Raw genomic sequence first — 69334 nt, 5'->3', positions numbered from 1 at the left:
GGTTGAGGGCTATTGAGCTTGAAACAATTTGCTGGAGCCTGAGGGACCAAAGGCAAGAAATGAGCGGCTTTCTGAGAGCTTTCACAACGGTTCCTTGACTGAGAGTGAGACTTTTTCCAAGATTGCGAGCGGCGAGTTGGTCTCTTCCAGGATGTAGCTTGATGAAAAATACCTCGATGAGAATTGACAGCATCTTGAATCTGATTGAAAGTCACAGCGGGCCCGTGGGCAGTCAGAGGCGGCAAACTACCAAGAACAAAATTTAAGTCGGCCATGAAAAGTTGGATTCGACCATAAGCGCCGTACAAGTGGGGATCCATTCGAAGGCAATGAAGGCGTACATACAAAAGAATAAAAAAATGAGGATATAAGATTCAATAACGGCCCGGTATTTGCGTCGGGATTGAAATAAGAGGGAGAGAAGCCGGCATTTTTTGTCGGTAGGAAACTTCTTTCTTCAGCAAAGATAAGCTGGAATAACAGGAGCGAGACACCTTAAGGGCTCATAACCTGTGGAGACGTGGCTCGGGGACTCGGTGAGATATAGGTAACGGTGATGATCAATACAGATGATGTGGCTCCGGCGGAGGAGAATACATACAATGTCTCCTCCACAGCAGAGAGCCGCAGCCGAGAAGACTGTGAGCCAAGTCACAACATGATTTGGAAGCCACCCCAGATTTGTGCGTATGCGCCCTCGAACTGTCGGCGGATCCCCCGTTCTCTCATGTGGGAGGGTGGGTGTGTGAATGGGCAGAGCTTAACTGTCTCCCACCATCCCTCCTCCCGCCACTTCGGGCGACAAAAACCAACTTCATTCACTCTTTAATACACTGTACGCCTGCCCTCACTTTCCATCTCTCTCCATCCCCCCACCTCTCCAGCTTCTTCGTGCGTGATCCCTAACCCTTACATAATTCTTTCCCATCGACAGAATCTTCCGGAACCACTCCCGATCCTACAGTCAGTAAGTCTTCCATCTGTCTGCTTTCCTCCGACGGCCTGCGCTGGCTGGCTCGTACGCCCGCGTCCAAAGTGGGAGGCGTCGAGCCTGAGCGAGCGTTCTTTGCTCTGCCATGGGAGGCTCGAGGGCCGCCTGGCCAGAGGGGCGGGCTGGCTAAGGTCGGACCCCGCTCCCTCTCAACGCGCTCGTCGTTCATCGAGATCATCCCTGCCATTCCCCTTCCGCTCGCCTGATCCCTTCCCCCTGAGACCGCCTGCCAATTAAATAAGCTCTGTTGCCCTTCTTTCTCAACTCCCCTCCCCCCCCCCCCCCACAAACCACCCTCCAACTTCAGATCATTCACACCTCGTCCATACTCTCACCTCTCCGAGCCTAACTCACTCCTTACGTCTTGGATTCTTTACCCGGTTTGCCAATAGCAGTCAACATGATCTCCGGCCTCGTCCTCTCGCTTCTTGTTGCGGTGGCCTCTTGTGCTACCAGTACGTCCCTTTTTTTTTTTTTGCCTTTTTTCCACAACCTCACAGTTCCGCCTCTGACTCCAATCACAAACATGACCACAGGCACCGGCGTTGTCCCTACGGCCCCCGGTCCCGGCGAAGCCTTCAAGGAGGGAGGTGACTGTCCTCTCTCGTGGAACTTGGACACCACTGGCAAGTGGACCAGCTTTTCCGTCGACCTCATGTCTGGCTCCAACAATGCCATGCAGCTCGTCACCAGTGTCTTCAAGAACAAGGACGGCACAAAGGGCGAAACTTCCTACACCTGGAAGTGTCCCGCAGTCACCCCCAACTCAGCCGTCAGTCTTCCCCATCGCTCTCAATACCCTTGTCCGCCTCTGCTGAACGCTTCTTTGTGCCCCTCAGATTTACTTCTACCAATTTACCCAAGCCGGAGCCGACACCACCTGGACTACCCGATTCGCCATTACTTCACCTTCGGGAGACGTCACCCCACCTGCTAACTCAGCGTAAGCTGCCCTACACATCAACCAGAGATAAGTTGCATATCAAGAGCTTATCTTTTGTATGTTACCAGTCAACCTAATGGCGGAGCTCAGATCCCCTGGGGGATCGGCCATCTTGTCGGTGCTGGCGCCGCATCCGCTCCTGCCAACACGCCTACTACCGCCCCATCTGCCACTGCGAACACCACTGCGCTCAATACCCCTTCGCCCGCCACCGGCACCAACACCACCAACGCGACTACAGGTGCTACAGGTCAGTCCCCCCCCCCCCCCCCCCCCCACTCATCCAGCCCTTGTCTGGCCGCCCATGCTGAACCTCTTTCTCTCACAGCTGGTGCTGCTAACACTTCGTCTGTCGGCACCTCGGGCTCAGCCGCTCCAGGCTCAACTCCGGGCTCGCCTACCGGCGCCTCGTCGAGCGGCGCGAACTCGAAGACCCCCTACAGTATCCCCACCCCCTCGGGCTCTAACCACGGCTCGAACAACACCGCCGTTCCTACCACCAGCGATGCTCGCGCCCTCACTCTTTGCAAGAGCGCCGCCGCGGTCCTCTCGTTGGCTGCCGTCCTCATCGTTGCTTGATCAAAATAGCCCTTTCGCTCCACCCCCACCCTCATCACCTATCCTCTCCGTCCCCTTCGTGTTGTCTTTTGTGTGGACCCACAGACATTCATTTGAGAGCCCCGTTTTTTCGCCTGTCGTCCCTGAAAAACTGCTGCTTTTAATCTAGGCTTCACATGGCAATCCACCCCTGAACCCCACTTGCTGTCTCCTCGTCATTGAACACCACTCATTACTTCTTTTCCTGAGGAACAATCAACACCCACATCTCATTCTTGCTTGTTGCCATCTTTGTGTGTAGTGCCCTTTTTCGCTCCAGTCGTGAGATTTTTATCGTCTTTTTCGTGCTACCTTTCTCCTCTTTAGTGGCACGTGGATGAAAAGAACAAAACTGTTTTTATTTTCTCTTCTGTTTGCCAGGGATTATCTTGGCGTCTACACCACGGGCGCACTAAGCCGTCCCAAGGACAGCACTCTGTGGGATGACGCCAGGACGGCGCAACATACTCCACAGCCCATCCCAGGGGCATGCTCATCCGAATATAAATGATCATCACAGGGACGGCCCTACGTACCATCCCTGAAACGGCTTGAGCATACAGCCTGGGGCTGGATCAACACTATCATATTGCCATTCCGCGGCATGAAGGCTGCTAACCACGCACGTGGCCTGAATGGCCCATGTCTGTCCAAATGCCAGCAACCAAACATCCCCGCCCAGACCACCCGGCCGTGCCACAGCACTGGGACATTTGTACCACACCAGGTGGAGTGCCCAGTAGCATGCATGGCCGGCTTGGATGCATCCACAGGGCGTACTCGCACTGCACGCCACCCAACAGACTGGCTGGAAAAGCGCCAGCAGAGCGGCAGCTCCGCTTTCCAGAAAGCAACTGACGGAGAGGGACGCGCGTGTCCTGACCACCATGGTCACAAAAGAACGAGAGACATGTTTGATTGCGCCGGCACAATTAAAAAAATGATAGAGAAAAAAAAGAATGTACAAAGAAAAATATGTACAAAAAACAGACTGGAAGATATTAAACTAATCAAAAATCAGCTGCGTCATCTGGCAAAGCCGGTTCGGCGGTCGATTCGTTGGCTTCCATGCGAGCTAGAATCTCCTCCTCGGTTGGCAAAGCAATGCTTGCCGAGTCCATCTCAGTCCACAAGTCATGCCCGAAAGTGGCATGATCATAGGCCAGGACCAGCTGGTAAAAACTGTAAAAACATTGAGCGCTTTATCCAGCTGGTTATGTAGAAAAAATTACTCACGCCGAGCGGTATGGACGGCGCTTGAGCGATAATTCACACAGATGTTCATCAATATTCTTCCATTGCCGACCAACATCCCCGCCTCCCCGGCCTGCAAACTGTATGATTGTCTGGATCCGCAGGTAGGCAAGTCGTGCTTTCAACAAAGATTGGTTCCCCTGCGGCTCTGGCAGCTCAGCTGCTCCAGCAATGGGTGGTGTGAAACTCGCCTTCATTTGCAATATACATATCAAAGGATCAATGGCTTAGAAAGATAAAAAATTGCGATGAAAATATGTGAATCAGTTGCGCTTACCTGAACCAGTAAAGCACTGATTGTGGGAACTGGATGCAGTATTTCCCTGCCAGCTCCCGCATGGATGTTGGTCAATAGCTGCAAGTGATCATGTATGTTAGTTAAGTCGATGCCTCATCAAGACTTGCCAAGGTACTCACTAGGTCCCTCATTTTTCCCCGACTGTTACGAAGCTTGTCACGTACAAAAGTGTCTACACTACCCAAGGCCGCAAGCTCACCATCTATGTAACCTCGCGGCAGGTAATCACGTTTAAACTGAGTGTTCTGATTATTAATCGCCTCCTTCAAAAAATTGAGTCAAGATGCGCGCAACGTCAGCTTGAATCAGGAGGGACGTTGTATTATTGCAACATACTAGAACCAAGGTCAACAAGCTCTTTGAACGGCGAGGAGAATTGCGGGGCTGGTCGGATCCGTATACCGCACAGCTTCTACTCATCAGTATGTTGCGAGCTGTCCTCTTGACAAAGTCCTGTTATAACATGTACTTAGTCAGGGTAGTACATCCAACCAGGAGGGAGACAGCACGCACACTGAAGACCGATACATAGTGAAAGCCCCTCGCGGCGGGTGTGGCTGTCTCGGTTGGGAGGGGTCGATGAATAGTGAGGAGCTCCCCGCTAAGCCGTTCAATTGCTTGTCGGAAAGCCAGCATGCTGTAGATACTCACTACATATTGGCGAGGCGCGGGCACCTACACATGTTTATGGGACAATTTCAATTCTTATCAAGTGTTCTCGGATTGATTTAAAAAAAAGAAACGAAAACATACATATGCCAGCTGCTCAGCAAGTTCTGCATATGCACCTTGCAGCTGGAAGATGCCCTCAATGCGGTCAACAAACTCGTCGTCTACAGGTTCGTCCTGGTGATTCATGGCTGCAACAGGGTGGGGCCAGCCTTCCAAAATGCGGTTTGTTGGGTTCGACCGAGGTGACGGGTTTGCTATGGCCGGGGATTGTGCGAGTCCTGGAACTGGAGGTAACAGACCTTTGGAAATTTTCCAAGGTTTTCCGGTTCATTTGGTAAGTTCAGATGGAGCAATAATTCCACAGTTGATGTGCTTACCTGGTCGACTGAGCTCACCACGCGCAGTGTTCGCCCTCGTCGTCTGCGTTGGAACTGTACTTGGAGTCCTTCCAGAACGGCCAGGATTCACTGCAGTTGTGTCAGATCCCCGAACTCTCCTGATAGGTCCTGCATGTGATTCTTCAGAAGCGTCGTTTGTGCGGCGGTGATTTGGGTCTGGTGTGTTTCTGGCTGGGGGCTGATCATGATCTTCGTCTGAGTGCTCGCTCTTGGACGACAAGGCAAAAGACATCGGACTGTTAAAAGTAAAAAATGTGAAGAAATTTGAGCCGTGGCGGAAGCGATCAACGATTCCTGGATTGTGAATTTGTGTGTGCTGGGGGAAGTTGAGGCACTTGGAGTGCAAGTCCCTGTTAAATAACGTCTTCCGCTGCGTGCTGGATCTCCCCAATGCGGAATGGCACCCACCCATCATGTTATGTGGGTATATGTGGGGGTAGCCCAGTGGCGCAGTTTTCCTGTTTCTGGGTTATCTGACTCTTGCTGTTGCGAGAGCATCGGATCTGCACCCATTTCCTGCCTCAGAAATGGTCAGCTGCTGCTGCCCAACGCAAGGGGGCAGCTGTGGAGCAGGGGTGGCAATACGATAGACCATTCGCAATGGTTACCCATTGTGCTGATCTCATGGCAGCCCGGGGACGGCTGCCCAGCTTGCGGGACGGCTGCGGAGCAGTCACATCCCAGGGTTGGCTGAGGCTGGGCGGTTTGCGCCCACGGTGTATGCCCTCTCCAAATTGAGAATAAGTTGCTGATGGTTGAGGGCTCTCTGTTCCCTCTGTTAGAGGCACACTTCGAGTGGGATTAAATACTCAGTTTGCGACAGATACGGAAAAGGTTGTGGAGCTGTCACCCTAGACACTGGTGCTTACCCTGATCACTACAAGAGTTCAAGTCGGTCAGCTCCATAGCATTGTGGCCTTAAAGATCCACGCTTTCCCTTGAAAAATCACCAAAGGACCTGCTGATTTCAACATAGTAATAATTCCATGAAAAATGTTGGAATCAGCTGGATTGATGTTCTCTGGGTTTGTCGTTTGGAGAGTTGAACTCTTCTGATGAGCATGTGCTCCAGTGCCTTCTTTATCGGGTTTGTGAATTTTACAAAACTTGTTTCACAAGGCTTATGACTTGTGAACCATATGGGTTGGAATTTTACACAAAGTATGGTGTAAAACATAATTTTACAGGGATTTTGGACTTTTCTTGGCCCTTGTAAAGTATACGTTGTAACACATACACTGTAAACATACTATGTACAGGGGACTTATGTAATATTACACTGCATGTTTCACAAACCTTGTGACACCACATCTGTAATTTCAACATTCCAACTCAGATATATATTTTTCCGGCGTACAGGTTACAAGCCTTCTTTTACAAGCCTGTATTTGGCCGGAAAAATGTATGCCCTCACGATCATGGTTGAATTTTGCACGCCTCAACAGTTTCATTACGATGGATGCCCAGCCACTTATAGGTTTGTCCCTCCCACTCGTTTGTTCCTCCACCTCTGTGTTTCCGGCATTGGCTGATTTATCCATCCTTCCGGCAGCTCTAACAAGACAAGATTCAAGGCGGCTTACTATTTTCACCTCTCTGAGTCCGTGATTATTCCAGCCATGTCGGACAGCGGTAGCAATCACAAACATTTATCCCAGCCCAATTCTCCCAAAGACCCTGACAACAGGACGGTACGTCAACCTCTTGCAGGCTTCACGGCCGGAAATCGACTAGACCTATGCTCACGCATCTCTCATCCAATGCAAACGTGTAGGGGAAATGTTCACCCGCAAAGACATACAATACGATCTGATGAGCAACATTTTGTAAGTCCCCAGACGCCGTCCCCAGAATCGGGATCTGAAGAAGGATGAAGAAGATCTGACGTCGACGCTCAATTGCTTGTGGCGATCAAGTAACGACCGCACTTTTCAGTTCACGAGTCCCCTCGATTGACGGGCCATATCCTTCAAGGAACTCTACGTCGAAACCCTATCCAGATTCAGTAAGGCTGCCAAAAGTACGGTCAGGCAGCTAGACAACAACCCGCAAGTGAGTCTGTCTGCCTGCCTTTTTGCTCATCTCAGAAAGATCTGCTTTTTCCCCTGCCTGCTATCTAACTGACTCATCTACCGACAATCCGAGCTAGTGGGCGACAAACTTTTGCATCGCGTCATTCCTCATCAATATTGGCCGAATCAATACTACCGTGGCGTGTGAGTCGCCTGGCTTGATCACTCGTGCTGGCTCAAAAGCTGATGGAAATACTGACTTCTATCGGCGCAGTCTATCCCGAGCTCAGGGCCTACATGAGGACTTACCATCCTGTCCCGTGTCTCCAGAAGGATGAATACTGCCGAACAAATCTACAAGATGCCCCAAGGATCAAGACCATGCTGAAATCCTGCCAACTACCTTCCGAGTTCAACAACAAACCCAAATCATTACCAGATATTGCAAAGAGAAGCGTCAGTCTTGGAGAGTCTCAACCAATTACTGATCTGTCAGGCTTACTTCTTATGTTGTTGCTTGATATCACCACAGGCCCTTGGGTATAGACCTCCAACAACTGTTGTCAATCTGATTTTTGAACTATTTGGCGTCGAACCTGTGAGTCTCTGCAATCGACTGTTAAGCCTGAAACTGACAATGCTGACATACACATTGAGCTGGTCGCAGTATGTTAGCATGAAGTATTTTCCCGAGGGCTTTGTGCTGCACGACCTCTTCTCACCCAACACGTAGGCCGTTTTACCCATCCGTTTACCTTCATCGTGCACATGAAATACTCTCAATCTTACAGCCCCCAACTTGACATACACACCTTCCAGGATCCCGACGAAACTAAGGGCATACACATTCCTTTGGCTAATGCATCATTTCCTGGAAGACCCCTCGGCAATAACCAATTTCCAACACGAGTCGAAGATTGAGGCGTTCCAGATTTCCCGACTGGAAGATATCCAGCCCGACTTGTCCCTTGGCGATAGCCCTGAAAACGTGGACACCCCAGAAGAGATCAAGTGGGGCAAAGATATGCAAAACTATCGGAGGGAGTTCTTGAAGAAGTGGAGGGGCATATAGCCCGAATATAGCCGGCTATGTATCCCCAAAAGCATAAAGATGGATGGACAAGTTTAAGTTATCGGTCGGTGCATCGATTGGCGACCTGATCAATCCATGATGCCAGCCATATTCCGCTTCTGCGCAGCCGAAGTGCTGAGTTTTCTTGTGATCACACTAGCCTCTCCCACTCGGAAACTGGCACCCATCGCATCTCATATTTGGGTGTTTTAGGAGAGGGATGGTGGGCAGTTATCTATGGTTTCTTATTGTTTTTTTTTGTTTCCTGCTTTGCAATTTGTCACTTGCAAAATTTTATATGGCTCGTAAAATTCTGGTTTCCTTTGGCCTGATGAGAATTTTGCAACCGTTGTGAGGACAAAGATGTATCCCTTGTAAGTGAAGCCTTGTGAATTTGAAGCTTTTTAGCCCCACGAGCTTTTTTGCAAGGCTTATTCTTTACGAGGGAGGTCCTTGTAAGAGAATCACTTGTGAAATTACATTTCAGTCCCTTTGACAAAAAAATTGCAAGGTATCTTTTACAGTGCTTGTTTCACGATGGTGGAAAATATGGGAGGAGGCGTGGAAAATTATGAATGCCTCCCGGCTTGTCGTAATTTCACAATGGATGCAGTTTACAAGGCTTATGCCTTGTAAAAAAAGGGTTGTAAAATTCTACCCCCCCCTTCTTTATCGCTAAAAAATGCCATTTGTTGTTCCCTCAGAGTTCACACCGAATGGTGTGGTCAAAGGGGGCCTGCAAGGGTTTATCTTCTGACGAGATTGATTTGAAAATACAGATTTTTTCATCCGACAAGTCACTTTCGAGTCTCATGAGTATCCCGCGGCTCTTGACAATCTCGCCAGGCCGGTTGGTGCGGGTGACGGATGCGGATGAGGAGGTGAGCAGTCTTTGTCCAACATCCCCAGACCAACGCTCACATCCGCCAGATTCTGTTCCGTAGGTCTTCGCCCTGTATACCGGCCTGGCAGGTTCGTCCGAGCGCGCTTCAGAATTCGACGCGGCCAAGAGCGAGCAGGCCCGCCGCCATCCAACCCAGGCTGGCTCGTTGGGCTTTGTCGACTCGGGCGCGTCGACGATTGGTATCCGACTCGAGATCCGTCCGCCGACGCAGCAGGCCCATGGGCAGTCAATGACGGGGCGTAACACGAAGAAGGGGAGGAAGGCGAAGACCAGCTCGTCGAGCCAGGGCGGTCGAGAGATCGAAGTCGAGCTCAAGCAGGACATCTTCGCCACCAAGTATCGCAGCGGAGACACCGGATCGCTCGTCTGGCGAGCCAGCATCGACTTCGCCGAGCTTCTGTGGTACGAGCTCCTGTTCCCCTCGCCGCACGCGCCATCGGGGCCGGGTGAGGACGAGGACACCTGTTGGAGAGGATTCTTGGACATGGCTCGGCTGACGGAATCCAGTCGGATCCTGGAGCTTGGGGCCGGCACTGGCAGTCTAGCCATCCTCTGCGCCGGAATGTTCCCCTCGGCGTCGAGGGCCTCGTGGACGGCGTCAGACCAGTTTGATCTGCTTACCATCATCGCCCGAAACCTTGCCCATAACCGGATTGCCTTCTCGACCGGGTCTGGCTCCCAGGAGGAACCACACGCCCGATACACGATCGAGGAGATCGACTGGCTAGCGGTCGAGACGCAATGGCTCAAGACGCAGGGCCATCCACGACTGGCTACGTCCGAGCCAGCCGACTGCTCGTCGAAGAGATACGACCTCATCCTGGCCGTCGACTGTCTCTACAACGAGTCTCTGATCCTCCCCCTACTGCGAACGATTGACCACTTCGGGAGCGTCCAGGAGGAGCCATGTTCGTCGGGTGTCAACGGGCCGACGCTTGTGCTCGTCGTCTCCGAACTGCGGTCCAGCGACGTGGTCGAAGCTTTCGTCCGCCACTGGCTCGCTCTCCGTCCTGCCTGGACCCTCTGCCGTCTCCCCATCCAGTCCCTCCGCCCCGAACTCAACCTCAACCTTGCTAAGCCCCGCTACGTCGTCTGGTGTGGCTGGAAGAATTGAGCCGCGCTCGGGGTCTGCGCCACCTGCTCAGCCAATCGTCCCTCTCTGGTTGTCCGTCAAGCCCCCACGATCTCAGTCGAGCCTCCTCTTTCAACGCGCAGATATCATGCTTTCCCATCCGCCCGCCAGCACTCCGCTCTCTGAAAATTCTAATTCCCTGGAAGAAGCTGCATTCTTGCATCAGTGTTAAATATTCATGTTGGGTTGCGCTTGGCCACAGATCTCAAGCGATAAATTTCTGCCTTTCCACTTCTTTGTTATGTATAAATAACTTGGATCTAACTGCATGAGTGCCACTCATTCTGAGCCTTTATCATCTCCGTCTCTGTACCAATTTTCCATGTTTTAACAGATTGCACAGCTTTGAGATCCCTGTTGAATATGAAGACCCCAAACAGGCTTATGCTTAGATGGCAAATTGCTATTCAAGAAGGCTGCCAACTACCAAATGTGGTTTACGTTGGAAGGACCGCTCCCTGACGTTGCGCCCGGGTCGCGCGGAGCAAAAACTGACCCGGGTGCATTTTGGTAGTCAGAAGGCAAAAATGAAAATACAGAAAGGTAGGCGGATATGTAATTTTTTGGGGAGCTGCATGGCATTAGCACACCCCATTCCTGGGGTGCGCTACTGTGTGCCCATTTTGGCAGATGTCCTACTAAGGAACACCACCAAAACCATAGCCACAGTGCCCCAAAGGATCCCAAAATTTTACAGTGCACATATTGAGCTCTCAAAACAATATGGTGAGCTGCATGGCATTTGGGGTGTGCTACTGTGTACCCATTTTGGCAGGTGTCCTACTAAGGAACACCACCAAAACCATAGCCATGGCACTGCAAGAAAAACTCTAGAAACTGCTTGCAGTTGAGATGCAGCAAGCTTGAATCAAGCCTCAGCTCAAGCTGGAGTCAAGCACCCAAAGTACATGCTGGTGCACCTTGAGTGTGTACCTTGTTCAGTATCTCAATGCTGAACATGCAGTAGGCTGAGGCAAATGTTCAACCTTGCAAATGAGCATACCCCTGAGCAACCTTTTATTTGCTTTTAGTAAACAGTTCATTTGCCATTGAATCCAGCCAGAATAGCATAACAGGGGTATGTACACATAAAAGGGATATCCACATATGAAAGGAATATGTATGCATGAAAGGGGAATGTGATAAGGTGTATTACCAATTAAAAGACACAAATTATTAAGGTTTATGTATGCATGAAAGGGCTATGTATGCATGAAAGGGCTATGTATGCATGAAAGGGCTATGTATGCATGAAAGGGCTATGTATGCATGAAAGGGCTATGTATGCATGAAAGGGCTATGTATGCATGAAAGGGCTATGTATGCATGAAAGGGCTATGTATGCATGAAAGGGCTATGTATGCATGAAAGGGCTATGTATGCATGAAAGGGCTATGTATGCATGAAAGGGCTATGTATGCATGAAAGGGATATGTAAACATCACCTGAATGATGAAAGGGGTATTGAAAGGGATCTAAAAAACTCAAAGGGGACATGTAAACATCAAAGGGTCATGAATGTATGATGAAAAGGGTAGGTACACATTTTGAAAGGGATACATGCACATGAAAGGCATACACACACATGAAAGGGGTATGTGCACATAAAGGGGTATGTACACATTATGAAAGGGGTGAATGCGCAAAAAAGGGACATGTGCACATGAAAGGGTATGTGCACATGAAAGGGTATGTGCACATGAAAGGTTATGTGCACATGAAAGGTTATGTGCACATGAAAGGGGAATTTTCACATGAAAGGGGAATTCACACAGGTATTAACTCAGTATTTTGGAGCCTGCATGTACTCAGTTTTTTGTACCTCAGACTCACTCTTGCATAAATTATACAATTTGCATGGAATCAACCATAGCTTGATTCTTGCATGAGGCACAGCTTGCCTTGAGCTCTTGCATCTCAACTGCAAGCAGTTTCTAGAGTTTTTCTTGCAGTGTGGCACCCCAAAGGGTCCGAAAATTTTACAGTGCACAGATTAAGCTCTGAAAATGATATGATGAGCTGCATGGCATTATTAAACCTCAGGAATGGGGTGTGCTACTGTGCACCCATTTTGGCCGGTGTCCTACTAAGGAACACCACCAAAACCTTAGCCAAACCCACTACTGGGGTGTGCTAATGCCATGAAGCTCATCATATTGTTTTCAGAGCTCAATCTGTGCACTGCAAAGCTTTGGGACCCTTTGGAGCACCATGGCTATGGTTTTGGTGGTGTTCCTTAGTAGGATATGGACCAGCCAAGATGGGTGCACAGTAGCACTATCCATTCCTGAGGTGTAATAACTCCATGCAGCTCATCATTTTTTTTTTTCAGAGCTAAATCTGTGCACTGTAAAATTTTGGGACCCTTTGGGACACTGTGGCTATGGTTTTGGTGGTATTCCTTAGCTTTCTGTGTTGAGAGCTAGTTGTCTATGTAAGAAGTAGCTCAGTAGAGTGCTTGAGGCTTTACCCAAATCTTTAGGGCTTAAGAGCCATTACATCTTTTGGATTTCTTTTGGTTCAATGTCATTTTGCTTGCAGAGAAGCTCAACGTGTTGTTTGTTTTTAACTTCAAAGCTGGTGTGGCAAGAGTGAAGAAGCACTGGTTGGGAGACTTGGGTTGTGACAAAAACGGGGTCAGCCTTCACGGTCCAAAGGTGCTTGTTGTCCAGGAACCATTTGTCAGCTTGTCAGTCTTTGGTAAAGATCTTTACATCCCCGTTAGGGAACTGAGCCACAGCCTTTACCTTGATGGGGTCATTATCTATGGTAGCTTTAGCAATAACTAAAGCTTCATTGATCTTTTGGCAGATGGCGGCTGCGGTAAGGCCTTCGAAAGGTTGAGGTTGATCAAACTTCTTTCTGATCATCACTTGTCCTAACTTAAACCTGTTGATGTACGAGGAGGGGCAACCGTTGGCAAGCTCTTAGCCACACTGGGGATGGAAACCCCGGCCGCTTTCTCAGAGTAGAAAGGGGTTGGTCTAGGAGGCAAGTTACTCGGTTTTGCGGCAGGCTGAGCCATCATGCTAGAAGAGTGTGGTAGGGACAGATACCTTCTTTTCTAATCTGACCATATTAGACGCAATCTCTTTGATCCTCACTAGCAGGGCGTTGAAAGAGTCTGCTCAAGCAGCTCCGGATGGTTTCGGGACCTGTCTGGAGACAGCCCTCTCAAGACTCTCCAATCTAGGGATTAAAGCGTCTACCACTTTGGTTAACTTCTCCACCAGATGGGTTTCGACGACAGACAGGGAGTCCTCAGCAACGTACATGTCCATATTGGACATATCGTCACTTGTTGCGGGGGCTCTGCCCTGCGGGAGCAGGGGGTTTGGCATGGGTTGATGAGACTGGTGAGCGTTCAAAGTGTGATGGAGGGGAGGAGGCAGTGAGTGGGTCTAGTGCTAGGTTGGATTGCAGAAGGGGGATAGTGGGAAGGGATGGGAAGATGGTAGTTTGCTGGGTGTGAGAGGTAGACTTTTAGGAGAACGTATAATAAAAAGGAAGAAGTCCCCCATCGTTTGTGTTGATTTTAAGTGACCATCAGGTCGGGGGCTGGACGTTGCCGGTTATCCGTTCCGAGTCCAGCAGCTCGCATGGCTTCTTCCAGGCTATAGGGACCAGCGGCGAGCTCTTTAACCCTGCATTCAAAGTGAACAACAGTAACATTAATTTCGGATCAGCAATGCTATTGAGTCAAGCTTCACAATTTGAAATGACCGGCTCTCTTCCGTTTTCGTTGTTCAATTTTTTTTGCTTGTTCTTTGGAAAAAGGGAGAATTTGCGTGAAAAAACAACCAACCTGCGTTTGTGAACCTTTCCTCTTTGGTGTTCGGTTAAACTTCTTGAATCCACGAAGAACCTAGCACATTCGACACAAGGAAACTTGCCGCATCCGGACGTATCTTCATCCACGTCACCAGTCACTGTAGGGTGAGAGGTTGATCCGAAGTTTTGAGGGACGACGAAGGAAGAATCGAGCTCAGATTTCGGCGGTTTGACGGCTCGGATCGCTTGGGCAAGCTCCATGTCGAGCGCGATCTGGTCCAAGTCTCTCGTATATCGCTTCGTCTTCCGACTCTTGATCTGTGATTTCGCGGAACTGTGCGTTCGACTTCTTCGGAGACGGCCCATCGTTCAGCTTGTCGATTTTCGTTAACTGGTTTCTAGTCTGCCCGGAAGCGATCACACTTCAACCCTGACAGTATCCCGCGTGGGATATCCGGTAGATAATCCGGGATATCTGGTAGATGACCGCGGATCACACCAGATATCTGAGGCCTGAGGCTCCCAGACCTGCGGATATGGGCGGATATTTCTGGATCTCACATTTTTATAACAATCTCATGGCAATTGGGCGGGCCAGGCGGTGGGCCGCCCAAACCCGGCCGGCTTCAGGCCAGGTTTGGGTTGGCTGTTGGACAACCTCAAGCTTAACTAGGCCTGCACAGGGGGAAGTGGGAGCAAGCAGCAGAGCTGTCCACAGCAGTGGAGGCCTATGCCTTATGTCAAAATTCCCGCATGATGAGATTTTTGATTTGGGCTGAAAACCCTCTATTTTTCCTTTCTCACCCTGTAGCTGCTTTGTTGTTCACATCCACCTAATTTGCTTCACAGACAATGAAGGACTGCTTTGTCTGGTGTTTTGGTGTTATGTAGTATTTTTTATTGCTGCTCATTATTTTTATGATGATTTTTGTAAACCATCAGGTTTTCTCCTGATATTTATGGTGTTCAAAGTTGGTTTGCATAATTTTATGCATGCATAAATCATAAAATCATAAAATCTCTTTTGCAGGGGATATGACGGTCTGATTATGTAATACAAAATTTCCTCACCAAAATATTTTTATGATTTTATGATTTATGCATGCATAAAATTATGCAAACCAACTTTGAACACCATAATTGTTGAAGCTAGGACTGGAGGTTGAGGAGAAGAGGAAGGACCCAAAGAAAAACAACCCAGAGAGACTCTGAGGGAAAGAACAAAGGGGACCAAGGAATCCCTCAAAGAGGGCAAAAAAGCTGCTAGCTTGCGTGGCAGAAAAGCACTCACACTACAAGAGATTGTATACCGCAGAGACCTCAGGGAAATGCACACAGAAAGCAGATGGTTTTTATTTCTGTTTAAGCCAGGGATATATAAGCTATTAAAATGGAGGGGCCAGATTGTTGGACAGAAGGTGAACTTTGGATATGCAATCTGGAGGGAGAGAAAGGAGTGACAGTGAAGTGAAAGGGGAGAAAAGAGAGACTGGAGAAGATGGAATTTCAACAGATATGACTTGTTTTGGCATGCCCAGGCTGCTTGATCCACTTGTCCCAGTGTAAAAAAAATCAAACTATGATTTTATAAGAATCATTATAAAATCACAAGATTATGTTCTCCTTCCAAGTTTGGGTAGGATGAACAGCATCATGTAGCTCGTCAAGAAACCCTGACTGGTTATCCTCAAAGCTGTGAGGAAAGCTTGTGATTGCAGTTTGAAGTTTGCTCCCACAAAAAAGGTGGAAGCTCATCACCCTAGTTTGCCTTCCTAAGGCACAAGTCACCCCTGCTGACAATATTGCAGTTTGAATTTTGCTCCCAGCAAAAGGGTGGAAGCTCATCAATCCAGTTTACCTTCCTAAGGCACAAGTCACCCCTGCGGGGACTTTGCTTTGCAAACCAACCAGCCACATTTTTCTGGCTGGTGCCACAATTTGCTGGCTGGTACCCCCTGCAGCAGCAGACTTGTGTGAAGTTCACCACAAACTTAGTTGGGCAGGCATGGGAGGCTGACAGTGGTAATTACAAGTCATTTTGACTGGATGTTTGAATTTGACCATAGAGCTTTTTGCAACCACCCTAAATGAATATAAATAAATAAATCAATACATATTGAATAATTGCTGTGGCGCAAAAGCACCACAAAAAGAGAAAATAATATATATTATCTTAAGATAAAATATGTCAGAATTGAAAGAATTGAGACAACTAGAGTGTTTTTCTTTTATCAGAATCTATTACAATAGGGTGACCAAACACATTTTTTAGATTGAATTTCCTAAGAGCGTGAATGAGAAATTGTACCTAGAAGCAGGCGGAATAGCCACTTGCTAATTCTTTGAGACAAAATAGAAGGAACTGGCTCCAATGCGCTTAGCACGTCTTTGTTGTGATCTGCACAAGAGAATGAGAGTTAAACAACTCATTAGCTTCTTTTGTTCTTTTCCGACTTTGGTATGGCTTTGCCTTACTTGGTTAGAGGATTTTCCTCTTTTCAAACTGTTTTCCTAGATGCAGTGATGTTGCTTTTTCATTGACTGTATCTGTCATATAGTATTGATGATTGGCATCTTTTACCACTGCTTTTGTCTAGGCTGAACTGAACCACTTACTGCTTTCCTTGCCTTGCAGGTAGGTTGGCTTAAGTATTTCTACTATTCTTTCACATCCTCAACTCTCCTAGTTCAGCTGCAATCAGAGTTGTAACATCATCAATTTCATATTCTGTACAGTGCAAAATGTGTAATTCACAATGAAGTGGGCACATGTCAGGCACAAAAAATGATCACAATGGCCACCTAAGGCCCTGAAAAATAGCCAGCATATGTACAAAGATTCTTCATGATCTTCTGCATTTTTTTCCCCAAAAGTGTCATTGCCCAGTGAGAAATGGTGTGTCCAGAAAGGATTGAAAAATGACATTTTCTAAATTCTCTCAGGCCAGTCCCTCCTTTGGAGGGTCCCTGTGGGACACTTTCCCCCCTCCAATAGAGGGACTTAGTTAAGTTAGGTGTTTTGCCAAGATCATCTTGTATTGACTCCTACCTAGCTTGTGCCTAAAGGACTACTCCTTTGAGTAAGTCCTTATCTCTTTTGTATCTACTTGGAATTAAATTCCAAGTGAAGTCCTGGGAGCTTTATAAGTTCAAAACTACCCCCTGTTTCAGGGACCCAGAAGACTCAGTCACCTGGAAACCCCTGCTGAGCAGGCCCTGCAGTACATACCCATGGAATAACTTAGTTATTTTAAACTTTGCGCGCTAATCCGCGCGCTACATGTCCTCCAGTGAGGAACTTGCTCTCATCCTCCCTTTGTACTGAGAGGATCCACCTGGAGAAATCTTGAACATGTATGGTTGGTATGGTGCTGTATGGTGACATGGTGAAGTGGCCACTTTTGGTCATGCATGGCTTGAAATGGACCGGATGATTATGTCATCCGGCCAGAAATTTAATTTAGTTTAATCTAATTTGGGTTTTCGTGCTGATGTAATCCATGAGATCTTCGTCTGTTGACCGGCCTCAGACTATTTCAGCCACGCCCATTCCCCCGCCGCATACTACCACACCACCACCACCACCAACACACCCAACAGCCAACAGTCAGCACAGAAACACCAGCAAGGAAAAGAAAGCAGCAACAACACCCTCCAACATGCCCGCCCCAGCACCAGACAAGGTAAGATCAAACTCGCCTTGCATGTGGCCTCCCATCGACAAGCTACTGATAGATCTCTGCCCACTTCATTTGGACTAGGATGTTCTCACCGGCCGAGTCGGACATCTGACGGCCGAACAAGCCGAACTACTCAAGAAGTTCAAGCTCGAACTGGCCACTGAGGGCTACTTTAAAGTTCGTCCGCCGACGCACCCTGCTATTGTGTATCATCGCAGCTAACCTCGATGTAAACTTCTTCCCCTTGGCTAGGAGGGAACGGGGCCCGAAAAAGCCGTCATGTACGGAGGTGGTCTAACAGGCGCATCCCACGATGATGCTACCCTACTGTTGGTTGCACTCCCCATTAATCTGACTTGGTTCGGTTGTGCTTGATTGACTTATTTGAACCGCTACTTCCTTCCAGTCGATTCCTCAGAGCCCGCAAATTTGATCTTGCTAAGAGCAAGCTGATGTTCATAGATTGCGAAAAGGTTCGTTGGGCTCCACGATCTGATTTCCGAGGACTGATTAGTAAAGAGACTGATGGGCTTGGCGTAAACAACCTTGGGTTAATAGTGGCGCAAGGAGTTCAAGGTTGACGAGCTGTATAACACCTTTGAGTATCCGGAGAAGAAAGAAGTCGACGCTATCTACCCTCAGTTCTACCACAAGACTGATCAGGTTCGACAACGTTTCTCCTCTTTATCTTTTCACGCTTCAAACTGATCCTCCATTTCCACATTCACGTGGAGTAGGATGGTCGTCCGCTCTACATCGAACAACTCGGAAAGCTTGACCTTACCAAGCTGTACAAAGTCACCACGCCAGAACGCCAGCTTCAGCGACTAGTTGTCGAATACGAAAGAGTGGGCAAGATAGCATTGGCTTCTCTCTGGTTTTTGTCATCTGACTTGATTCCTATCTCGTCCGACAGTTTTTGCGTGACAGGCTTCCTGTTTGCTCGATGGAACACCAGAAATTAATCGAAACCTCGTGTACGATCATGGACCTTCAAGGTGTCGGATTGAGTCAGTTTTGGAAAGTGAAGAATTACGTTCAAGAAGCCTCTCATCTCAGTCAGAGCTACTATCCAGAAAGTCAGTGGTGACCTCTCTCTGTGCAAAGTGCTCCAAGTTGACCTGACATTCAATCTCGTGTCCTATCCAGCTATGGGAAAGTTCTACATCATCAACTCCCCATACTTGTTCTCGACCGTTTGGAGCTTGGTCAAGCCGTGGTTAGACGAGGTGACGGTGAAGAAGATCCAGATACTCGATTCGAGCTACCAGAAGACTTTGCTGCTCCAAATCCCAGCAGAGTCCTTGCCGAAGACTCTCAAGGGAAAGTGCGAGTGTTCCGAGGGATGCAGCATGAGTGATGCCGGGCCATGGAAAGACAGCGAGGTTGTCGCGAAGGCCAAGGCGTTGAAAGCCGGCCCCACCTCCACGGACACCGCCACTGAGCAAGCCGCCCCTGATGCTGCTCAACAACCCGCCGCCCCCGCTGCTGAGACTGCACCTGCGCCTGCGATCGCCGCTGAAGCCCCCGCGGCCTGATCCCTCGATCTCGTCACCTTGCTTCCAAGCATCCGACCTCTTGTGAAACTCGCATAGCTGTTCCTCTCTTGTGAAACTCGCATAGCTGTTCCTCAAACCCCCTTTCTTCTCCCCTTCGTCTCTTTCTCAATCCTTTCATCCTTGTTCAACCCACTTCAACTTCCTCTCTTTATTGGAATGTCTTCCTACATTTTTGTTTTTGTTTTATGATCATCATCACGTACATTAACCGCGCTGTATTGTGATCGGACAACTTTGATCATTTAGTCCTTCTCCTCGTAATGTTTCCTTCTCTTCTTCTGGTCCTTGTTTTCCAGCTGATTCCTACTATATAGGTCATGATCTGTAAATCCCATCAATGCATTTTTGGTTACTTGATAGATTTGAGAGATGACCGTGTGCAGAGGTAAAAAGAAGGGGGGAGCGGCCCCTCCATGAGCTATTCCAGAGCCGCACTTACTTTAAAGGGGCCAATTGATTCAGCTGTCAACCTCATCAACTCTATGTTAGTGATGCTGCTTGTGCCCAGACTTATCTCATCTACTTGTATCAGGCTAGGACCCTGGAAGCACCCTGTAGAGGTGGGTAATCAAAATTCCAGGATTTTGGCAAAATTCACAAATCAGGGGGCAGAATGGCTTTTTTTTTTGGCTGTTTCATACATTTTCGTGCGTAGGCTTGAGGTAGAGCTCTAAAGCCCCAATGAAAAGCGGGGATCTGCAGGTTTTAGCCAATTTACCTGAACTTCAGCAGAAATCCATACATTTTTGATGCTTGGTGTGTACCGTTTTTGGTTTTAAAGCCCATTCAAACCAATTTTGTGCATAAAATTTCCCAAGAAAATGCAAAAATTTATGTATTTACTACTTGCCCACTTCCACAAACTTAGCTAAGTCTGAAGGTGGGGGGCGCAAAGCGCCTCCACCGGAGGCACTTATGCGGTATTGTTGATTCAGGCCTGAGAGGAATGGCTAAAAACACCATTTCCAACAAATGTTTCAATAGCTTGCTTACCTCCAAATATTTCATCAAGATTTCTGGATATTATGGAAGCCCAGCATCTTTAATTTTTGATGCTCTTAGATCATCACATTTCCTCATTCTTTGCTCACAATAACCCATTGAAGATGGGGGGTTGCAAGAGCCAAGCCTGAGCTCTGTAAAACATTATTTTTAGCGCAAATACATACACTTGCCTCGAGAAAAAAAATGACAGGTATCCAGGACGGATGTCCAGCCTTGCCAACCAACTGCATGAGAAAATGCAGTTGGGCCTGTTCACTCAAGATTCCAAGGGAGCTCATTTGAAAAACAGTTATACTTCAGCTGTTTTTGCCAGGATGAAGTTTTTGTTTACTACACACCTTGTATCTTGAGTTTGGGAAGTAAGAAAATGCACGCAAAGGTGGCAGGATATGGAAAGGCATCTGATGTGTCTAAGTGTAAATGTAGAGGGTGATTACACCAAGATGGCACCATGCAGGGGACTTAGCATAAAAAAGTAAGGAATATTGGCATTTATCTCAGGCAAATTTCACCGATAAGGCTTAAGTCCCTCCCAGAGGAAGGCCTTTGGCTTCCACCCCAATAGACTAGGATAGCTGTTTGGGCCATCTCGGTTCTGGTCGGTATTCCTTGCTACAATGCAGCACTTTACATGTGTGCTACTTCCCAAACTTAACACAAGTCCCTCACGCCTAGGCTTGGGGGGGCCCAAAGGGCCCGCCTCCCGAAGGGAGGGACTTGCATCTAAAGTTGGCTTACGAGGGGGAGAGCTACCAGCCAAATGGCTTGGAGGTGATATCACCCCCTGATTTCTCCACTAATCCTTCCAAAAACATCCCGCCGTTGGCACCATTAGAAGCACAAGATTCCAAGAACACAGAATCCAGCTTGAAATTCCTAATTAGCTTCATCCCTTCTGAAAAAACATTCTGTAAATAAAATCACACCGCAAACAATCCGACTTCTTCAAGCCCTGATATCCCAATGGATGTATCTGGTGTTATATACATAAACAAGTATCACACAGCAGAAAAAAAAAATACATATTATTTATTTATTTAACATCAGCACCTGGCTGCAGTGAGTCAAAATCCCGTGAGAGGGTTCATGGTCCGATGATCCAAACAGTTCCCCACCTGTCAAGCTTGACTTCACAAAATGAAAGGACACAGCCAACTGCAATTTGCAAGCGACTGGCTATTTTGCACCATTCTTTTCCAAAAAAAACAAGGAAAAGATGCCTGAGAAGCAAGGCTACAACTTTGCCAATTCAGAATTGTTCTGAAGGGCTTGTTTTTTGCTCACATAACCCTTGAGCTTCAAAATGGTGAAAAGTTCACCATTTTCTCAAAGTGCTCATGTCAGCCTTAGAGATACATCAAGTATCCAAAAGACTGCAATAACTTAGTAAATAATAATTGCAGAATCAGATTCCTCATCATAAATTAAGGGGGGTCACCCACTTAAAGTAACCCCTTATTCCTATTCCTTCATCTACTAATTCTATAATTAAGAATTGGCCCCAGAAAGCGCCCAAAAAAGTACGGGTTTACTTCGCGCACGGAGGGAAACTCGTTGCGCACGGGAATTTCTGTTGACTCGACGTCACGTGACGTCGGGCCCCCCTCCGTGCGCGCCACCAGCTCCCATCAAAAAACTATCCGCACACGGGGGTGCTGTGCGGTGACAGGTGGCCGGGTTGAGACACTCCGGCCATCCGGAGGAAACAAAACCCTCGATGACCGGCACAGACCGGTCATCGAGAGACTACATCCCTCTCGATGACCGGAATAGACCGGTCATCGGGAGGCTACAATCCTCTCGATGACCGGTACAGACCGGTCATTGAGAGGCTACATCCCTCTCGATGACCGGAATAGACCGGTCATCAGGAGGTTGCATCCCTCCCGATGACCGGCACAGACCGGTCATCAAGAGGGTAGATCACATCTCTCTCAATGACCGGTACAGACCGGTCATCGGGAGGCTACATCCCTCTCGATGACCGGAATAGACCGGTCATCGGGAGGCTACATCCCTCTCGATGACTGGCATAGACTGGTCATCGGGAGGCTACATCCCTCTCGATGACCGGAATAGACCGGTCATCAGGAGGTCACATCCCTCCCGATGACCGGAGTAGACCGGTCACCGAAAGGATACATCTCTCTCAATGACCGGCATTCCGGTCATCAAGAGAACACATCCCTCTCGATGACTGGCATAGACCGGTCATCGAGAGGGATGCGACCTCTCACTAGACCGGTCATCGAGAGGGATGTGTCCCCTCGATGACCGGTCTACTCCGGTCATCCATCGGGAGGGATGTAACCTCCCGATGACCGGTCTATTCCGGTCATTGAGAGGGATGTAGCCTCTCAATGACCGGTCTATGCCGGTCATTGAGAGGGATGTAGCCTCCCGATGACCGGTCTATTCCGGTCATCGAGAGGATTGTAGCCTCCCGATGACCGGTTTGTACCGGTGGATGTGTCCTCTCAATGACCAGAATGCCGGTCATTGAGAGAGATGTGATATACCCTCTCGGTCATCGAGGGCATTGTTTCCTCCGGATGGCCGGAGTGCTTCACCCCGGCCACCTGTCAGTGTCACCGCACGGCACCCCCGTGTGCGGATAGTTTTTTGAGGGGAGCTGGTGGCGCGCACGGAGGGGGGCCCGACGTCACGTGACGTGGAGTCAACGGAAATTCCCATGCGCAACAAGTTTCCCTCCGTGCGCGAAGTAAACCCGAAAAAGTATTACATAAAAAAAATTAGTAAAATAAACAAAGTACATAAAATTAAACTACAGTACACTAAAGAGTAATATTAATCGTGTAAAAATACCCAGTGAAAACATTATGTAGACTTATACTGAAGCTCTTTAACATGATGATTAGTTATAAACATGTCATGTGACAGAGTCAGGGAAATTAGTCTATTATAATACAAATAAATTGCCCACAGCCAAGCCTTGTTCACGTCTACACCCCAGGATACTCCCATAGGGAGAAAAGGACTTAGTGGTTGCGCCCACTGAAGTCCCCTCTATAAATAGAGGCCTATTTGGACCTCAGGAAAAGATCCCCCAGACCATTCACCACCCAGAAATGTAAGTTTGCCGTGAATATTCTCCCCTGCTACTAATGTAGCCCCTTTTCCTTTTAAACCACCCTTTGCACGCAAAATCCACTGGATTAAACCCTTCAAATCATCAAAAATACCTTATTAGCATATTTAAAGCTTTATCCTTATAATTAGTTGCCGTAAGACCTCCGCCTCTGTCAAGCAGCCAATCAGTTTAAGCGCTTACCACCTACTTTTACGCCAAATTAATTCCCTGTAATTAATAATTACATAATTAATCCTTCCTCTGTTACAGAGTGTTTAAACCCTTGTAGTGGCCATATTTACCACATAACAAGTTTGGTAATTTACATTACCAGTGTTTACATCAGCACAGCTATAGTGCTAGGGCCCAAAACCCTTATTTTGACGGGCTTTTAGCCCTAAGCTTCATAAACAGAGCTGTCAGCTCAGGCCAAGCGGGTGTCTTTGGAGGTAAGAGCATCTCTAACAGAGCCGCTACTGGGCGTTTGGGGGCAAACTTCGACTGCCCGGGTTCCTTTCTTGCGCGCTAACGGACCCGCAGAACAACCCTGGGAACACTGCCGGGGGCAGTCAATAATCGAACCTGAGATGGTTTGCGGTAGGATGATGATGGATTACATGTAGAGAAAGGAAAAGACACTTTATATACATGTAATCTATAAGCATACTGTGGTCTAGGTGTGAGCTAAGCCCGTAACCCATACCGGGTTACAACACTCCCCCCTCACCTAGACACTAGACATTATCCCCCTTCTAAAATTCTCAAACAATTCCCTCCCAAGAGCTTTTGTAAACACATCCGCTAACTGATCAGCGGTAGGAACCCACACTAAATCCGTTTTCTTTTCGTAGATAGCTTGATTTGTCAGGTAAAACTCTCTGTCAACATGGCGTACCCTTTAGTAGTTAACGCGCCATCCCAGTGGCCACGCATGACTTGTTCAATCAGCTTTGGTTGTTTCAGGTAGAAGCCTTTTGTACCCCTCTTAACTTGTAGACCTGCTTGTCTTTCAGGAAAAAGTAAACAAACACACAGGCTCAGACAGGTGTTCCACATGCAAGTTTTTGTGCCCGACAAAAGAAGATGTATTGGCATATTCCAGAGGCAAGAGAGAAGAAAGGATTCAACATCAGAAAGAATAAAGGATCAAACCAAGGGGTTAAAAAGAGCGTACCTAAAGGAGAGAGGTTGAGCAATCAAAGCTGGCTCAAAAACAGCTACTGGCAGAGCTGATTCAAGGCATCGGTCAGCAAGGCCGTAGCTGTTGACGATGAGGGATCTGTGGCATTTTTTGGCTTCTTTTGGCATGCGGTTTTGCGGGCATGGTCGCGGAAACACAACCGTTGAATCCAATACTCCATTAGGGGGGTTCACAATTGAAATTTACAAAACTTTAGGACCCATTTTAAGGTGTTTATGAACATATTTTTAAAAAATTGATCAGCTGCACTGGTTGATCAGTAACACCTGCTGCTGTGCATTTCCCCAAAATTTTAAAATTTTGTTCATAAGTGCCTTGAATTTGGCTCCAAATTTTAGTAAAATTCAATTGTGAACCCCCCTATTGCTTTGGGCTCGGCCTATCATGGTCATTGGGAACACAGATCAGGCAAAGAAGATCAGCAAAGACTTTGGGACAAGCAATTCCTATGATGAAAGAAGATGGGGGGAGAAAGAAAAACCTACTGGATCACAGAAGTTCCAGCCAATAAGACCAACAACCGGACAATCCATGATCGCTGAAGAGCTGGAATTGACAGCAGGGCGCAGCTCTTCCAATCCAAAGACTTCTGACATCTCACTGATCCAGGCGGCAATAGCGCAGACAACGCGGAGACTTTGGCCATTAGACTTGGCGCGGATCACACCGATCTCCGCAGAGATGTTCTTGTTGCAGGTTGGAGATTGTTGGCACCCTCGAGCGGTCCTTGTCCCTGGCAGTGGCTTTGGGGAAGGCCATTGTGGTATTGATGAAAGAGAAGATGATTAGTGTCAGCGAGATTGAGTGGTCAGGTTTTGTTGAAGTTGTATGTTACTGGTGGATTGTGATGATGATCCCAAAGTGTAAAGAGTGCTGTTGGTGTGATGAGCGGGGGACAGGGTTATGTACCGGGTTAGGCCGGTGTGATGCGGAGGGGGGGATGTGATGTGAGCCGGTGGTGGATGATGTAGCAGTAATGGAGGACTTCCCTTTGAGTCTGGGAGCCTCCCAGATCTCAATTTACACACCCAGACTCTTAATTTTTGGTAGAAGGGAAAATGATTTCCTAACCCTACAGCTCATGACTTTCATGTGCACTGATTGTTGATTTGGTAGAGGTCTTAATTTAGGAGTTAGAGGGGCATCTAGAGCTCTCTAAAGGCCGACGGGAAGTCCTCCAATATCACCAGCTGGCTGTAGTATGACCGGTGATGACCGGTGCGGCTTCAGAGGTTTTATTTTATTTTTATTTTTTTTAAGTGTAATATTCAAGTATCTGACTACTTACAAGTAGGGAAGAGGGAAAGAGGATTTAACATAAAGAGATTGTTAAATTCAGGAGAGTACACGGTAACAGGATAGCTAATTGGAGAGAGGTGAAAGAATAACATTTTCCTTTGACCAAAGATCAGCACAAAGTGCTTCACTTGGCACTACTCTACTTTTCAACAAAATTAATCATTAGCAAGTTGAGTAAAGAGTGGCTTCAGAGGTTGGACTTGGAGATTTTGGGGAATCCCAAAGGCAGGTTTCTTGGGTATCCTGGGTTTCCCAGGGTTTTTATTTTGCCTGCCAGAAAGGTGGTATGCAGTCACTTAATATGGGTTCTGAGTAACTGCATACTATGGGGTTTAGAGGTGCCCACAGGTGGAAATTTCTCTCTTTCTGATTTTGACTCTAGAGCGTGTGGGAAGCCTGGACTCGGAGGATAAGGTGCCAAGTTCAAACGCAATTGATCTAGTTGAATTCTCTCACATGAACGCAGCTCTAGCCTCTCATGGATATTCCAGGATATTGCTCTGAGCAGATCAGATCGCACAATTAAGAAGTCACTCATTTCTACTATAGATGTGGATCATGGACAACTATCTAGTGTGTCTTCTTCTCGACTTCCCCCAGGTATTCAAGCTCTTGGCAATAATGAAGGTCCCAGTCAGGCTATGGTCCTGGAAGTGTTCATGTTCATTCTGGCTGGTCACACATCTTACCAGAGCAAGTGGCGGAGGATCAGAACCGTTGATCCTATCATCGTCGAACACGTCGAGTCTGGTGAAGGCGGATACCTCGAATCTAATCTTTGCATCATTTGCGGGACTACTCCAGCAATGGCCAAATACCTTTGCCTATAGCGGTCACTCAATCATTCCCGGCCTGGTTCCGCGCTCGACGTTACTCTACCATAGCAGTGCCGATCCGCGCGGGCCGCCAACGGAGGGGCTCGAATGGTTCGCCTTCGATCCCGAGATGAGCTATGCGGTTGGAACCTATCTTGCGCACGATGGATTTCAGCTCTACACATTTTCAGCCGAGCGCGCTCTCCGGGTGATTTACCTCGATGGCCAGAGCGCTTCCCTCATTACGCCCGGCTTTATGGACTCGCAGTACGCCCTCATCAACGGTTCCGTGCCCGAGCACTTCCTGGACAAGGGTCATTATGTAGAAGCCGAATACGCGCGTGCTGCCGAGCTTTGTAAGATCGGCGAGCAATACGGCTTCGAGGGCGTGGTCAGGATGAACACCGGCTTTGAACTGTTGTGGTGTGATTTTAAAAAGGGCATCCAGTTAAGCGCCCCGACCCATATTTTAAGAATGCATCTCTGACATTTTTTTGTGCCCGCCTTTAGCCTTCTTGATACGATTAATGCCTCGGACCCATATTCAGCCAAGACGTCGGCTTCCAAATGGACGAGCCAAGCAACTACAAACTCAGGCATGCTAGAGAAGCAAAAGGTGTCCCACCCGCCATTTTATTCAAGGGCCTCTTGGCTTTCTATCCACTCGGCCGCTCAACATTTCTTTGCGCCGGGAGAGGTACGAGTGATACTAGATCCTGAGGGATTTATAAGTTTCTATGATGGGCTTGAAAGTTTAGAGTTGAAGCGGCGAGCGGACGGTACGAGCTCTGGGCCGCGTTCACGGCACCGACTTTATGGGATCAGTCGCGAGGATGCGAGGACGGTTCAAAGGCGGCTGGCCGAAGTACTCGAGCGGAAGAACTTGGAAGATTGGCGAGTAGATCCTGGTCAACCGGACTGGCGCGCGCTGGTCCTGACAATCATCCAGAGGTACAGTCCGCCGCTTGGCGAGCTGCAATACCTCCTTAAAAGGGCGGATTTGAATGCAACCGAACAGGCCATCGAGGTACGTGGATTGGCGTACGATATCATCATGCCCTCGCTCGACTTCACGGACTGGGACCGCAAGGATTCCGACTGGCTGTCCCGCGGAATCTGCAGATGTACTGCCGCTTACACCTCCACCGCGTGGCTCAATCCCACCGAGCTGAGTCACTCGATCCAGATCATCGTCCGGGCTGTCGAAGGCACGATGGAACGGATTTGTGAGACAATCTACTCCCTCTTTTCGCAAACCATCCAGTTGTCTCTCCCGCTTCACCCCTCGTTCTCCTTCAACTCCACCCTTGACTCCATCGCCAAATCCAAAATTGCTGAATGGCGTGAGCTGGTCGAAAGCCTCCAGAAATGGCTCGGTTGGTCGTCATGGACCCACTGTGACCCAAATTGTAAAACTGATGTGAGATGCCCACCAATACTCTCTATTCCTTCATTTTCTCCCATCTGACTTGAAATAATTTCATTGGGCTGGGATGCCTTGTGTCATCCTAGGAGATTTGTATTCCACCCTTAGGATCCTACATTTTTGGAAAAGTGATCACAAATCTTACCAATCAATACCCCATCTGTTCCAACTCTTCTTCCACAAACTCATCTACATACGACATAGGTCTGTGATTGCAACACTCAGCTGACAGTGGTAACATGGGAAGTTGTTCTCCATAAAATGACAAAAAAAAACGGATGTACTTCGCGCACTGCGAAAAACTCGTTGCGCACTGCAGCGGGCATCCACTCGACGTCCCGGCCACAGTGCGCGGAAGCTCAAAACGCTTCGCGCACTGCAGAAAATCAACCATCAAATTCTCATTTTTTTTTCTGCCAGCCGGCAGAGGGGATTTTTCTTGCCCCTGCTCCATTTTCTTGGGGCATTTGGAGCCCCCAGCATGACATAAAAAAAGGATGATAAAAAATACAAAAAATAAGCGGAGCACCTCCCCGGGGCGCACCCCCCGGGGATTTTCAACCTGCTAAAAAGCCATGGATCGGGTACACAGCCCCTCGAAAACAGAGTTCGAGGGGCAGAAGTACATACCCCATGACTTCGCCGTGCGGATGGCCGGCACGGGCTGGTCCCGGAGCGGAGTACATGCACACTCCCCTGATGGCCGGCCAGCACGCACGTGGAGTGAAAATCACCGGTCATCGAGGGGATTACGCATTCCTCTCGATGACCGGAACGGTCCCGGTTATCGAGAGGAGTAAACACACCTCTCGATGACCGGAACAGTCCCGGTCATCGAGAGATAAGCATTCCTCTCGATGACCGGAACAGTCCCGGTCATCGAGAGATTAAGCATTCCTCTCGATGACCGGAACAGTCCTGGTCATCGAGAGATAAGCATTCCTCTCGAAATGGAACAGACCCGGCCATCGAGAGGAGGAACACTCTCGATGACCGGGTCTGTTCCAGTCGTCGAGAGGAGCAGTGTTTACTCCTCTCGATGACCGGGACTGTTCTGGTCATCGAGAGGAATGCTTATCTCTCGATGACCAGGACTGTTCCGGTCATCGAGAGGAATGCTTAATCTCTCGATGACCGGGACTGTTCCGGTCATCGAGAGGAATGCTTATCTCTCGATGACCGGGACTGTTCCGGTCATCGAGAGGTGTGTTTACTCCTCTCGATAACCGGGACCGTTCCGGTCATCGAGAGGAATGCGTAATCCCCTCGATGACCGGTGATTTGCACTCCACGTGCGTGCTGGCCGGCCATCAGGGGAGTGTGCATGTACTCCGCTCCGGGACCAGCCCGTGCCGGCCATCCGCACGGCGAAGTCATGGGGTATGTACTTCTGCCCCTCGAACTCTGTTTTCGAGGGGCTGTGTACCCGATCCATGGCTTTTTAGCAGGTTGAAAATCCCCGGGGGGTGCGCCCCGGGGAGGTGCTCCGCTTATTTTTTGTATTTTTTATCATCCTTTTTTTATGTCATGCTGGGGGCTCCAAATGCCCCAAGAAAATGGAGCAGGGGCAAGAAAAATCCCCTCTGCCGGCTGGCAGAAAAAAAAATGAGAATTTGATGGTTGATTTTCTGCAGTGCGCGAAGCGTTTTGAGCTTCCGCGCACTGTGGCCGGGACGTCGAGTGGACGCCCCCTGCAGTGTGCGACAAGTTTTTTGCAGTGCGCAAAGTACATCCGAAAAAAAACACGGGGTTTTTGTATTTAATTTTTGCTTGACATTGTCAGATGCATCCTCCACAATTGAGGTTTAGGTTGTGTGTATCAATAGCTGATATTAACCATTCCGGCTTTAAAACCCGCGGGTGCAGCTCAAACTTTGGAAATCCAAGCTAACAGCGCACTAGTCACCCACACTACAAACATTTATTATTTTGCCAAAAAAAAATAGAAGTCAACATGAAAAAAATAAAAACAAAATTTCACTCATGGGAACAAACTGAGCATGCTGAGCCAAAAAAATAAAATGTCCCAAACTGAGCAAAAATCATTAGACAATGTTTTGGGATGGTTTTTTCACGGGCCTGGCGGGCCTTGAGCGGGCCTGAGACGGGCCTGCACCAAAAGCACATTGGGTCAGTATTAAAGGAGTTTTACCTTGCCCTGGGAGCTGCTGGGGCTTTTCATGGGCCCAAAATCTCAACATGGGCTTTTGGTGGTCTAGAAGCATCAACCCAGGCCACTGAATAGCCCTTGGGCCTTTGAATTACCAAAAAGCCCACCATGGGCCCCCACATAGCTAATGGGCTCTTGGTGGCCCATAAAGATCCCCATGGGCCAACAGATACCATCATGTGGTCCCATGGGCTGTTTGCTTCCTTTCTGCGCCACAAAAAGCCCATGGGGAGCTTTTTGGACCACCAAAAGCCCATGAGGTTATCTGCTGGCCCATGGAGATCTCCATGGGCCAGCAAAAGCCCATGAGGGTATCCGTTGGCCCATGGAGATCTTCATGGGCTACCAAGAGCCCATTAGCTATTTGGGGGCTCATGGTGGGCTTTCTGGGAATTCAAAGGCCCATGGGCTATTCAGTGGCCTGGGTTGATACTTCTAGACCACCAAAAGCCCATGTTGATATTTTGGGCCCATCAAAAGCCCCATCAGCTCCCAGGGCAATGCAAAACTTTAATACTGACCCAATGTGCTTTGGGGGTAGGCCCATCTCAGGCCCGCTCAAGCCCGCTCCAGTCCCGCCAGGCCCGCCAGGCCCGTGAAAAAAACCATCCCAAAACATTGTCAAATGATTTTTGCTCAGTTTGGGACATTTTATTTTTTTGGCTCAACATGCTCAGTTTGTTCCCATGAGTGAAATTTTGGTTTTATTTTTTTCATGTTGACTTCTATTTTTTTTTTTGAGCAAAATAATAAGGATGTGTACCATATGTTGCGGGTTTTTTTGGAATGGATTTCCGAGGGAATCAAAAAAGCACTTTGCTATTTTTTTTTGACTTCTTGAGAAACAGGTTCCCCTAAATTGATGTACCACAGGAACCAGTTTCTTGCACAACATACAAATTACTCCTCCCTCCTCACACCTCCCAGCAACCTGACTACTCCCCTTGATGACCTAACCCTGGTCATCAAGTGGAGCAACCCTCCGCTTGCAAGTGGAGCAACCCTCCGCTTGATGACCGTTCAACACTGGTCATTGATCAGAGGGTGTACTCCACTTGATGACTGGTGTTGACCGGTCATTGATTGGAGGGTATACATACTCCGCTCAATGACCGGTCAACACCGGTCATCCATTAGAATATAACCTCCAACTGATGACCAGTGTTGATTGGTCATCAATTGGAGGGTGTACTCCACTTGATGCTCTGTCATCCCGGTCATTGAGTGGACTATACCCTCTAATCAATGACTGGTCAATACCGGTCATTGAGTGGAGTACACCCTCCAATCAATGAACGGTCAATACAGGTCATTGAGTGGAGTACACCCTCCAATCAATGACCGGAATGATTGGTCATCAATTGGAGGAAGTACTCTACCCAATGGCCGGGTGGAGGACCTGACCAGTTGTCCCGGTCATTGAGTGTAGTGCATACTAGAGATTGCCCATGGGTACCCGGTATCCGTGGGCGGGTACCCGCCTGCGGGTACCGTGTGCGGGTCCGGGTATGTAAATTTGGATGGCGGGTACCCGCTGCAAAAGGTCTGGAGACAAGCAGTCGCAGATGGCCTTTTGCAGCGCAATCAATACCGTACCAGTATCAAAAAACAAAAAAAAGGTAAAGGCCCACCACAGTAAATTCAAAAGTGTTACAGATCTTGTTAGTATCTGTACCAGTATTGAGCAAAAATATGTTATGGTATCTTTACTTGACCAATAAATGTAAAGTACTACGTAGAGACCCACTGGATCATCATTAAATGATTGGTTGATGTTTGAAATAATTGATTTCAAACTGTCCCAATAGTGCTTGGAATCTTGTTTTGGAATTTCCAGATAGAGATATATTTAAAATACAAAATCACACATTCTTGAATCACAGTGAAGATGATTATAACACACCTTACTAAACAAGAACTTTACAAAAGATTGGTGCCTTAGCCTATATATTCCAGCTGTCAAAATTTGAATTTGATTGATGAAGCACTGCTGCATATGAGCCAAAAACAAAGAACCCAAGAATATGGAGTCTGGATGCACAATTTTCTTTTATGAATTATCAATGATTTACAACATGTGGATGGGAATGCTGGGGCTTTCCACAAGCTCATAAACTGATAAAAAATTGTCAAAGATTTTACAACTTGAATTTTTCCATGAATGAAGAGTTTTGCTGGCAAAGGGTGTAATATAAACCAGTGCCAACTGAAGATGAAGTAATTGATGCTCTTTGGAACCATTAATAAGGATGCAATAACATTATAGGTTGCACTAATTTTACCTCTAGTCCATTGCATAGTAGTTCACCTGGACAGCCCAATTCTTTCAGTCATCTGTTGATCTTTTGCATATACTGGAACGCCTGCCAGATGGCATGCCTTTGTAGTGTGCATCCCCTTCTTACGCGCCTTGGCAATATCTGAGTGAATTTGATTTGATCAGACCCTGGTTGGGGAACAAACAAAACATTTTCACTCACGTGTTTCAGTACAATCACATACAGGGAGATTGAAAAGGCAATCTGAATTGACATCCGTTGGAACGGTTCTAAACAACTTGGTGGTTAGTATCAAGATGATTGATCAGTGAATTAAAGGACTATATTTTACCCATTTTGATATGGATTGTAGCCGTATTGGTTGTATTTTGACTGGCATTTCCACGCCGATTCGGTCAAAAACTCGACGGAAAATTTGTGCTTTTCGACTATCTTTGCGCTTCCATAGAACTTCATGTTTGTCTTTTTTCCATTGGCCTGAACAATGTTCATCATTCTAGTTCAAATGTGTTGAGCACAGCCAATCAGGAGAAGATCACAGATATCTTCAAATTGTAAATCAATTGCTTACACTCCATCTTTGCCACAATAGGATAGTATATCGGGACCCGAGAATGCTCCATTAGGACCGGACTTGTTGCAGGGGTCCTAAATATGCCAATTGTAGCAGTCAGCACTGTCCAGAAATAATCTTATAAAATGGGGTTTTCTCAGACACACGCTACCCCGAGTGATATACACGTTCTGAGAGAGTTTTAGAGTGAGATTGACGGTCAGCAGGGTATTGAAGTCGATGCTTATTTTATTTTTCCAGTTGAACTTTCAAGCATACCTGTGATCGCAAAATAGCTGCGAGTAGTTGTACTTTGATAATCTCTTCAAGTGATCTCTCCAAAGCTATTGACGACGGCTGTGAACCGGGTTGGAGAAAAGTACCATTCTTTAAAGCGCCGTAGATACCTTGTTCGGTGCTGATACCGCTTTGAAGAGTTATCAGTGTCGAATTGGCCACCATTTCCTGACCACGGTCTTGAAGTAAAGAGAGAAGCCACGCGTAATGTGTCCACTGCGTGATGAGGATTATTTATTCGCGATTGAGCTTTTTAAAGGGCTGTTATTTTGTAGTAAAAAATCAGCTCACCTTGGTATATCCACTCACCACGTCCGGCGGTGGTCGAACAGCGCTACAGTAAAATCCTATCTCTGAAAAGGTGGTATAAAGCGCACCTTGCAACACTAGGTAGTACCAAACTCCGGTCCCAGGTAGGAGAAAGCCAGGTACTACACTAACACTTGCTGCGATGATGTTGATGATGCTATTTGCAAAGACACAATGTGATTTCATTCAGCCCATTGAAACATGTCTTGGTATTGGGAGGGAAAGGTCACTTACGTCGCTACCTTCACCGGGAATGGGCTCATAGGAGGAGATAAATCTGAGACCTGTTGTTTTTGGGGGATGATAACGTATAATTATGTAAGCCAATGTGTGTGTGCGTTTTGGAAAGGTAAAGTAGTTGAGCTGAGAGGGTCATTAACCATAGAAGGAGCCAGCTCTGTATGCAAGTTATATGGTTATGAAGACAATTGGTGAAATTTGATGAGAGATTAATTATTAGATGGTCCGGGTTTGAAGAAGTCTAATGATTCACCTTGGACTGTCCCGACCCTAATTATGAATTATTTGCATTAGTTTAATGACCAAGCTTGGGTAGAATTATTCACTTTGCTAGGACTTAGGATAGCTCACGCGAAGGCAATTGACTTGTAGATAGAATTCATCATATCATTCCAGTTTTGTATCCCGACAAGAATATACCACGCTGGTGCTTTGGCACTGCTGCATAACTTTTTTGGATCAAAATTGGTGAGATTTGGTGCCTTGAGAGCTTCTAGATATCAAACCCTGAAAAGAGGAACCTACTTCTCCAGCATCACAGAACCGGCCAATCCCACAGGCAAAGTTCGTCATGTTCACTTGATTAGCAAAAGCCTGACCGGATAAAATTCTCAATCGTGATGCCTTGCCACGTTTTTGAAAGTGTGAGTGATCAATAGGGAGTGCCAAAGAGCTTACAACCACAGATAAGGTTTTTCCACCGATGTAATCCTCCAGGTAAGCATCCAGTTTCAAGTCTTGCCATAGTCGTTGGCTTAGCGGTTTCTTGATACAACTTGATTGTGCGTCTGCCAGAGTGTAATTAAGAGATCCCAGCGCATTCGGCTTGTCCAGTCCATATCCACGATCTTCAGAGAGTCCTGAGGCCCAAGACAGACGGAGATTGAAAATGAACGAGAGGCACAGGATTGATAGCGTCATCAGACAAGATTGCTTCGTTGGAGACATTCTCATACTCCGTAGGACTGGGGAAGCTAGACGTGCTGAGCTTTGAGGCGCGGTGTTGACCAGATTTTCGAACCTCTCCCAAAAGCTCACGAGCCAATCAGACTCGGTGAAGCCCGCTGAGTCTGAAACGCATGACGAAAATAGCGGATTTATCGCGTCATCCAGGTGCACCAGGCAAGGGAGTACGAGGGTGTGTACACCGAGGTCCGAAGCATCAAAACGAGAAGGAGTCTGTATCATTCCCTGACAAGTCAGAAAGAGCTCTTGAAATATGTAGAAAACCACCGTTTCCAGAACTTGGAGGAGTTGGAACAATCATCACGAAAGGTGAAAGTTTGCCGCTCCGGGGACAACGCCGGCAGCGCAGCGCAGTTCCAAACGCCCCCGCTACTTCTACGACTGCGACTTGCAGTGCCGAGCCACCGCTTTTTTGTCCCGCAGCGAAGCACAAGAAAGCATGGCGAAGCGCGCGGACTTTAGCCTCTCGAGCGGAGGGGTAGACCCCCGCGTCCCGAAGGAACTCTCCTGTTCTGCCGGGTTGGTACATCGCCGACAGCCCGCCCGAAACAGACGTACAGTCACACATCCTTGAAACTGTAACCGTTTTCCATGCTGCTTGATTTGGCAAAGTTTGCTCTGAACGACGAAGATGGACGATCCAATCAGCTGTATCTGATGAGAAAGTTCCTACAGTCCCTACATACTCAGAACAAAGAACCCTGCCCATCCACAATAACGCGACCAAGCAGCCGAAAGAAGCAGCTGGGACATACATATATATCGCCCGCGACAGGCCTTTCGAATTCTTTATCTCGATTCTTGATTCATTATCGTCTGCTTTCACCGTACTGATACTCAAATAATGGCTAGCAAACGTCAATCCCCGGAGACGGAGGATTCTCCCAACAGTGTGAGTCAACTGCTTCCCCCAAAACCTTGACAAGTGGAAGCTTATGATGAGAGTCTCCGGAACCCAAGAAACGCACTCGATTCGACGAACACAGTCATCGGCAGTCTTCAGTCCCGACCGACGATGATAGCTCGGAATCGGATTACTGGGATGACCCTGAGGCAGACGGAAACGTTCAACGGGAGGCCCTCGAGGAAGCCACAAGGCCTCGCGCGCCCGGCCCAGCTAGGGAGTCGGGCGCAATTTCGAAAGTCATCCTGGTTCAGTTCATGTGTCATCGATACCAGGTTGTGGAGCTCGGCCCACAGATCAACTTTGTGATAGGCCATAACGGAAGCGGTAAAAGTGCTGTCCTGACGGCCATCACGATTCTTCTGGGGGCAAAAGCTAGTTCCACTGTAAGCTACTTGATTGCTGAAATGCAGCTCTGGCGAAAATTGTCTGTTGATAGCCCAATCTCCTCAGAATCGCGGCAACTCCTTAAGAACATACATTCGTCAAGGTCAAAAGAAAGCCGAAATAACTCTGCACCTAACCAATCGTGGGGAAGAAGCTTATCAACCGGAGATTTTCGGGGATGAGATCATAATCCAGCGCCATCTGTCAGCGGATGGCAGTTCAGGATTGAAGATCAAAAGCGGCCGCGATCACCGAGTCATCAGTAATAGGAGGGACGCTCTACAAGCAATCCTCGATCATTTTATGATTCAAGCCGACAATCCGCTGAATGTACTCAGTCAGGACGCAGCTAAAAAATTCCTAAATTCTAGTAGCAGTAAGCAGAAGTATGAGGTAAGCTCTATTTCTGCCCGAGAACCTCTGTAGACTCTGGACTCCTTTCTTCTTTCTGAGGGTTGCTTATCTTCTTGGAATTCAGTTTTTCATTCGCGGAACTCAACTCAAACAGCTAACAGATGAGTACGAGGAGATCAATTCCAATCTTGAGATCTGCAAAGTCCTTTTGGCCAAAAGGAAGGAATCCCTTCCTGAATTGCTCTGGCGCGTCGAATCAGCTGAGAAAAACATGGAAGAAGTGCAAATAGCTTCACGGGCTCAAGAAAAGGTCATCCAACTAGAAAAAGAAGTTTTCTGGATTTACGTTGCCGAAGCCGAAGCTGTGCGTAAATAGTGATTTATTTTGCTCGCTTGCGACGGGCCGCTCCTAACCCGCACTCTTGACTTTTTCAAGGAGCGTGATTTGACTCTGAAGGAACTGCGCGATGAAGAGCAGATCTTACCCAAATGCGAAGCGAGGATCGAAGAGGAGGAAGTAAGTTTTTTCTTTCTTTTCAAGCCTGTGCTGAGCGCTTCCTATTGATTGAAGGTTCTGTGAGCTGTGACTCGTTTTGAACCTACGTAGGTCAAAATAGCTAAGTTGGATGAACGGATCAAAACTCTTGAAGCTGAAAAGGCAGCCCGGAATGACGACCAAGTGGATGCTCGGCGCTTGGAACTCACAAAAACACATCGCTCATTAATCAGCAAGCTGAAAAAGCTCAATGTGAGTCCTTCAGCCAAACTCCCAGAGAGAGAGTCTTCACTTATCCTCCTGTCGTCTTGCATTCATCAGATGGACATTCGCCAGGCAGATGTAGAACTTAAGGAAAAGGATGTTCAAATATCCGAGCTAGCAAGAGTCATCGATGAGGAAAACGCCAAGTTGCACGGAGACGCCGATGCTTTACGACAGCAATCCATGGAACGAATTAGACAACTCGATGTTGAAATCAAAGAGCAAGAAGATCACCTCGCTCGAATCCAACATGCTATCTCAGGAGCAGCTGAAGCGGTTAAAGCTACTAGTAGCCAGGTGACTCAGTGTGACAAGAATCTGAAGCGATTGATGTCCGATATGGATAAAAATAAATCTGCCATCCAAGACTATGGGTCCACGCGAAAGAACAGACTTCTCTTGTTTGGACTGCGAGCGGACAGGCTCAAAAACGCTATTGAAAGAAACACCTCCTGGTCGGAAAAGCCCATTGGCCCATTGGGTTATTATATACAAGTGAAGGATAAATCTTGGCAACCTGTCCTAGAAACGGTCCTCGGAAATTCTTTGAGGACGTATATGGTAGTGAATGAGAAAGATGAAAATCTCTTACGAAAGCTCATGTCGGATTGTGAGTGGTAAGTCATCAGTTATTTACTCATGAAATTCGGTGTTTGGGAGCCGGTCTTTAACAAATACTTCTGATCGTGGTCTTCAGTATATCTCCAATTATCCGAGCGCGTCGAGACTTGTTTGATTACTCTGGTGGGGAGCCCATGCCGGAATTTTTCACAATCCTCCGGGCTTTGAAGTTTGAAGATGAGTATGTCAAGCGGGCCTTGATAAACGATCTTCGTATCGAAAAATCTATTCTAGTTGAGCATCGGCGCGAAGGAGATCCCATCATGGCAGAACCACAGCATCGTCGTTCTAATATTGTATCTTGTTACACTCGTGATGGGTTTCAAGTTGGTGGGGTTGATCGAGGACGAGGGTGCAAAGCGCTCAAGATGTACACAGGTCAACCACGGTTATCAAATGATGACGGTTCCTTCATCGTGTAAGTCGACTAGGTAATATTGTCGGACGAATACAGGATATTGAAGAGTGAATTGGATTGCAGCGAACTCAATCGCAGAGCCGCTGAACTCGAGACGAAAATAACAGAGGCTAGACAGCAGGCTGCTGCTGCACATTCACAGTCTTCTCAATCTGCTGACCAGCTCAAAAAACTGAAGGTGCGTAGACTTGCAAAATCAAACCAGATTACTTCGAATCCAGAACTATATGACATGAATCTATGCTAACACTAAATGAAACAGGTCGAAGAGGAACAAATCAATCGGCAACTCCACACGAGTCGGGAAGTGAAGACCTCTATTCAAGATGACTTGGATCAGAGTACTCCATATAATTTCTCGAGCTCAGAAGACTTGAAAAGAGTACGTCAAAAGGCTCAACACGTCTTTTCCTAGCACAGAACACAAGTTTAATCCGGCTTGTCCACGTTATAGGAGCTAGAGTCTGGTAGACGGACTTTGTACGATCAAAGTCAAGAGCTTTTGCGCCAAAAGGATCACCTGAACACCGAGTTGGACCCTATTAAAGCCGAGCAAGAAGCTTTGCAGAAAAAGATCGACAACAGAGAGCAAGAAGACCAAAACCTTAACGTGCGGTAACTCATCGAACTCTAGACACTATGAATATTTATCTAACCATGCAGCAAAAACTTTAGGTTGAACTAACCAAGAAAATAACAGATAGGGTTCATTCACTGGAAGTGTTGAAACATTTCCGTGACTCTCGGGCTAAACACTGCGCGAAGATAGCAGACGCAAAGAAAGCTCACGAAGTCGCAGAAGCTAAACTGCTGGTTAGTTGCACATTCCTTGAAAGTCACCTTCTGTTTTCATGACAATGACGCCAAATTTCTTTTATATGTAGGCGGCCATTGACGATGCCAAAAAACTATCCGGATCGGATGAAATCATGCAAACCAGTCGTTCGCTTCAGGAAGCTATGACTGACCTAGAACGCTTCCAAAAAGTCGTGAGATCCACCGAGACTCGGTGAGTACACAGTCGAGCCGTCGGTTGTGCATATATCTAATGACAGGACGTATGTTTTCTAGTCATCGTAAATCGCTTGAAGACATTGAAATCGAGTTTCACCAAGCGAAAGCAAGCTACGCCGAAGCAGACAAGCAACTCAAGGAACAAGTCGAATCTCTCGAAGTCGGTTGTTGTTCCCCATATCTTTTTGTCTTTGATCCTGCGAACCAAGAACATCATCACTTCTGCTTATTTTCAATCCACTTTGTGTACTTCAGGTTTTAACAAAGGCGCTGCTATTGCGGAAAAGTCGGTGGATAAAATTCCGCAATGAGATCGCTCAGCGAGCCAAAATAGGTTTTATTACATACCTCAATTTGCGTGAATACGCCGGGAACTTGAGCTTCAATCACAAGGCCGAAAGACTACAAGTCCAGGTGTGTAGTGCTGTTGCTTTAATCTCAAGCTGCCTTAAGTTTCAAGGTTGAAACTGAGCACAAAGGATTTTCTGTCCATCCGACAAAAAGGTCAACCCTCGTGAGAATGCAGCTACCCAAGTACGTAATTTTAGATCACCTCTTTGGCTCAGTAACATGAATGTTTTACTGAATCAAAATGAAAGCAGGGACAATTAAAAGATCCAAAAACCCTGTCCGGAGGCGAGAAGTCATTTTCGACAATTGCCTTATTATTGACCCTGTGGGACGCTATCAACTGTCCGATACGCTGTCTTGATGAGTTTGACGTGTTCATGGACGACGTCAATCGACGAGTTGCTTTGGAAATGATGGTCAGCCCCTTTACTAAAAATTATCCACCAGTGCCAGCAAAAAAAAAACTGACTATTTGTCTACCTACCTACCGGATCGCATCTGACTATGCAGATTAAGTCTGCTGAGACAGCTTCTGACGTCCAATATATCTTCATCACGCCCAATGGCTTAAGAGCTGCCCAGTACGCCATCTGTATAGCTATTTAGATTTATTTTCTCTTGTCCCATTCAGTCGACTTTCTAACCATCCGTTGCCCTTTCCCACAGAATCGGTGACAAAGCTAAAATCATCAGAATGCTAGACCCAACCAGAAATCGCGGAAGTCTAGCTGCCGGTCATGAATAAGATCCCGAGTTTGTCGTTGGGTTTCGGAACTCAAACTACCCATTGACTACACGTTGGTAGTTTTTTGTCTCTCTATCACTGTATTTTTTGTTCTCAAGTTGCGTGCAACAATAATTTTGAAGGGTGTATGTAGCTCACACAACCAATATGGTGGATACCCCAAAGTCCACATCGGGATAGTTTGAAAAAAAACTGTTGTATTTCTGAAAGTTGGAGTAACGTAACACCTGTTTTCACGAGATGTTATTGCGGCACATAAATAATTAAGGGTCTTATTGGTTTTGCGCGTTTACGCGTGGTTTTTCATTTTCCCTGGCTTGTTTTTAAGCCTTCTACAAAATTTTAAGTTTATTTCCTACACGTTGAAGGGCTTACTGGCTGCCATTGGACAACTTTTTCTTGAGGAGTAAGACACCTTTTTTCTGATTTGATAGATGACAACTGAATACAACTTGGGCAAGACTAAGATGAGTTTTGCCGAGATTTTCTTGCACCTAATTCTCACTCTCTTAAGTTCGTATATTCGAGTCCATCAACCATGATGAGGTATCGAAGTAGAATGTACTCACACCACTCATACCTTGATGTAAACTGTTATTTCTCGAGTATTCGTATGGACAAGACACACCTGCCAGCGTAGATAGACCGATTGATAGATTACTCGGGCACCTCTTTGGGCGAGACAATTCCTTGGCTGAGCTCATAATACACTATCGACGAATCGCTCGAGACTATTGCTAGTAACACTTTCGACCCCGCACCTAACCCGAATGACGGGAAAAGTTCTGATAATCTGAGTTCATTTATAACAGCCAACAAGAAACAGTGTCAGTACCAGAAAATATCAATCATTCTCTTCTTTTCTTAAACAACAGGAGTGGGGTTTTCTTGCTCACGTTTGGAAATTGGTGGGTTGATGTAATGACATCGGATATACTATCCGCCCGACTTCCTGAAAAAATAAAACGGTGAAAAGAGATCAGTCGGAGGTCCGAGCTCCAAGAGAGGAGTAAAAAAACGAACGGAAGAAGGGGGCGTTCCGCGGAGGATGGCTAGCCGGGAAGGATCCGACCGGTTGGTGGAGAACGTCTGGACCTTGACGTTACTCCAGCCTTGAGCTACAGAACGCACCAAAGAAAAAGAAAAAGAAAGAAATACAGAGTCCACCCGTTCTTGTCAATTCATGTGGCACCAAGAAGGAAGAAAGTAATGTAATGAGTGAGAGGACGGACCAGCTGTGAGGTCGGAGAATGCATGGAGCAAGGGTGCCGCTTGGGCGGGCACCTCTTCGGATGCCTGTCTGACTGTCAAGACCGCCGTTGCGTTCCGGTCCTCGTCCGCCATCTCTCGCAGCTCCCATTCGGTTTCTGATCGCCATCGGCCAACTAAGCCTCCCGATCGATCGGAGGGAGCCGGGGGGGGGGACCCGAGCGGACGGGGGATCCATCTGGAAGCGTAGCGCCTCGACTCTCGAGCGCCGGTGGCGGCATCGGTGGTTCTGCCCTGTTCTGCCGGGACCGTCCAATAGGGTGTGCACGTCTCCTTTAGCCGCTGAGTTGGTATCGATAGCGGGATTCGGCTTGAGGGTCCTAGGCCCGGAGAGGGACAACCAAAAGAGTCGTTGGCTCCGGCCGCCTCCTGCTTTTGTCAACCTGATAAATCTTCCCCTTTGTGCAACAGTGCCCAGCCCCCATTCCATCAATCCTTGAGAGTGTTTGGGACTTATGACCCTTCCAAAAATTTAATTTCAGATCAATTTTATGTGTCACATAAATATAGGGTCTTGATTAATTGACTACCCAAAATTTGATTTCCGACTACCAAACGCTGTTTACTTTGGGAGGACCACTCCCCAACATTTCTCCTGGGTCGCGCTGACCAAAAATTTACCCAGACACATTTTGGTAGTCAGAAGTCAAAATTGAAGAAAATCAAAAGGGAGTCGGACATGTAATTTTTGCAAAAATGGCCAAAAAAAATCATAACTCCTCACTGCAGCGCCCAAGCCCAACCAAAATTTTACAGAGGGCAGAAAATCCTCTCAAGAGCACATGAGGAGCTGCATGGCATTAGCCCACCCCAGTAATGGGGTGTGCTACTGTGTGCCCATTTTGGCCGGTGTCCTACTAAGGAACACAACCAAAACCATAGCCACAGTGCCCCAAAGGGTCCCAATATTTTACAGTGCACAGATTAAGATCTGGAAACAATAGGATGAGATGAATTGCATTAGAACACCACAGGGATGAGTTTGGCTAAGGTTTTGGTGGTGTTCCTTTGTAGGACACTGGCAAAAATGGACGCACAGTAGCACATCCCATTCCTGAGGTGTAATAATTCCATGAAGCACATCAAATTATTTCCAGATCTTAATCTGTGCACGGTAAAACTTTGGGACCCTTTGGGGCACTGTGGGCTGGTTTTGGTGGTGTTCCTTAGTAGGACACCGGCCAAAATGGGCGCACAGTAGCACACCCGATTCCTGAGGCTTGCTAATGCCATGCAGCTCACCATATTATTGTGTTTTGAAAAAGGCTTGGACAATTCTACACAACTAGTTCTACAGTGGAAAGTTTAAAAGCTACACTTTTGGGGTCTGGGAGGCACTAGTAGTTGGATATGAGCAGAATCTGTAATTGAACCCCATTTTTGGAATACATCAAGTGAATTTGGTGTTTTTGTGATAGAGGGGGGGATTGCTCAACTGTCCAAGAATTATTCAAAACACAATACTTAAAAAGTTTCAGATATTGTACCCTTCTGTAGACATATACTGAACTTGAGTTGGTGTAATACCAGAAGCTAGCACCAGGGGAGATACGTTCCCACTCCCCAGGGAGTGCCAGGGCTGAATTTGATGTGAGTTTTGGTCAGATGTGAGCCTGATGTGCATCAGTAACTCATCCCTAAATGAATTGAAGTGGATGCAAAAGCGAGTCAAAAGTCAGTCAGAATTGATTTGGGAGTCAACAAAATGTTGTGTAGAATTCTCTTGTCTTCTAGGTACAACTAGAGGAAAAAATATGATGAAATGATATTTCACCCAAGTCCAACTCATCAATTGCTCCTGTTTGATGATTTCAAAGGATAGGAAAGCAAATTTGCCATTCTTGAATGTAATTCCTGTAAAAAAATGAGTTTCTTGTAATTCACATTATATGCCCTCATGTACAAAATTAAAGTAAAAGTCAACTTGGTACTATTGGGTTTAGAATTTTGGAATGTGGTAATGTTGCAGTAAAATTAGTCAAACCCATTTTCTTGGAAATGCTGTAATTAATTTGAACTAGAGGACAAGGCAGCTGCGCCGCTGCAGTGCCCAAATTACCAGCTCAACTGTCTACTCTGTCACAGTAGCTCATGTATTCATGCTTTTGAATTCTGAATGTTTAGACATTTTTGAGATATTTATAATTCAGTTTGATTTATATGTGGTGCACAACCAAATACCCTAACAATAAACAACTTCACCTACCTACAATTGCCAAACATCATTTTTCCATCACGCAGGAGGGGTTAACAACAATTGAAATTTCCAAAAAAACTTAGGACACATCTTTTTTGAGGATATAGATCACAGGAATGATGATTTTATTACTATGTATAAAACCATGTACTTAACTCAGATACTCCAGCCAGGAAAGTTGTGATTGGAGCTTGGTGGGCTTGGTGTTGTTGAGGATGTGGCTGGTTGAGGCTGACTGGAAGCGGTGGGAGTGGAGGGTGCGGAGACCTGGGAGATGAGGAGGACAAAGAGGGGCCAAAGATTTTTTGTGCTGCTGGAGCAAGGGGAGGTAGCAGCTTTCAATTGAGTTGAGTGAGTGGTTGTCCAAGAGGACAAGTGCCTCAATTTTCTGCTTGAGCTGGCCAAACTGGTCTGTCAGCAGCATGAACAAGTCCAAATTGTCTACATAAATCAGTTCAACTCCACGGTAGGCCAATGCTTGCTGCTGGCTGGGGGACTGCCTTTGGCTGAGTGTGTATGTATATAAGATGAGGAGGACAAAGAGGGGCCGAAGATTTTCTGTGCTGCTGGAGCAAGGGGAGATAGCAGCTTTCAATTGAGTTGAGTGAGTGGTTGTCCAAGAGGACAAGTGCCTCAATTTTCTGCTTGAGCTGGCCAAACTGGTCTGTCAGCAGCATGAACAGGTCCAAATTGTCTACATAAATCAGTTCAACTCCACGGTAGGCCAATGCTTGCTGCTGGCTGGGGGACTGCCTTTGGCTGAGTGTGTATGTATATACTATAGATATATATATATGTGTGTGTGTGTGAGTGGTGAAAGGAAAATAACTGGGCGGAGGAGGAGCTTAGCCGCCAAGGCTTTCTTGGATCAACATGGTGGTGGGGTGCGCTGGTTCTGTGTGGTTGAAAGCGGTGGGGTTTTGATGCCAATGTGTTTGTTCATGCCCAGACCTATACAGAAGGGAGCACAATGAGAATGAGCAAGGTGAGCAAGACAAGCCGGGCAGACAATGTCAAGAAGTGCTGACCTTGAGTATGCTATTCCAGCCGCCTGTAAAAACTGTCATTTGGTCAGAAAAGACACCAAGACAGATGAAACAGTTCTCATGGCTGGCCAGAACACCAAATCTTTTGCTCTTCAGCGTGTCCCAGACGTTGCATTTGAAGTTGTCCTGATCACCATTGTGATGTCTTCCAGCCGGGTAAAATCACATAACAGCAAAAGCTCTTGGGTTTCTGTGTCTTATTTATTTTCTTGGGGCGCAGTCGGCAACGTAGACAGCAACTTGAAGAGATGGTGGTATGAACCCGGCGGGATATTTGATTGGGACATGCCTGCAATACATAGCCGAAAAAATAACAATCAGTCAATTCCCGAGTTGAGTTTGAAGATCTCTTTTGAATAGCAGACGCCAACATAGCAGAAAAATAAAGGACCTTACTGATCTTGTTACTGAGAATACTATCAAGCATGACCCGGGCTATCATGGCCGCTCCAGCGCGGCCATATATAGCGCCATTGGCGAGCATAGCATGGGCGCCAAGGAAGACGGAGTTCACAGTGCGGAGAATGGGACCAATGGCGGCAAGGAGAACATAAGTGCGATGTATGCCCTTGCTGCACAGCAGCTTGAGAAAGTTCCTCGCCTCGTAAGCCGGCCGTGAGTCCACTAAAACCACCATAATTTCACTCCTTCCTGGGGGGCTTGTAGAAGGACTGTCTGAAAGATCAACAAGCTGAAGCACACCAAAAGGTAAAAATAAATGAGATAACTGCAAGATTGAGTCTCCTAGTGAATTTCCAATCACTTACTTGGCGTACGGCATTCCCTTGTCGGCACATTGCTTGTCCTGGACGGCTCTCCGCTCCTCTTTGCTCATCTACTTCATGCTTTGCTTTGGGGTTTTAGACTTCCCGGCCGGTTGCCGTTCTCCCCTAGTGGAAGCCGAGGGATTGCCCAGATTCACGCCGACTTGCTGCGGTCGTGCGCTTTGTTGGGATACCCGCAAAGAGGATCCTGCCCGAGGTGATCCTGCAGAGCATGTTGTTGTGTGTGTACTGATTCAGCTCGCGGTCAGCCCTCAGGTCAAACAGCCGGCAAGAGGCGTCTTCCAAGTCCGTCGCAAATGCATCCCTGTTGGGAAAGAAGCAGGATTGTGGTGGACAAGCAGATTGTAATGAGTTTCAGGATTGAGGCGGTTGGACCGAGTAAAAAAAAGCGGGGGGCTTACCATACAGCATTGATATCCAATTTGTACCCTGTCTTACTGGATAGTTACAGTTGATTGGCGGATGGCCAAGGCGGCGGAGACGGTGCATTGTGGCGTCAAGTTGAGCTGGCAATGGCGTAGCTGTGGCAACAAGTGCCGCTGGATCTGGCAGGCCCCAGTGGGTTACTAGTCGTAGATGGTTGTCAACGATAGGGGGAGTTGAGGGGAAGGGATAGGCTACCCAGGTATCAAGTGGGATATAAAAGCTGGTCCTCCAAGTGGGTTTGATTAACCCCCAGGGTGTCCTCTGCCGCTGTACTTCCAGCATGCGGTTTGCCCTCAACCCCTCTGCTGTTGCACTTGCACAGTTTGAGGGGATCTACTTGGTGGCCCCCCTTTGCATAATGCCTTCAATGCGGCGCGCTGGGGGTCATCCTCTCACCATTTTTAACCCTGCTAGACAGGGATGGATGGTGGGCCACGGTGCATCAGCTTGCTGATGTTGGGTGGCTGGGTGCAGATTATTGCTCTGTTTTTGGTTGTTGTAATATTGTGCTTTTTTTTGTTGATTTTGGCATTTGTAGAGGGAAAGCCCTTCATCTTTTTTTCCTGGAGGTTGTAAAGGGGAAACCCTTGATTTTTTTTGCGATTTTTGAAGATTTGTAGGGGAAACCCTTGAACTTTTGTTTTGTGATTCAGAGGCTTTAATAAACTTGGATTTGGCTAAAAAAATGGTGATAAACTATTGTATTGGGGTGAAAGTCTGAGGTAAGTCAAGGTTGGATTGCAGTGCCACCCCAGTTTGGCCACATATCCTGGCCTCTTCACAAAAATGATTGTGTGTGTTTTTTTTTTTTTTTTGCTTTTCAAAATCCACATGTGCACATTCAAGTGAACTTTTTTGCACTTTGCTAATAGTCACCCTAATGTACGCGCGTACATTGAGGTGGAAATATCACAGGATGGGCCTGTTGGATTTTTGTCCTCCTGTCCTCTTTATTGAGAGTAGATTGTCTGCTCAGTTGCAGCGTACCACAATGCCAATGTTAAATGCACTTAGTTTGCAACCTCTCACATATTATGTGTGTCATCACCTCAATCTCATTTCTATGCAATGTGTACTTAGCTCAATGGTTAGAGCATCACTCATGAATGCTGAGTATGTGAGTTCGACTCTCACAGTACACGAGGTTGTGGGTTCAATACCCACTTCACTCGGACCATACTTTTCACAAGTTCAATACTCTTCTCTCTTTGCCTTCTGCCTCCATTTCCCTTCCTTGTCACCTCAATCGACTCCTTTTGATTCATATCTGTTTGCATCTTATGATTCCTCAAATCCTATGGTCTGTATGTAGTGTTGGTCATGTTTCCTGTCTGTACTTGCCATGTTGACCTTGTTCCTTGCCAAGATTAGATAGAGAACTTTCCATATACCTCTTATCCCCTGATGTGCGCTATCTCTGCCTGTGACAGTCTTGTCTCTCTTGTGATATCTTGTTGAGTGTTCCATTGAGTTCTTCCTTTCTTCTATGCATATTCACTACCAGTCTGAACCACAGCTTGATCACTTGTACATAGCCATATAAGTCAGTCTAGTTACAAGCAATCAAGCACCATCGGTTTTTCCTCATTTTATCCGCGCCTCCTTCCTGAGCCAATCCGGTGAGCTATCAACCCTCACTGTTCTGTCTCAAGCCCTATGGCTCATCTCTGTGTTTCATCGTGCTCCGGTCTTCAGTAGAAATCCCAACAGGGCCTTTCATAGCCACATGAAAAGTAAAAACTTTGTGTTGAGACACCAATTTTCCCCCTGATGTACGCGAGTACATGAGGGGGACAATATGAAATACTGCGCCTTTCACATCCCCATGAAAAGGACACACTGGTCATGGAGCCAAGAAAGGCCTATATTTTGGATGAGTTCTGGATGAATTCCAGATGAGTTCTGGATGAATTCCAGATGAGTTCTGGATTATTCCTTGGCAATTTATGGTTTATTTCAGGATGATTTACAACTGATTTCAAGCTGACTTCCAGTCTTGTTCATACCTATTCAATATTTCTTTACCAAAGGCCTCCAGCACAGTTATGGAAAAAAGTTACGGTAAGGCACTCCGTGGGGAGTGGGAACATATCTCCCCTGGTGTAGTGAAAATTGAAGCATGGTCAAGTGATAAAATTGTTAGCTCAAATCAATTTGGGATAGACAAAATTAAGAAGTATACAAGTTTCACCTTGTGTCATATCAGGGACAGCAATCACTCATCATACACACTTTGGCACATTTTTTTGGACAAAAATTACAGTTTGGTGTGCAGGTTTTGAAGTAAAAACTGTACACAAAACTCAATCTGTGCTCCAGTTGATTTGTACATAGACAAGTATGTGCCTGGGGCATGTTTCCTTCAAGGATGTGAAACACTTGGCATACAAGCTTTGGGAAATAGCAAGGATGAGAACATAAAGATTGACTTTTTTTAACATTTACTTGAATACTGAGTCTGTTGCACAAATTTTTCATGGGAAGTTATGGTGTTCAAAGTTGATTTATGCATGCATAAATCACAACTCTAATTTTTTTCAGTGGGATTATATAATCAAACTGGTGTGATCCCCTGCAAAGAAGGTTTTATGGATTTATGATTTATGCATGCATAAATCAACTTTGAACACCATAATTATATAGTTACTGTTTCTGAAAGAATGATGAAGTAATTTTAAGAAAAACAGAAGCTGTTGCTTCCACTTGTGGTACTGTTTTTCTGGCCAAGGGTGGCCAGTCAGGTTATAACTAGTTTTATGTTTTGAATCCCAACTTATAAGTCCTTTCCACACCAGACTCACTTCATTATCATTCTCTACCCTGATTTGAATTAGCAAATTTTCAATTCTGAGACAACTGACTCATTACCATGTTAATTACAAAGATCTTAGTTGCATTGCAGCTTCTGCATTACTATGGTGTTTCAACACAACCAATTTTAGGTTCAAAATCTCTGGTAAGGAGAGGCTCCAAAGGTTTGGGCCAATTTTCCAAACACCAAGCTTCAACAGGTCTTGGAGAAGTGGAAAATATGACAAGTAAGTTATTTTCAATTAAGAATTTTTTGAAAATGAAAATTTATTAATTTTCCATCATAATTGCTAATGAATATGCAATTTCATTATTCAGCTGTAGAAAAATTCAACCAAGTAGAATGTATGTCATGTTATCAATGATTTCATTGTTTCAAATCCATGATTTGAGCCATCCTTCAGTCTCTTTTGGATGCTAATTGGTGATGAATCTCCTTCAGCTCATGAGGACAAAATTCTTGGCACTCAAGATGGTTAGTAACATACGTCTCATTCTGTAAATTTGGATTAATTCAAGAAGGTATCTGACCCTTTGTAAAATTCACCCATACCCAATGAATCAGTTGAATCTTATGCTCATGGTAATTAAATTCATATAAATGCATCACTGCCTCACTCCATGATAGAATTGATTTCATTTTTTGATTTCCAATTTGCTCTATGAAAAATCACTCCCAGCAATCACACAAATAAAAAACGGAAATGAAAAAGGTCAAAAGACCAATTTCCAGGAAGATTTCAACATTCTACTTCCATTCTTTGATGAAGATGAAAAGAGATTGTTGTTGGGAATTGTGAGAAATCATGTTACTGGCAAAGACAATGAAAATATAAAATCAATCAGAAAATTCCGCAATGAAGTTTATGGCTTTCTGGCAATCTTGAATGATTCAAAGAAGAACCTATTTTGGGAGTTTGTTGAAAAGTATAAAGGGACTCTTCCTTCTTTGCCTTCTAAAACCGTTTATACAGCTGAAATGCACAACTACCTTGGTAAGAAAAGTTCAAATTTTCCAAACCATTGACCTGATCAACATATATATAAATCTACTGACCCTTGAATCTGAATGATTTTCAAATAAAACAAACTCATTGAAACTCATTAGAAAAAACAACTGTATACATTCCTTCCCATTCTACGGAAGCAAATAGGTGGCTTGAGTTTCTCATTGATTTGAGTGGCCATGAAACATACAATCTTGCAAAAATGCAGGAGTGGTCAGCAAAGGTAAAAAATCAAACAAAATTTAAGTTAAATTATTGGATAGAAGCCTATCACCGTGAAAATTATTTCCTGGCAAATTTGAACAACTCTAAAAAGGAAAAGTACTGGGAACTTCGCAGTGTGGGGCCAGAAAATTCAACTTCAATCTTAAATAGTAAGAATATTCAAGAAACAGCATACTTTGCAAAATTAGATAAATCTAAACAAGATTTCTTCAAAGCCATCATTGAGGCTTTTCCTGATCAACGTCGAGGTGCACAGAAGCATAGAGAAATGGTCTTGTTGATTGCATCCCATAGAAAGCCCAAAATGGAGGTAGTTGAAGACAGGCATTTTTCCAATGATCAAATACAGAAACTCAGAAAATAAATATTTAAGTATGCTTAATTTTTGGGTTGGTGGTTTTCTCAATTTCCATTGGGATAAACAGATCTGCTCTTTTAATCAAGCCATATCTTGATGTTTCTTTTCTTCATTTACCTCAGATGCCATCCTTTTTGCTTGATACAAATTAAGAACTTGATGGAAGCATACACAGTCTTTTCTTGTCTTGTCAATTGAGTTTTTTTGCACATGTTTCTTCAAAATTAGCTTTCTTCTTCCCTATTGTTAGTAGATAAATCTCATGTAGCACACCTAGGCTACAGGGGGTAATGTTACTTCCAAACCAGATATCTGGTGCCAATGTTGATGCAAAGAAAATTCTCAAGCAAGACCATGGCTTGTGTACTTATGTAAGGTTCTCTCTTCAATGTTATGAGTGATTTCTAAAGGCAGTCAGCTTTGCACAACCTGAGATCAAAGACAAACACTTCAAATCACTCAAAATTTATGTCTCAACCTGTTGGAACTCAACCTACAAGATGCTTGAGTAAGTGCTTCTTCAAAAATTCTCCCACCACTTTTGTGAAGACAGCCACAGCACAAGGCTTCCCACTGCAAGAACAATTTGTGAAACTGCAAGCAGTTGACATGTGAGAACTCCAAGGAAGCTTGTGGTATGTACACAATGACAAATACAACAAACATAGCAGTACAAGCCTTTTAAGTTTAACTGTTGACCAAGCTTCAATGCACAGCTACTGTGAAGTGTGCAGAAAAAGATGTTGTGTGTTTGGACAGAGCTAGAACAGCAGTTCCACAGCATTAAACCACATGTAAACTGTTGTGTAAGTTTTTCTCTTAGTGTCCAAATACAATTTATGAAACAGTGAGCAGGACCAATAAAAATACATCATGCAGCTGCTTGAACCCCTGGGAGATGTGACCACCATCTCAGTGCAAGTCTAAACTTGGCTCTGCCTGTCTACATAACACTTGTGACCCACCTTCACAACGCTTGAAAAGGACTATATGATCAAGTGCAACTCCTTGTTCCAGCAACCAAAATGATAGCAAAGATCAATCAATACCTCCGCAGCGCTCTTGAAAAAACAGTTTATATCTGTGCAATGATCTTGGACCCAAAATTTAAACTTCAATTTTGATCACATCACCTTCATTGTGGAGCATTATGATCTCTCTGTTGATCAAATCCAAGCCACTTTCCACAGAATCTCTGTTGATTTTGAGAAGAGCCTTCCGTCCTCAAATCCTCCAGGTCCCAAACCTATCTTGTCTACCTCCAAAAAGATAAAAAGTTTTTTTGGTGAATTGCTATGCAACACAACGGCACTTCTAAATGGAATTCAAGCCAAGATATCCTGCTATTTGAAAGAAGATCCTGAAACTGAAGGTATCAAGATACTCAACTTTTGCTGTACACAAAAAAAATACCCCAAGTTGGTGTTGATGGTGCAATGCTTCCTTGCTATTCCTGCTAGAATAGAGTCAGAAGGTGAAAAAGGCCAAGATTTTTTTATCAACATGGTGCGTACTTTTTGAGGGTTCTTTATATTGAGGCATAGGCCGGGCATCCTCTCATGCGCCGTGCTGCGGAGTTAGACCAACTGAGTTTGAACCTAGTTGATGAGACTGTGAAACCTAATTGTAGACTTAGTATTTCGACCGTTACTCCCATCAGTTGTTTTCCTTTATCTTCATTATTGTTTCCAACATCAATCAACTCACTCAAACATCTCTCACTCGGTCTTAGGTATTCTCTCCTTCATTCTACTCACTTTGTTGTGGTCTCACATCTTCACTGTCTTTCATCTCAGGTGTGCCTCCACCTCTCTGAGCTTTTCATCAGCGTGTTCGTGTTACTCACAGCCTCTGCGCTGCTTCAGGCTTGTATAGTTGTTTTCCTTCATCTTCATTATTGTTTCCAACATCAATCAACTCACTCAAACATCTCTCACTCGGTCTTAGGTGTGCCTCCACCTCTCTGAGCTTTTCATCAGCGTGTTCATGTTACTCGCAGCCTCTGCGCTGCTTCAGGTGTGCCTCCACCTCTCTGAGCTTTTCATCAGCGTGTTTGTGTTACTCACAGCCTCTGCGCTGCTTCAGTTGCACTCCCCTTTGTCGCGCATTACTTTAAGGGTAGGTTCCAAATACTCTATCCCCAGCTCCGTACTCTTGTCATCGGCTTTTTTTATGAGTCATTAACCAAAGGTGGTAACTGGAGGTAGCTATGTCAAAGGGGGCTTACTATTGCCCGCCTCTAGTCTCTTGGTCAATTCCGGTTAGGTCTTACCCCCGCCTCATTAGAGGAGTTAGGGGTGATATCGGGTTGATGGTTGCTCATACGGGCGGAAGGGGTGTTTTTTGCCGTGCTCTTGATTTTTACTCTTTTGAGCGGCAGCGTCACGCGCTGAGGAGGGAGCAGGGTGGTGAAGACCGTGGGCAGGCCCTTCTGCTGGATTAATCGGAACTGGGGGAGGGATGGCTAGGGAGTGTAAGGACTCCACTTAGGGGTCCTTCACTGTCCTTTCAAGTGGGGCGCAGAAGGTGAACCTCGAGATGGTTTCTGGTTCACGAGGCTATCTATTGCTCAGGAGAGGGGGAAGAACACTAGCTGAGAGAGATATGGTCACAGATATCTCTCAGTAAATACATGAACTAAGGGGAATGAAAAGGAAACAAGATGAGGAACAGAGAAGTGGAAGGCTTACCTAGCCGGGAGAGATATGGTCACAGATATCTCTGCCGGCTAGGAAGGTGAAGGGAGGACGAGATGATATAGTTGAGCGGGAATTGGACCTGTGATTGCTCTTGTGAAACCTTGCGGTACGCGGGGGCTTCACAGTCTCCCCCCCTGTAAAAAGATGAGGGGGAGGGTCTCTCCAGTTCGAAGTCGACAACTGAGGAGGAAGGGGAGAGGCAGATTGAATGGCTGGTCGGTTTTTCTTTGACCAAGAACGATTGACCCATGGTTTCTTGACGGATGGGCAATTGTATTGGTCTTGCATGATCGGGACGATGGGAGCAGTTTTTGGGATTGACGGGGAAGAGCGGCGGGGTGGCGTCTTGATGATAGGGGAAGTACGCAGGGCTATTGCTGTCTTAGTCGCGCTCGGGAGGGGCATCGAGGACGGTCTCTTCAATTTCAGTCTGGGGGGTCGTCCTCCCAGGGTCGGCGAGGATGATTGTGTTTGCCGGATCAGAGGGGGTGATTGTACTGTTTGGCCTAGAGGGGACCCTTGCAACACTGGGTCGCTACGCTAGCCATAGCGGTTAGCGTAGCGTAGCGCAGCAAAAATGCGCTATTTTTTAGCGTAGAGTTAGCGCAATTGCACGCATATGCGCTAACGCTACGCGCACGCGGTGCGCAGCTATTTTAGATGATAGCGTAGCGTTAGCGCAGATGCGCGCAATTGCGCTAACGCTACACATGCAGTGCGCAAAAGAGCGCGCGCTACGCTGCGCTACAGCGCCTTTAGCGGGAAAAAAGGGCTTTTTTTCCGCTAAAAGCGCTGGAGCGCAGCGCAGCGTAGCGTAGCGACTGTAGCGGCGCGCTAACGCTAAAAAAGAATTGGCGCGCTGTTAGCGCCGCTGAAAATTAGCGCAGCGTAGCGGCGCTAACGCTATGCAAAATAGATGGGCGCTTTTTGCCGCTACGCTAACGCGTAGCACTGAAATAGCGTAGCGTAGCGTTGTGGTGATCCAGATCTGTTGCGTGCAACAAAACTACCAAAACCTCAACTCACAGCCTACAATACTAGCATATGATAGAATATTATTAGAGAAATAGATTCTACATACAAACTTAACCCTAGTCACTCACTTCAACTACCCAGCTAGCTCTTTTAGTTTAGAAGTTAGTTACAATTATAGGTTTAGTACAGGCCATACCCAGGTGGAAAGTCATATAATATATCATGAAAGGCATGCATATATAGAAGAGTATAGTTAGATTTACTAGTTAGGCAGGCCTCCACTATTAGCTACAGATCACCTCACACAACAGGCACATTGGAAACTGCATTGACTAGGCCTCCACTCAACAACTCAACAGATTTGCGCAAACCTTACATCGATGCATGCGGTCAGAAAGCCTCCACTTTGGCAGTGCAACCAACCTAGGCGGCCTTTGCCTTAAAAAGTACAAATCACACATTGTCATGCGGAACATCAGTTTAAGTCATGCACCCCTTGCAGAAGGCAGTGCAATCCACAGGGTCACCACCAGCAGAAATGCCTCGAGTGCAGCCCTCACCAGCGAAAATAACTCAGAAAAGAATATATAAGGAGGCCCTCCTCCCACCATTTTTCCAGGATCACCCAGGCACCCCAGCTCAGTGGTCACCAGTCATCATTTTTGCTATCATCACGGAAGACACAGTCATCATACATTAACATAGAAATCTCATACCACACTCCATCATCATTTCTCTCTGCTGAAACCATTAAAAACCCAACAAAACATATTCTCACTTGATTATATTCTTTGCCCATCTCGCCATATAGAGGTTGTATACGCATCTTGTACTTGTTAAAACTGATCTAGGTCTGATAGAGACTACTACATACAAGTTTTCTCCGTCATAAAAGTCACGCCACAACAATAAATAAATTTGTTGTCAGAATTCTGTAGTATAATAGAGGGGCAGGTCTTTCAAACCACCCATAACAGTAGTATTACTTAGCTGGAATATCATATTGTTATTTCCCCCTCAAAGGACTGCCAACCCATCCCAGAGGAGTTCTCACATCTGGTGTCCCAACAGTGGCCAACAACCTTCAAGAAGATCAGTAAATCATCATCAAGATCAACAAAAAAAAAAAAAGAACCTATAACATACTGCGGCTAACCTCAAGAGGACGGTCGTGACAGGAGCACCCTAGGACTTCAATTTGGAAAATCAGAAAATCACTTTCTGCAGATCAGATACAGCACAGGCCTCCCAGACAAGAGGTTAAACTGCCTATACTTTTGTACAAAAGTACTATCAAAATCATCCAGAGTGCTTCTCATTCAGGTTGCCGAGATTTCACATTACATTCATCCAATTTCAATACATCGTGGCAGGAAACAAGCTCTCTCTTTGGCTGGTTCAATCACATTTTTTAAAACAGTGAACTATCTTGCGCTTGTAAAACTCAACTTTTGTTCATAATTAGTAACATTAGAATTAATACACAAATTAGAGAAGAATAAATACAAAGGATAATTATGGTAGATGTCACTTGCAATGGAACAGCAGATAGAATTGGGAAAGTTTCATGTATTAGCAGGGGTTTTTTTTTGCGGCTTCTTTTGGCCAGGACCTAGCGGACAAGATCTTACGACTGCAAGGGTTTTTATATACAACAGTGTTGGTGCCAATAGCGGGGAAGAACAGTCATCAATGGATTCAATCACAGGGGAAAGAATAGGCGACTATGGTGCTATTTTTTATATATTCAAGGATAAACAGGGGATCGTGGAATCAAATGATCGGCCTACGCGCGAATGCTTGACAACACAACCTTGGATATTCAGTAGCAGAAATCTTACACAAGAAACAAGGACATAGGGGGGAAGAGACCGGCGACAATGGAGCTGCTTTTTATATTCAAAGATCAGCTGAGGACAGCTCGGATAGATTGTTGATGACGCAGGCTAGGATAGGCTAACGACGGTGCAGAGTGTATAATCGGCCTATGCACGAATGGCTGACAACGCAGGGGAGAAGTTTTGGCATCGAGCAAATAGATCAGATTTGTCTTGAGGGAGCTGAGAATGGATGCGCGCGGAGGATCGGTGCTTCGGCGGACAACGGTTTTTTTTGGTATTCGATATCTTTTAGTTTGATTCTGCAAGGGTGGAGGTCAATCAATCGCGGAGTACTTGGCCATACGGGCGGTTGAAGCAAGCTGAGATGTTCGGCAATAAGCAAGCGTGGCCGCGGTTACGAGGTGGAGGCACTGCTCGTACATAACCATCAATTCAAAAATTCAAAATTAATAAGACGGCAGGAACAAGAACAAAGGAAAAAGGGAGAATAAAAGGGACGATCATCGGCGGAGCCGTTGGGCGTACCGGTGGCTGTCGGACGAGGTGCAGCATCCTTGGCATTGATCGGGACTTGACAAAGATCCGAGGGCCAGCAAGGGCATCACAGGCCCGCATCAGCAAGTCATGAGGGGGTTTCACGAGTGTTGTGACATTCGGAACAGCAAACAGAAGCGCGCGCGGCTTTTGCAAAAAGATGCTAGCTCAGCGCAGCGTCTATTCGGAACTCCCTGCAACAAGAAGAACAAAGTGGACAATTGAGGGGTCCTGCATGACCATAAAGTGCAATTTTCAAGTAAAACCCAGGGTCCTGCAAGACCATAAACTGCAATTTCAAAAAAAAAAACCTCAAGGTCCTGAAAGACCATAAACTGCAACATTCAAGGAAAACCCAAGGTCCTGCAAGACCATGAACTGCAAATTTCAAGCAAAACCCAGGGTTGCATGACCATAAACTGCAACTTGAAAGAATCCCTAGGTCCTGCATGACCCTAAGCTGCAGTGCCAAGAGGAAGACAGATCAGCAGCTCACCTAGATCACATGATTTCAAAACTTAACATCAATTTTTGGTTGGAAATATCAATAAGTCACGGTGCAGGAGTCATACATGAAGATACAACGGACAACAAGAGGTACTGAATCACTTCTTTTGGATAAAATATTTATAACAAGCAAGAAATTCAGATAAGATCACTGGAAGATCAAATAAAATGAGGAGGTTACAAACAAAAATACAGGTAGTAGGTCTAGTACTAGCAATAGTGAGGAATATGGAGAAGATTTTGGCAAACGAAGCGAGTTCAGGACTGGATAGGAAATTTTAGAAAATGGATGAAGAAGAAAGAAATTGTGTTTTATACAGACTATCCTAGCTTGATTTTCTGGACTAAGTGTATTATCAAATGGAAGGACGTGGAAACATAGGGGAGAATTTAAATGGGTGTAATATTGGACGACATCACCCTTTCTTTAGTAGAGAAAATAGAAGTATAGTTAGGCCTTCAAAGGAGTACGATGTGACGGAAGGAAAGATTTAGTTAGAAATACATAGGAGTACGGGAAGCCAGTTGGGGGGAAGTTAATCAAGAGGGTTTAACTCATCAACTGGGGGACGTATGTTATACTTTCGTCGGGAATCATCAACCACATCCCTTTTCTTTGGGCCAACGACAGGAGTACAGAGTATACTCGGAGGGCGGTAGGATCCTTTGATTCAGGAGTGGCAGGGGGAGTAGGTTTACATAGGACATACATATACTAGATTTTGAGATAGAGAAAGGATGTATAGATGGGAAGATACAATACCAATTTGGAGTTGACTCAATGCAACACAAGTAGCCAATTGGAAAGACACAAGGAACAGGAAAGAAGGCACGGAAACTTGTACAAAATTGTCGAGGACTTACGACAACATCAGTGGACTAGAAATTTCTTAGTGGGAAGGACTCAACAGTTTTGTTGCTTGCTTAGAAATGCTGTGGACAGCATTAATTTTGGGGGGGATGTGGTGATCCAGATCTGTGGCGCGCAACAAAACTGCCAAAACCTCAACTCACAGCCTAAAATACTTGCATATGATAGAATATTACTAGAGAAATAGATTCTACATACAAACTTAACCCTAGTCACTCACTTCAACCAACGGTGAAACAATTACGTGACATGTCACGTATAGGTCTATACTATGTATCGTACTTTCTTGAAGATACAAGCAGTTCCGATACTTGTTTTTTGTATTGGTAACTAAATACAATTCCAATGGAATGTATCAAAGTGCCAATACATGATTTTCAGTATAATTGTATTGGAGCGCTGACACAAGAATTCCAGTACAAATGTATCGGAGCGCTGATACAGGAATTTTGGTACAGATGTATTGGAGAGCTGGTACGATACAAATACAGTATACAGTATTGTGTGGATTTTCTTTTTGATGTATGTAGAGAGTGGTTACACTTGACTTTAATACATACACTGCTACTGTGAAACAAATCATAAAGCTATTCTTTTATGTGAATTAAGTCTCATGAGCAAACTACTCGCAATTTTTATCTTTTATCTCTTCCTCTGCTTGTGACACAACTGCCTGTGCCAATTGAAACTCTCGATCTGCTTGGAATCCTTGTTGTAACCATTGTTGCGAGATTACACACCTCTCAATGGTGCTGGCAGCTAAGCTGCCTCGGTCGCGACCGCAAACGTCGGCAGCAGACGAGAAACATCGTTCGACACTTGCTGAGGTGGCCAAACAAGCCAAGAAGTCTTTGGCAAGGGAGGAAAGGACTGGGAACTCCTGATGATGATCCTGAATCAGAACCAATGGATGAATACGATTTCAGTGAGAGAAAATATGTCACAAGAGGAAGATTATCACATACCTTCCACCAGTCGAGGCACTCGCCTGCTTTGTCAGCCGGGAGCTTATATTTACCTCCGATGTAAATATCTAACTCGGTAGCAGGGGATTCACTGGCTTGAGGGAAGTAGTCAATGACAGGCGCCACCCGACGGCGACTGGTTGATTGGCTTGGATTTTCATCTGTTGTGAATGTATATCTCGGACTTGCATCGTCCTCAAGCTCAGACTTGCGCTGGTTGTATACTTGACGGAACAGTTTCTTGGTTGACTTGTATCGATCTTGGAACAAGATTCGAAAGATGGAGAGTTGGTATGCAGGGTTTAATACTGTTGCTATGAGAACGGAATCGCACTTGATCGCCTCGGTAAGGTAGGTGTTGGCCTTTTCCAACATCTTCTCCATCATACACCTGAATTCTAGCTTGGGAGCGACCGTGATTTGCTCAGAAAGGAAATCTTTGATATATTGGTACTCGTTAAGCATCAGGCACGCCGATGAACGATCTCCTTCCATTTTTTTGGTGACAAAGTAAAATTCCTAGAAGCATGAGGCACATCAATTCAATGCAGCAATGAGATTGAAAATGCAAAAAACGTACACTAAGGATATCATTCAACTTCCTGACAATCTCCCAATCCTCCCACATAATTTGATACTGATTGTAGTAGCCCTTACCCCCATCACGGTCTTGTCAATCCTTTTCGTTGTTTATAAGTTGATTTATCACTTTTCGAGCACGGTAAGCACAGTCCCTGCTTTGCCATTTAACGTTCCATTGAATGCCGTATCCGGCAATGAGTGTTGGACCGTCATATTCAAGTTTTTTGGCCCAGACATTGAATTCCGAGCGTCTTGAGGATGAGGAGGTGATACGTTGGATAATGAAATCAACCTGTGACAAGAGAAGTGTTTGTTCAGTTTAGTTATCCAATTAGAAATTGATATTTATATATAGCTAGTCTGACCTTTTTTAAAACTGACGCAATCTTGGTCGGGTTTCTGTTTGAGGATGGAGCTCCATCAGCTGCGCTAATATCATCGACCTGTTTGTCTTCATCATTACTATCACCACCAAGCAACTCGTCCTCAGAGTTGAATCCGTCTTCCGGATTGGCTTGCCTGTTCGCTTCCTCAGAATCTTCGGTGATTGGTTTGAGTTCAGGAACAAAGCCGAGGGTTGTATTTTTGAATTTTGTCAATCCTTTTGGTTCCAGCTCAATGACCTTCAGCCCGGCAGAGAGGATCAAGGCAATTTTGTGACAGAAACACTTGATGTGATTCTCAGCAAGATTCAGATCAATATCGGTTTTTTCGGCAATCAAACGGTCGACCTCAACTGCCATCGTGTGATTGTTGGAGCCTGAATCAGTAGTCTGCGCCAAAATGTAATCAAATCAGGTGACAAGTTAGCATTGATAAATGTCGTAATGAAAAAGAAAAAAAGAGTACATATCTTTTTATGCAACATTGACTTGAAAATTATGTTCGCAAAGGGAACAGCAAGGTATTTTCCCTTGTGAGTCCAAGCAACATACTTCATACCCAAGTGACATATCCAAAAGACCCAGTCGTGTGTGATGTATGCCGCTGCAATCCCCATGAAAGCATGGTGGTTGCCTTTGGTGGTCCAGATGTCGTGAATCAGCGTAATTTTTGAATCAATTGACTTGTCCCAGATAAAAAAAACAGCAGCTTCCGAATAAGCGAACCCTTTTTCAATTAATTATCAAAAATAAAAGGAAATACTTACGTTGAGGTTCAAAATAGCTTTCTCTTGCAAATTTATATATAATGCATGTCCTGTTGCGGCGGCCCATGTGCGAGAATAAACCTTCAAACCTTCTCGGGTACAGTCAAAGGCAACTTGGAGAAGAAAATCTTCGATCCTTGTCCAGGGAAGCGAAGATCGGATGAGCCACATGACAAGAATTTGGTTCAGAGAACAGTTGTCAAAGGTGCCGTTTCAAACTAGCTGCATCGTCAGACTAGATTGTTTCCTTGTCTTTTCAGCAACAGTTTCTTTCACGGTCTTTGGTAGGTTCGCACCATCACTTATCGCTTTGTGTCTTCCAGGGCAAGCGGATCGTCCAACACCACCGTCACGGCGTTTAGTCAGGTTTGATCGAGTATCTAAACCTTTTTTATAAACGTGACCACACCATTTACACTCAAAAAAAAGTTTTGGTCCATCGGTCTATGGTAGAGGAAGAAAAGCACAGCTCAGTAAAATTCCATGTGCCCACTATCAAACACTGTGACTGAAAGAAAGCAAGAAAAACTTACTTCGCCTTCACCATGTACAGGTGTCTCAAAATACAATTCAATGTCATCGAATTGTTTTGCAGGTCGTTTTTGGGTGTTCTTTTTCTTTGAAAAGTTCTTGTTCTCTTCGCCAGAGTCCCGGACAAGATCAATCCCATCAATGATATCATCATGCTTGCTTGCCGACTCGTCTTCTGAAGGACTAGCAGAAGTATTTTTGGACTTGATCTCTTCAGATTCAACGGCTTTCCTTTTCTTGGAAGCAGATTTTTTTGTACTGGTATGTTTGGTTTTCAATTTTTTGTTAGTTGAATTTGACTTCGAGCTGGTTTTCTTCTTGCTTTTCTTGCTGGAAGATTGTGTCTGAGATTGGGAGGTCAGTCTTCTCTTGGAGGCATCAGACTGGTTTCCAGCAGCTAGTGAACACCGGTTATCGGGGTCGGGGCGGACAAAGTTTGCGTGTGTTTTAGCTGGAGTAATGATCCGTGTAGATTGACGTGATGCTGGTCGTGAGAGTGTAAGGGGCGGGGAGGAGGCAGGCTGAAAGGGTGAAGGAAGGGAGGGGTAAGAAGTTGGATCGGCCATGATCGATTGTGCCTAGACAGATATTTTGAATTGTCTTGTAAGTTGTGAGGATGATGCCGGATAGGTTGAGGAAAGTGGTAAGTCGGCTTCGGAGTCGGAGATGAAAAATTTATCCGGCCAGACAAGTCAAGCGGAGAAGTGAAAGCTGTGAGACTTCCTTGGACGCAATGGAGCTTGGTTGAACCTTGTATGTACACTCTACGAGGGCCACCCAAGGGATAGATCATGGGATGTATCGGGGACCGTACTGATATCTGGGTGTAACCGGCCATGATCGATTGTGCCTAGACAGATATTTTGAATTGTCTTGTAAGTTGTGAGGATGATGCCGGATAGGTTGAGGAAAGTGGTAAGTCGGCTTCGGAGTCGGAGATGAAAAATTTATCCGGCCAGACAAGTCAAGCGGAGAAGTGAAAGCTGTGAGACTTCCTTGGACGCAATGGAGCTTGGTTGAACCTTGTATGTACACTCTACAAGGGCCACCCAAGGGATAGATCATGGGATGTATCGGGGACCGTACTGATATCTGGGTGTAACGTGTTGGCCATCTCAATACAAGGCCACAGAAAGACTTGTATTGGATTGGCTAGCCATTCCTTCCCCCAAAAATACAATGTATTTTTTTTGAAAACCAGTACGATACATATTCAATGTATTGGCTGTTATTTCAGTACGATACAGTGAGATACAATTACATGTAACGTAATTGTTTCACCGTTGCTTCAACTACCCAGCTAGCTCTTTTAGTATAGAGTTAGTTACAATTATAGGTTTAGTGCAGGCCATACCCAGGTGGAAAGTCATATAAATCATAAAAGGCATGCATATACAGAAGAGTATAGTTAGATTTACTAGTTAGGCAGGCCTCCACTATTAGCTACAGATCACCTCACGCAACCTGCGCGTTGGAGACTGCATTGACTAGGCCTCCACTCAACAACTCAACAGATTTGCGCGGACCTTACATTGATGCATGCGGTCAGAAAGCCTCCACTTTGGCAGTGCAACCAACCTATGCAGCCTTTGCCTTGAAAAGTACAAATCACACATTGTCATGCGGAACATCAGTTTAAGTTATGCACCCCTTGCAGAAGGCAGTGCAATCCACAGGGTCACCACCAGCAGAAATGCCTCGAGTGCAGCCCTCACCAGCAAAAATAACTCAGAAAAGAATATATAAGGAGGCCCTCCTCCCACCATTTTTCCAGGATCACCCAGGCACCCCAGCTCAGTGGTCACCAGTCATCATTTTGCCATCATCACGGAAGACACAGTCACCATACATTAACATAGAAATCTCATACCACACTCCATCATCATTTCCCTCTGCTGAAACCATTAAAAACCCAACAAAACATATTCTCACTTGATTATATTCTTTTCCCATCTCGCCATATAGAAGTTGTATACGCATCTTGTACTTGTTAAAACTGATCTAGGTCTGATAGAGACTACTACATACAAGTTTTCTCCGTCATAAAAGTCACGCCACAACAATAAATAAATTTGTTGTCAGAATTATGTAGTATAATAGAGGGGCAGGTCTTTCAAACCACCCGTAACAGTAGTATTACTTAGCTGGAATATCATATTGTTATTTCCCCCTCAAAGGACTGCCAACCCAATCCCAAAGGAGTTCTCACAGCGTAGCGACCCAGTGTTGACCCTCGTAAGCATTGCCCTCTGTGGAATTGATGGGTTGATCTGAGGGGGGACGGTACATACTTGACGCTCCTGTTCTCGGCTATGGCGCCGCAGGCCTGAAGGAAGGAGGCCTCGTCGAACTCGGGGATTTCAGGGACAAATTCGTCGTTGCGCGTGGCTACCGAACTACTGAGAATTTCGATCGCGCCGGGATCTCCTGCTATAGCTGCTGCTTGAGCGTCGTCCTCCACGGCGGTTAGGTGCCAGTTCTTGAATCCGTGAGCCAAGTTGTCCAACTGTCCATCTACCCGCGACAAGCAAGAGGCCGATAATTCATCCAAGTCGGGCGCCTCATTTGCTAGGCCCGCAACGCCCGCGGGTCGGCCAACTGGGCGGCCTGCCATTGTCGGATTTGGTTTTGCAGGGCCGCCATTCTTTGTTGTCCACGCCGGAGGGGGGACATAGTCCACTGGTTTGGGGGGTGGGACAAAGGAGGCCGGTATTTCAACCCGACTCTTGTCCATCGGATTGGGGCAAGCTTTTGGAGCACTACCGTAGTGCTTTTTGCAGAAATGGCACAGCCCTATGCTATCCATGTAAGCGTGGAGGCGCCAAACGGTATCCGCAGACCGGTTGGAAGGAGTGATGGTGGAAGCGTTGCGGCGGAGTCGTAAAGCCGCCGACTTGACAAGGTTGGAGTAGAACCCGCTAGCACGGTTCTCGAATTCACCGTACTTGAAGTCCACGGATCGAAGGGTCTGATGATCATCTATTTTGGCTTGAAGGACTTCCGGGAGGCCAAACGTTACGGCCTCGGCTAGTTTGTAGTCACCAAGAGAATGTTTGTCAAAGTTCACCAAACTCTGGAGCGTTCAAGCGCGGGTACTGAACTCCAGGAAGGTTTCAGTGTCAACCATTTTCAGTTGGGCAATACTTTGTTTGAGAGTCGTTTTCCATTCGACTGGGAGAGCGAACTCGAACATTTGTTCCTTGAAGTCTTCCCACGACTTCCCTTCGTACTTCGCGAATTTGTTTGAGTAGAACGAGAGAAGATTTGTCTCAGAGATGAGCCCACCCACAATGAGACGCTTGTCGTCTGCATGCGTGACCAACTTCGTCGCAAAAAAAATCTGAAGGGCTTGGATCCACCGTAAGAAGGCTTCGACATCCTGAAAGGGGCCTTTGAAGTACGGGCCGTCCGAAATCTTGAAGCGTTGTAGGTTGATGCAGCCTGGGGCGAGTTGCGGGGCCGGGGTGGACTCAGTCTTAGGAACAACAGTCCTGCTCCAAGCGTCTAGTGCGGCCTTCACGTCGGCTCAAGCTTGGCTTTGGACCGCTTTCAATTCGGCTCGAGCCTGCGCCTGTGCGGTGTACAACTCAAAAGTGTTCCTGAGAACCTTTTGCTGAATGGAGAAGGGGATGATGGAGGTGCAAACTCTGCCCTTCTATACTACCAGAAAACAAGACCCACCAAGGTAAGCTTGGCAAGTTTTAAAAGTGATAGGGTTGGTTGGTTCAAGATGAGCTTGTTGATGACACTGAATAATTTGTTGATATTGTTATTGTAAGGGTTGTTATGTATGTAGGTTGTTTATGTAAATGTTGGGTTGACTGTAATTGGTGAGTAATGAACTCCGGAAAAGACCACTGAGGGGGGGAAGAGAGCTCCTTATATAGACAAATGTGAGGGAATTTAGCTACAAGGAGGCCATGTATGAGGGATTTTAGCTGCAGGGAAACTGAATGAGTGACTATGATTGGTCAGAACATGAGGGATTTAATGTGGTACTTCTATGATGTCACCTGCAGCTGTCAGTTGTGAAGATCCACTAATTTAGAGTGCATGTACATACTATGCAGTGTAGATGAGTATGTGTAGCTGTCCAGCAGCTAGGTTGTGTATGTAAACGTGAGGTTGTAATAGGAGGTGAGGTGTATATGTAGCTTGGAATGTAACTTCTAGTCCTGTCAAGTCCCGTCCTTGCGCCATAGTCCATGATTCCTGATGAATACTATGTAAATAAAAGAAAACAGAGAATTTTTTTATTTTTGATGTAGTGGAACCTTTCCATCTACCACAGCGGCTTGCGCGGCTTCCTGGGCCGCGAGGAGCTGCTTGGCCGTGTTTTTCTGCAAGACCAGGATAGCCTGGATCAAGTCGTTGTTGGACATTTCCTCCGGTGCCAATGGGTCGCCGGAGGAGCTTTGTTGGTTGGGTTGGTTCTGCATTGAACTGGTGTGGGGAGTAGTCGAGGTGTTCGGTGCCGGGACGTTAATAGCAGTGGGTGCGGCAAGAGTGGCTTGCAAACGAGCTTGGCGTCTAATCTCCCGAGCAAGTTGTTCCGGATCTTGGAGAGGAAGCAGAGGGTCCGTATTCGACTGGCGGGTGCTCATAAGAGGGTGCGCGTAGTCGGTTATTTCCGGTCAAGAACGAAGCAGTGGCAATGGAGATGGCAGTAGTGGATGGTCGATGGGCAGTGGGAAGGCAGTGACAGTGGTGTTGGATAGTGAGGGGGCAGTCGCAGTTGAAGTGGACAGTGAGAGGGCAGTCGCAGTTGAAGTGAACAGCGAGAGGGCAGTCGCAGTTTGAAAAAAAAAAAATTGCTCGCCAAATCGAGGAGTTGGCGAAAGGGTGGAACCAGACAAAAAAAGTGTAAGGACTCCACTTAGGGGTCCTTCACTGTCCTTTTGAGTGGGGCGCAGAAGGTGAACCTCAAGATGGTTTCTGGTTCACGAGGCTATCTATTGCTCAGGAGAGGGGGAAGAACACTAGCCGGGAGAGATATGGTCACAGATATCTCTCAGTAAATACATGAACTAAGGGGAATGAAAAGGAAACAAGATGAGGAACAGAGAAGTGGAAGGCTTACCTAGCCGGGAGAGATATGGTCACAGATATCTCTGCCGGCTAGGAAGGTGAAGGGAGGACAAGATGATATAGTCAAGCGGGAATTGGACCTGTGATTGCTTTTGTGAAACCTCGCGGTACGCAGGGGCTTCACAGGGAGCTAGTGGCGGGGGAGGAGCCCGCAGGTGGAGCTACAATAGGATTGCTGGTGGATTTTTGGATACTATTGTTGCGGAAACCATCCGTGACAAATTGAACTCTATTGGGCATGGTGTGTTACTCTTTAAATGGCTTTTTTCCCAAAGCAGCGCTTTGATAGGACTCCGAGAGACTAGGACGATAGAGAGTTCGCTTCTGGGGTGGAGGCTCAGAGCGATGGAGGGACTAGGCAGGAGAGCCCTCCTATTTCTAGATGGCAGTAGTTGTTGCCATGCTTTTCTGGTAATCCAGGGGTCATGCACTGCATAAACTATCCACCGGGAAAAGTTTGACTGACAGGTTTTTGGACAGAATTTGTCCAAAGAAATTGCCAGCCCAGGCCCAGCAAGTTGCCAAACTTGGCGGACCAAATAAGTCTGACAACTGATTGCATAATCTTGTCTGAGCAGCTAATTCCTGCAGTGATGAAAGTTGGCAGGCGCGGAGGGGGGGGGGGGGGGATAGCAGACTGCACTGCAAGAAAAACTCTGGAAACTGCTTGCAGTTGAGATGCAAGAGCTCAAGGCAAGCTGTGCCTCATGCAAGAATCAAGCACTGGTTGATTACATGCAAATTGCATAATTTATGCAAGAGTGAGTCTAAGCTCCAAAAAACTGAGTACAGGCTCCAAAATACTAAGTTGATACCTGTGCAAAGTCCCATTTCATGTGAACATACCCCTTTCATGTGCACATATCCCTTTCATGTGCACATACCAGGACCCCGGCAAGCCTCTACTAGACATCCTTACGTAAATTGTTTCAAAATGATTTTTTTGGCAAAAATGATACTTACGTAAACCTGTGAAACTTGTTTCAAATGGAAACTGCTGGGACATACTGACGTACTCTTTTTCAATCTGGTCTTCCCTTCCAAGGGAAAAAATGACATACTTACGTGTTTTGTTTCAATTTGTTTTTGTGCTTAAAGGTGCAAACATAGTGTGCATACATATTAGTTCCTCCCTGTTCTCTCCTGCTCCCATGTCAAATTAAAAGGGTTGAGGAAGGTCTCAAAGGCTTCTAAAAGTGATTTTTTGTTGATTTTAATCCATTTTTTGTAATACATCAGCAATTATAACCAGAACATCAATTTTGCACTTTTCTTATCCAAAACCCCCACAAATGGCTGCAAATGTTGCTTACGTAACTTGTTTCAATCCACTATGCCAAAATTTGCAAAATTGAACATACTGACGTGTTTGGTTTCAAACAGTTGATTCTCTCCAAAAAATCAAAACTACAGCTGTTTCAAAATGGCAAATTCCCGGGGTATCACGTAAGGGTGTCTAGTAGGGGCTTGCCGGGGTCCTCACATACCCCTTTCATGTGCAAATATCCCTTTTTATTCATTCACCCCTTTCATAATGTGTCCATACCCCTTTATTTGCACATACCTGTGAGCCGCGCCTCCCGCGTACTCACAGGAACAATCATCAGCCTGTCACAGACGCCGGACCGGGCACCCTCTTAATCCCAGTTCCCCCACCCCCTCCTAACTCAGTAGGGAAGTACTAAGACTTCCCCTGAGTTAGGTGAGCAAGATCCCTTTTCCATTCCTTCCTTCCTTTTTCTCTCTCCCCTTTTGTAGTTAGGAGGGAAGTACTAAGACTTCCCCTGAGTTAGATCCTTTGCAAAGCAGATACAGAGGTTCTAGAACTCCCCCTTGTGCCCCTTGTCCTCATCAGTGAAGCGCTTGTTAGTGAGCGCTTACAATACCCCTTTCATGTGTGTGTATCCCTTTCATGTGCATGTATCACTTTCACAATGTGTACATACCACTTTCATCATTGTTCATGAACCTTTCATGTTTACATGTCCCCTTTGAGTTTTTTACATCCCTTAATTCAATACCCCTTTCATCATTCAGGTTTACATACCCCTTTGATTTTTACAAATCCTTTTCATCTGCAAATACCCCTTACTGCACATACTCCTTTCATGCATGCATACCCCTTTCATCATGTGTAAATATCCCTTTTATGTGTTAAAACACCTTCTCACATTCCCCTTTCATGCTTACATATTCATTTCTTATGTACATATCCCTTTCAAGTGTACACAAACTTTTTATGTTATTCTGGATGGATTCAATGGCACATGGAGTGTTTAATAAGATAAAATAAAAGGGTGCTAAGGGGGATGTTCATTTTCAAGGTTGAACATTTGCCTCAGCCTACTGCATGATCACTACAGAATGTTCAGCATTGGGATGCTGAACAAGGTATACACTCAAGGTGCACCAGCACAGAATTTGGATGCTTGACTCCAGCTTGAGCTGAGGCTTGATTCAAGCTTGCTGCATCTCAACTGCAAGCAGTTTCTAGAGTTTTTCTTGCAGTGCTGTGGGTTGCTTGCAGCAGGCTTAGCAAGGATGCTTGTGCATTGATTGGGTAATGGGTATCAACCTTATAAGGGCCTGTGCCATAGCCATTCAAATTTCAATTTGTGAAGTTTAATGATTTTATGATTTACACATGCATGAAACTATGCAAACCACCTTTTTTTGTGTTGTACAGAGCAGTTTCTAGAGTTTTTCTTGCAGTGCTATGGGTTGCTTGCAGCAGGCTTAGCAAGGATGCTTGTGCATTAATTGGGTAATGGGCATCAACCTTATAAGGGCCTGTACCATAGCCATTCAAATTTCAATTTGTGAAGTTTAATGATTTTATGATTTACACATGCATAAAACCATGCAAACCACCTTTTTTTTGTGCTGTACAGGGGGGGGGGGGGTGCACACCGCCAACAGCGTGACAGAATGGGCTGCTCATTGGACATGTGGTGATGTGACAGTTCTTTTTCTTAGTTG

General features: G+C 46.1%; 14 protein-coding genes across 14 annotated transcripts; 7 read left to right on the top strand and 7 right to left on the bottom strand.

Moving 5' to 3' along the window:
- Positions 1-727: 727 nt before the first annotated feature.
- On the top strand, positions 728-1197 carry PtA15_4A91 (uncharacterized protein; the record flags this gene model as incomplete). The annotated part of the gene is made up of 2 exons (XM_053168818.1): positions 728-737; positions 935-1197. The coding sequence occupies 2 exons, from the start codon at positions 728-730 to the stop codon at positions 1195-1197; spliced, it is 273 nt and encodes a 90-aa protein (XP_053019198.1).
- A 194-nt stretch (positions 1198-1391) lies between these two features.
- PtA15_4A90 (uncharacterized protein) lies at positions 1392-2513 on the top strand (the record flags this gene model as incomplete). Its single annotated transcript, XM_053168817.1, has 5 exons — positions 1392-1446; positions 1528-1763; positions 1831-1934; positions 2003-2184; positions 2263-2513. 5 exons carry the CDS (start codon positions 1392-1394, stop codon positions 2511-2513), a joined length of 828 nt encoding a protein of 275 aa, XP_053019197.1.
- A 1028-nt stretch (positions 2514-3541) lies between these two features.
- On the bottom strand, positions 3542-5385 carry PtA15_4A89 (uncharacterized protein; the record flags this gene model as incomplete). The annotated part of the gene is made up of 8 exons (XM_053168815.1): positions 3542-3713; positions 3768-3976; positions 4063-4140; positions 4203-4346; positions 4420-4536; positions 4597-4758; positions 4837-5054; positions 5133-5385. 8 exons carry the CDS (start codon positions 5383-5385, stop codon positions 3542-3544), a joined length of 1353 nt encoding a protein of 450 aa, XP_053019196.1.
- Positions 5386-5680: 295 nt separating this feature from the next.
- Positions 5681-8237, top strand: PtA15_4A88 (uncharacterized protein; the record flags this gene model as incomplete). The annotated part of the gene is made up of 7 exons (XM_053168814.1): positions 5681-5683; positions 7128-7205; positions 7303-7369; positions 7440-7621; positions 7698-7763; positions 7833-7894; positions 7985-8237. 7 exons carry the CDS (start codon positions 5681-5683, stop codon positions 8235-8237), a joined length of 711 nt encoding a protein of 236 aa, XP_053019195.1.
- A 716-nt stretch (positions 8238-8953) lies between these two features.
- Positions 8954-10255, top strand: PtA15_4A87 (uncharacterized protein; the record flags this gene model as incomplete). Its single annotated transcript, XM_053168809.1, has 2 exons — positions 8954-9118; positions 9182-10255. The coding sequence occupies 2 exons, from the start codon at positions 8954-8956 to the stop codon at positions 10253-10255; spliced, it is 1239 nt and encodes a 412-aa protein (XP_053019194.1).
- Positions 10256-13808: 3553 nt separating this feature from the next.
- Positions 13809-14410, bottom strand: PtA15_4A86 (uncharacterized protein; the record flags this gene model as incomplete). The annotated part of the gene is made up of 2 exons (XM_053168798.1): positions 13809-13917; positions 14079-14410. The coding sequence occupies 2 exons, from the start codon at positions 14408-14410 to the stop codon at positions 13809-13811; spliced, it is 441 nt and encodes a 146-aa protein (XP_053019193.1).
- Positions 14411-17703: 3293 nt separating this feature from the next.
- Positions 17704-19262, top strand: PtA15_4A85 (uncharacterized protein; the record flags this gene model as incomplete). Its single annotated transcript, XM_053168787.1, has 8 exons — positions 17704-17727; positions 17806-17901; positions 17977-18053; positions 18131-18197; positions 18283-18387; positions 18462-18572; positions 18641-18803; positions 18874-19262. The coding sequence occupies 8 exons, from the start codon at positions 17704-17706 to the stop codon at positions 19260-19262; spliced, it is 1032 nt and encodes a 343-aa protein (XP_053019192.1).
- A 7166-nt stretch (positions 19263-26428) lies between these two features.
- Positions 26429-28332, top strand: PtA15_4A84 (uncharacterized protein; the record flags this gene model as incomplete). Its single annotated transcript, XM_053168776.1, has 3 exons — positions 26429-27141; positions 27205-28114; positions 28207-28332. The coding sequence occupies 3 exons, from the start codon at positions 26429-26431 to the stop codon at positions 28330-28332; spliced, it is 1749 nt and encodes a 582-aa protein (XP_053019191.1).
- A 4262-nt stretch (positions 28333-32594) lies between these two features.
- On the bottom strand, positions 32595-35156 carry PtA15_4A83 (uncharacterized protein; the record flags this gene model as incomplete). Its single annotated transcript, XM_053168765.1, has 13 exons — positions 32595-32710; positions 32771-32838; positions 32901-33065; positions 33141-33217; positions 33290-33313; positions 33402-33635; positions 33711-33885; positions 33963-34012; positions 34109-34125; positions 34222-34238; positions 34320-34417; positions 34494-34562; positions 34647-35156. The coding sequence occupies 13 exons, from the start codon at positions 35154-35156 to the stop codon at positions 32595-32597; spliced, it is 1620 nt and encodes a 539-aa protein (XP_053019190.1).
- A 622-nt stretch (positions 35157-35778) lies between these two features.
- Positions 35779-40488, top strand: PtA15_4A82 (uncharacterized protein; the record flags this gene model as incomplete). Its single annotated transcript, XM_053168754.1, has 19 exons — positions 35779-35826; positions 35895-36224; positions 36292-36618; positions 36704-36943; positions 37016-37096; positions 37187-37327; positions 37397-37956; positions 38037-38378; positions 38442-38556; positions 38641-38760; positions 38833-38988; positions 39054-39191; positions 39263-39387; positions 39450-39552; positions 39648-39806; positions 39897-39926; positions 39995-40159; positions 40254-40324; positions 40410-40488. The coding sequence occupies 19 exons, from the start codon at positions 35779-35781 to the stop codon at positions 40486-40488; spliced, it is 3330 nt and encodes a 1109-aa protein (XP_053019189.1).
- A 657-nt stretch (positions 40489-41145) lies between these two features.
- PtA15_4A81 (uncharacterized protein) lies at positions 41146-41978 on the bottom strand (the record flags this gene model as incomplete). Its single annotated transcript, XM_053168743.1, has 5 exons — positions 41146-41281; positions 41385-41440; positions 41512-41606; positions 41721-41855; positions 41915-41978. The coding sequence occupies 5 exons, from the start codon at positions 41976-41978 to the stop codon at positions 41146-41148; spliced, it is 486 nt and encodes a 161-aa protein (XP_053019188.1).
- A 3219-nt stretch (positions 41979-45197) lies between these two features.
- PtA15_4A80 (uncharacterized protein) lies at positions 45198-45835 on the bottom strand (the record flags this gene model as incomplete). The annotated part of the gene is made up of 3 exons (XM_053168732.1): positions 45198-45289; positions 45397-45671; positions 45768-45835. The coding sequence occupies 3 exons, from the start codon at positions 45833-45835 to the stop codon at positions 45198-45200; spliced, it is 435 nt and encodes a 144-aa protein (XP_053019187.1).
- A 12768-nt stretch (positions 45836-58603) lies between these two features.
- On the bottom strand, positions 58604-59499 carry PtA15_4A79 (uncharacterized protein; the record flags this gene model as incomplete). The annotated part of the gene is made up of 2 exons (XM_053168720.1): positions 58604-58606; positions 59122-59499. 2 exons carry the CDS (start codon positions 59497-59499, stop codon positions 58604-58606), a joined length of 381 nt encoding a protein of 126 aa, XP_053019186.1.
- Positions 59500-61552: 2053 nt separating this feature from the next.
- On the bottom strand, positions 61553-61833 carry PtA15_4A78 (uncharacterized protein; the record flags this gene model as incomplete). Its single annotated transcript, XM_053168709.1, has 2 exons — positions 61553-61611; positions 61674-61833. The coding sequence occupies 2 exons, from the start codon at positions 61831-61833 to the stop codon at positions 61553-61555; spliced, it is 219 nt and encodes a 72-aa protein (XP_053019185.1).
- Between the last annotated feature and the right edge of the window lie 7501 nt (positions 61834-69334).

This window comes from Puccinia triticina, chromosome 4A (genome assembly GCF_026914185.1).
Source record: "Puccinia triticina chromosome 4A, complete sequence".
In the NCBI taxonomy this organism is placed as follows: Eukaryota; Fungi; Basidiomycota; class Pucciniomycetes; order Pucciniales; family Pucciniaceae; genus Puccinia; species Puccinia triticina.
The sequence above is the reverse complement of the archived record's forward strand: the minus strand, read 5'-3'. Positions and strand labels throughout refer to the sequence as shown.